This window comes from Topomyia yanbarensis, chromosome 2 (assembly GCF_030247195.1).
Source record: "Topomyia yanbarensis strain Yona2022 chromosome 2, ASM3024719v1, whole genome shotgun sequence".
Classification (NCBI taxonomy): domain Eukaryota; kingdom Metazoa; phylum Arthropoda; class Insecta; order Diptera; family Culicidae; genus Topomyia; species Topomyia yanbarensis.
The window spans coordinates 236,607,208-236,679,296 of record NC_080671.1 but is presented as its reverse complement, the minus strand read 5'-3'; the positions used below and the strand labels follow the sequence as shown (position 1 = coordinate 236,679,296).

The following is a 72,089-nucleotide window of genomic DNA, read 5'->3' as shown; positions in this document are numbered from 1 at the left end:
ATATTCACGTTAATAATCCAGAAAATCTTAAAAGAATAATAAGCATTTACCTTTTGCAGAAGACATATTAATAATAACGAAGTCAGTAAAAGAATTGGACAGCATTGTTAAATTATTAAAAGATGTATTTAGGAAAGTAGGACTAGAGCTATATCCAAGTAAAAGTGAAATTATTATTAGGAAACCGTCAACAAACAAAAAACTACCATTAACACTACTGATCGAAGGAGACCAAATTAATGTTGTTAAAACGATGAGGTACCTAGGAATATATTTAACGGAAACTTTGGATAGAGCAAATACTACAAGAATTAGGTGTAGACAGGCAACAAACAGTACAAAGATAGTGATAAAATTTATGAGAAAATTCAAACCAAGTTGGAAAATTGCCAAAATGATTTATATGACAGTGATTTCTCCAGCCATGACATACGGATTAAAAGGAGCAGCTTTATTGAAAAGCAACAGAAAATCAATAGCAAGGTACGAGATTCAAATAATAAAAGAATTATTAAAATATTCCAGGGATAGACCAAGAGGTAGGATTAAAGTATCAAAATTACTTAAAGGTAAAACAGCAGTGAACAGAATAAGAGTATTGCAGCTTAAATATTGGACACATATTCAAAGAAGGGAAAGGGGGCATCCCCTAAAAATTTCTCAACGATTAGAATTAAAAAAAAGGAAAATAGGCAGACCAGCAAAAACTTGGAATAATACAATAATGGAAAATAAAGAAAAAATACCAGAATTATCAGAAAATGAATGAAAAATCTTGGCGAGAACAAAAAATAAATTTAACAGGAAGGTGGAAGAGATGTACAACAGAATAGGTAGTGAAGAAGAATCTTGCTCTGAAATTGAGGATATGTAGCTAAATAGGAAATAGGGTATAATTATAAAAATGAATCAAAAGAGCAAATAACTATTTTGTAGGGTAGAAAAGGAAAGTTAGAGAATCTGTTAAAGGAGAATCTCAGTGGCGCGTATATTGGGCTGTATTGGGAAAGGTATAAACAGAATCGAAAAGATGCAGGGTTTTTTACCTAACATACTTGGTTGGTTTGGTAAAAAAAACAAATAATAAATAAATAAGAAACAACACAATTATTACTATTATTCGCAAATATTCCTTGATTATAATTATAAGAACACAGAGAAAAGTAAAGAGGAAAAAAAGATGATTATATACCTATATGTACATGTATGTGTGTAGGTCTGTGTATGTGATATGTATGTATATGGGCAGGGCAATTGAAGCCATCCGTCTGAGGGACGTTCCGTCCGCTGGAGTGCCAAACATGCACTTCGGCCTCGCGGGCAGTCTCTCGTAAGATGGTCCAGCTTCCCGTAATTCCAGCACATCATGGATATGTCCGGGTCCTTGCAAGCCTCTGCCAAATATCCAAAGACCAAACACCTGAAGTAATTCTCCGCTTGTTTATTCACTCGAGAGGTGGCCCTCAATGAATCAAACGAATCAAATGAATCAAATGAATCAAATGAATCAAATGAATCAAATGAATCAAATGAATCAAATGAATCAAATGAATCAAATGAATCAAATGAATCAAATGAATCAAATGAATCAAATGAATCAAATGAATCAAATGAATCAAATGAATCAAATGAATCAAATGAATCAAATGAATCAAATGAATCAAATGAATCAAATGAATCAAATGAATCAAATGAATCAAATGCATCAAATGCATCAAATGAATCAAATAAACCAAGTGAATCAAATGAATCAAACAAATCAAATGAATCAAATGAATCAAATGAATCAAATGAATCAAATGAATCAAACGAATAAAACGAATAAAATGAATCAAATGAATCAAATGAATCAAATGAATCAAATGAATCAATCGAATCAATCGAATCAATTGAATCAAATGAATCAAATGAATCAAATGAATCAAATGAATCAAATGAATTAAATGAATTAAATTAATTATATGAATCAAATGAATCAAATTAATCAAATGAATCAAATGAATCAAATGAATCAAATGAATCAAATGAATCAAATGAATCAAATGAATCAAATGAATCAAATGAATCAAATGAATTAAATGAATCAAATGAATCAAATGAATCAAATGAATCAAATGAATAAGATGAATCAAATGAATAAAATGAATCAAATGAATCAAATGAATCAAATGAATCAAATGAATCAAATGAAACAAATGAATCAAATGAATCAAATGAATCAAATGAATCAAATGAATCAAATGAATCAAATGAATCAAATGAATCAAATGAATCAAATGAATCAAATGAATCAAAAGAATCAAATGAATCAAATGAATCAAATGAATCAAATGAATCAAATGAATCAAATGAATCAAATGAGTCAAATGAAACAAATGAATCAAATGAATCAAATGAATCAAGTGAATCAAATAAATTAAATGACTTAAATGAATCAAATGAATCAAATGAATCAAATGAATCAAATGAATCAAATGAATTAAATGAATTAAACGAATTAAATGAAATAAAGAATCAAATGAATCAAATGAATCAAATAAATCAAGTGATTCAAATGAATCAAATGAATCAAATGAATCAAATGAATCAAATGAATCAATTGAATCAAATGAATCAAATGAATCAAATGAATCAAATGAATCAAATGAATCAAATGAATCAAATGAATCAAATGAATCAAATGAATCAAATGAATCAAATGAATCAAATGAATAAAATGAATAAAATGAATAAAATGAATCAAATGAATCAAATGAATCAAATGAATCAAATAAATCAAATGAATCGAATGAATCAAATGAATCAAATGAATCAAATGAATCAAATGAATCAAATGATTCAAATGAATCGAATGAATTAAATGAATTAAATTAATTAAATGAATCAATTGAATCAAATGAATCAAATGAATCAAATGAATCAAATGAACCAAATGAATCAAATGAATCAAATGAATCAAATGAATCAAATGAATCAAATGAATCAAATGAATCAAATGAATCAAATGAATCAAATGAATCAAATGAATCAAATGAATCAAATGATTCAAATGAATCAAATAAATCAAATTAATCAAATGAATAGAATGAATCAAATGAATCAAATGAATCAAATTAATCAAATGAAACAAATGAATCAAATGAATCAAATGAATCAAATTAATCAAATGAAACAAATGAATCAAATGAATCAAATGAATCAAATAAATCAAATGAATCAAATGAATCAAATGAATCAAATAAATCAAATTAATCAAATGAATAGAATGAATCAAATGAATCAAATGAATCAAATGAATCAAATTAATCAAATTAATCAAATGAAACAAATGAATCAAATGAATCAAATGAATCAAATGAATCAAATGAATGAAATGAATTAAATGAATCAAATGAATCAAATGAATCAAATGAATCAAATTAATCAAATGAATCAAATGAATCAAATGAATCAAATGAATCAAATGAATCAAATGAATCAAATGAATCAAATGAATCAAATGAATCAAATGAATCAAATGAATCAAATGAATCAAATGATTCAAATGAATCAAATAAATCAAATTAATCAAATGAATAGAATGAATCAAATGAATCAAATGAATCAAATTAATCAAATGAAACAAATGAATCAAATGAATCAAATAAATCAAATGAATCAAATGATTCAAATGAATCAAATAAATCAAATTAATCAAATTAATCAAATGAATAGAATGAATCAAATGAATCAAATGAATCAAATTAATCAAATTAATCAAATGAAACAAATGAATCAAATGAATCAAATGAATCAAATGAACCAAATGAATCAAATGAATCAAATGAATCAAATGAATCAAATGAATGAAATGAATTAAATGAATCAAATGAATCAAATGAATCAAATGAATCAAATTAATCAAATGAATCAAATGAATCAAATGAATCAAATGAATCAAATGAATCAAATGAATCAAATGAATCAAATGAATCAAATGAATCAAATGAATCAAATGAATCAAATGAATCAAATGAATCAAATGAATCAAATGAATCAAATGAATCAAATGAATCAAATGAATCAAATGAATCAAATTAATCAAATGAATCATATGAATCATATTAGGTTTTTTACTGACACAGTTAGCCTCACTTTTCTTGACAGTTCGCTTGTATTGTTTACATGGACTTAGAAAAATTTGTGGACGACTAGATTCGCTCGAAGCAAAGAATTTTTCTAAGTCCATGTAAACAGTACATACGAACTGTCAAAAATGAACACCCAGTTCATTTGTGATGTCACCGTAAAGCATTCAATGAATCAAATGAATCAAACGATTCAAATGAATCAAATTAATTAAATGAATCAAATGAATCAAACGATTCAAATGAATCAAATTAATGAAATGAATCAAATGAATCAAATGAATCAAATTAATCAAATGAATCAAATGAATCAAATGAATCAAATGAATCAAATGAATCAAATGAATCAAATAAATCAAATGATTCAAATGAATCAAATGAATCAAATGAGTCAAATGAATCAAATGAATCAAATGAATCAAATGAATCAATTGAATCAAATGAATCAAATGCATCAAATTATTCAAATGAATCAAATGAATCAAATAAATCAAATAAATCAAATAAATCAAATGAATCGAATGAATCAAATGAATCAAATGAATCAAATGAATCAAATGATTCAAATGAATCAAATGAATTAAATGAATCAAATTAATTAAATGAATCAAATGAATCAAATGAATCAAATGAATCAAATGAATCAAATGAAACAAATGAATCAAATGAATCAAATGAATCAAATGAATCAAATGAATCAAATGAATCAAATGAATCAAATGAATCAAATAAATTAAATTAATCAAATGAATCAAATGAATTAAATGAATCAAGTGAATGAAATAAATCAAATGAATCAAATGAATCAAATGAATCAAATGAATCAAATGAATCAAATGAATCAAATGAATCAAATGAATCAAATGAATCAAATGAATCAAATGAATCAAATGAATCAAATGAATCAAATGAATCAAATGAATCAAATGAATCAAATGAAACAAATAAATCAAATTAATCAAATTAATCAAATGAATCAAATGAATCAAATGAATCAAATGAATCAAATGAATCAAATGAATCAAATGAATCAAATGAATCAAATGAATCAAATGAATCAAATGAATCAAATGAATCAAATGAATCAAATGAATCAAATGAATCAAATGAATCAAATGAATCAAATGAATCAAATGAATCAAATGAATCAAATGAATCATATGAATCATATTAGGTTTTTTACTGACACAGTTAGCCTCACTTTTCTTGACAGTTCGCTTGTATTGTTTACATGGACTTAGAAAAATTTGTGGACGACTAGATTCGCTCGAAGCAAAGAATTTTTCTAAGTCCATGTAAACAGTACATACGAACTGTCAAAAATGAACACCCAGTTCATTTGTGATGTCACCGTAAAGCATTCAATGAATCAAATGAATCAAACGATTCAAATGAATCAAATTAATTAAATGAATCAAATGAATCAAACGATTCAAATGAATCAAATTAATGAAATGAATCAAATGAATCAAATGAATCAAATTAATCAAATGAATCAAATGAATCAAATGAATCAAATGAATCAAATGAATCAAATGAATCAAATGAATCAAATGAATCAAATGAATCAAATGAATCAAATGAATCAAATGAATCAAATGAATCAAATGAATCAAATGAATCAAATGAATCAAATGAATCAAATGAACCAAATGAATCAAATGAATCAAATGAATCAAATGAATCAAATGAGTCAAATGAGTCAAATGAATCAAATGAATCAAATGAATCAAATGAATCAAATGAATCAAATGAATCAAATGAATCAAATGAATCAAATGAATCAAATGAATCAAATGAATCAAATGAATCAAATGAATCAAATGAATCAAATGAATCAAATGAATCAAATGAATCAAATGAATCAAATGAATCAAATGAATCAAATGAATCAAATGAATCAAATGAATCAAATGAATCAAATGAATCAAATGAATCAAATGAATCAAATGAATCAAATGAATCAAATGAATCAAATGAATCAAACGAATCAAATGAATCATATGAATCATATTTGGTTTTTTACTGACACAGTTAACCTCACTTTTCTTGACAGTTCGCTTGTATTGTTTACATGGACTTAGAAAAATTTGTGGACGACTAGATTCGCTCGAAGCAAAGAATTTTTCTAAGTCCATGTAAACAGTACAAGCGAACTATCAAAAATGAACACCCAGTTCATTTGTGATGTCACCGTAAAGCATTCAATGAATCAAATGAATCAAACGATTCAAATGAATCAAATTAATTAAATGAATCAAATGAATCAAATGAATCAAATGAATCAAATGAATCAAATGAATCAAATGAATCAAATGAATCAAATGAATCAAATGAATCAAATGAATCAAATGAATCAAATGAATCAAATGAATCAAATGAATCAAATGAATCAAATGAATCAAATGAATCAAATGAATCAAATGAATCAAATGAATCAAATGATTCAAATGAATCAAATGAATCAAATGAATCAAATGAATCAAATGAATCAAATGAATCAAATGAATCAAATGTATTAAATGAATTAAATTAATCAAATGAATCAAATGAATCAAATGTTTCAAATGTTTCAAATTATTCAAATGAATCAAATGAATTAAATGAATTAATTTAATTAAATGAATCAAATGAATCAAATGAATCAAATTAATCAAATGAATCAAATGAATCAAATGAATCAAATGAATCAAATGAATCAAATGAATCAAATGAATCAAATGAATCAAATGAATCAAATGAATCAAATGAATCAAATGAATCAAATGAATCAAATGAATCAAATGAATCAAATGAATCAAATGAATCAAATGAATCAAATGAATCAAATGAATCAAATGAATCAAATGAATCAAATGAATCAAATGAATCAAATGATCAAATGAATCAAATGAATCAAATAAATCAAATGATTCAAATGATTCAAATGAATCAAATGAATCAAATGAATCAAATGAATCAAATAAATCAAATGAATCAAATGAATCAAATGAATCAAATGAATCAAATGAATCAAATGAATTGAATGAATTGAATGAATCAAATGAATCAAATGAATCAAATGAATCAAATGAATCGAATGAATCAAATGAATCGAATGAATCAAATGAATCAAATGAATCAAATGAATTAAATAAATCAAATGAATCAAATAAATTAAATGAATCAAATGAATCAAATGAATTAAATGAATCAAGTGAATCAAATGAATCAAATGAATCAAATGAATCAAATGAATCAAATGAATCAAATGAATCAAATGAATCAAATGAATCAAAAGAATCAAATGAATCAAATGAATCAAATGAATCAAATGAATCAAATGAATCAAATGAAACAAATGAATCAAATGAATTAAATGAATCAAATGAATCAAATACATTAAATGAATCAAATGAATCAAATGAATCAAATGAATCAAATGAATCAAATGAATCAAATGAATCAAATGAATCAAATGAATCAAATGAATTAAATGAATCAAGTGAATCAAATGAATCAAATGAATCAAATGAATCAAATGAATCAAATGAATCAAATGAATCAAATGAATCAAATGAATCAAATGAATTAAATGAATCAAATGAATCGAATGAATCAAATGAATCAAATGTTTCAAATGATTCAAATGAATCAAATGAATCAAATGAATCAAATGAATCAAATGAATCAAATGAATCAAATGAATCAAATGAATCAAATGAATCAAATGAATCATATGAATCATATGAATCATATGAATCATATGAATCAAATGAATCAAATGAATCAAATGAATCATATGAATCATATGAATCAAATGAATCATATGAATCAAATAAATCACATGAATCAAATGAATCACATGAATCAAATTAATCAAATTAATTAAATGGGTCAAATGAATCAAATGAATCAAATTGATTTAATTCATCCAGTGAATACAATGAATCAAATTAATGAAATGGATCAAATGAATAAAAAGAATGGATTAACAAAATGAATAAAGTAAAAAATAAATGAAATGCATAAATAAAACAAACGAATCAAATAAACAAAATGAGCTGAAGTGATAAAATGAATAAAAAGAAGAAAATGAGCAGAATTAAATGCATTGATTAAAATGAAAAATTGAACAATGGTAAAAGGTTAAAAATAATATAAAGAAATAAATTGAATCAAATAAATTATTTGGATGAGATGATTAAAACTGAAAAAATAGTCAGATTATTAAAATGAAGAAACTGAACAAAATGAATAAAATGCATACAATGAAAACAATGAATGAAATGAGTAAAATGCACAAAAAGAATAAACTGATCAGAGTGAATCCAAAGAATGAAACGAATAAAATAAGTAAAATGAACGCAGATGAACAAAACGAATAAAAAGATGCGGAATGAAATAATTAATTAAAATGAAAAGGGTATATATTTGAAGCCAAAAACATTTTTGAATAAGGAAAATGAACAAACCGTATTGTACGAATTTGAGAACCATTCCATCAGAAAGTTTTGAAATGTTTTTGAAAATCCCATCTGCGAAAAGGCTAATAAATATGCAATGGACTTTCTGGGGCTTCCATCTTTTTTTGGTTTATTCTTTTTGTTTTCATGCTTCTTTACTTGACGAATTCGAGGTTTACTTTTTGGCCACATATTCCCGAAAAAAAGATTTATTTACAGAATAGAATTTACTGGTCCAGTATTTCAACGCGCAATTGAATATAGTAAAATGAGACAAGGTCACATGTGCTTTCAAGCCCCTTGAACAGAGAACGACAGGGAGAATGCGATTCGTGAATGATACAGGTAGATATTTCAAAGTTTTTATTTGCATTGAAGTAAATAGTGTGAAATATCTAGGCTATGTCGATAGCATAAAAGCCGTGCTATCAGTTGATTGCAATGCAGTCTCTTTTCATTCATTTTTTCGAATTCTCGTGCAGGAAATATGGATAAATAAGTCCTATACATACCAATACTGTGAAAAAGAAATGGTTCAAACCACTCAGTATATGTAGATATGAACGACGATAAGTTAGAAGACACATTGGAGTTGCATCCCCCATCGAGAGTGGGTACTTTGGGAGACTTCTTTTCCTGGATCTAATTTGTGGATATTTTTGGTCTTTGATCCGTTATTTTTCATGAAAGTTCGTACCAATACAACGAATGTGCAGCTGATGCAACTCATAGTTCATTCGGTTGCGCAACGTCCCGTCTTCCATCTGCTCGCCACCATAGATGGTACGCAACACCTTTCGTTCGAAAACTCCAAGGGCGCGTTGGTCCTCCACGAGCATAGTCCAGGTCTCGTGGCCGTAGAGGACCACCGACCTAGTCAGCGTCTTGTAGATAATCAACTTCGTTCGGTGGCGAATTTTGTTCGACCGGAGCGTCCTCTGGAGTCCAAAGTAGGCACGATTTCCCACTTATATCCGTCTCTGAATTTCTCTGCTGTTATCATTGTCGTTGGTTACCAGTGAGCCCAAATACATGAATTCGTCGACCATCTCGATTTCGCCACCGTCAATCCGAACTCGGTTGGGAGGTTCACATTGTCGTCTATAGAACCTCTTCCTCTCATGTATTTTGTCTTCGAAACGTTGATGGCAATTCCAATCCTGCTGGTTTCAGCTTTCAGTCTTTGAGCATATATTTCATTCAAAGTTCAATAGAGATACGAATGGTTTAAATATCGCACGTGGAATGTCTCTTTTGAAAATTTCCATTGTCAAACTTTCATATTACCCAGTTAAGCAAAATATTTTTCTGATATAGCCATTAATTTCCCTTATTATAGTATAGATACAGACTTTGAATACAATTGAATTAAAGTTGAGTTGATGTAGCAGCGGACAAAAAATAGTTTCGTTTTCTCAAACCTTCGCAATTACAATTAATAAATATTTCAGATTGGCAGAAGATCTTATCACACAACTTAGAAATGGATACAGAAATAGCTAGATAGATGCGATAGAAGAGAGACAGAGAGAAAGAGAGAAAGAAAGAGAGATAGAGTGATGCGGGAGGGGGCTTGTGAGGAATGGCAAATGATGTTTTATTTTTAAATCTTGCAAAAGAGCTAAATTTTCGCTAGATTTTTGGGCTTCAAACATAAAGTTGCTTTCGGTGACGCCACTAGTATGATTATATTAGAAATCTTTTATCTCACTACTAGGTGAATTACTTGTTGATCTGTGTCTTGATATACCATCCAACATTTACCTCATGATTGAACGCAATGCCTAATCCAAGGAATAAATACTAGAACTCACTGTTTCTTTATCAACGCATTATTTTGTCTTTGAAGTGAACTTATATATTGATTTTTGAGAAATAATTCATTTATTATAAAGATAATTCACAAAATGTTCTGAACATCGAATTCCTTGAATCACGTAGATGTGTATTCATACCCCGATATTCAAAATCGGTTTAGTTTTGCCCCTAAAACACCAGTAAAGCAATACTCTGTATGAAACAATCTCATTTTTAGTTAGTGGAAATTGGTAATCGAGGACTAAAAATACAAAATGTTTAATATCTCCGTCGCTCGTGAACGGATTTAGCAAATCTATAGCTCGTTAGAAAGGTATTTTTACAAGCTTTCTATTTACGTGCAGTTTGTGGGACAATAATGTATTGTTCGAAAGTTACTTGCAAAAAACCTGCTGTGTTTTGACAAAATCTCCCATATCTCAGAAAATAAACAACATATCGAAAATCAAAAATAATATTGTCAAATGGCAGCGTTAGGCCTTTCATTTGAAACTAATTTCATTAAGATCGGTTCAGCCATTGCTGAGATAATTACATGACATTTTGTACATACATACATACACACATACACACACACACGTACAGATATTGTCTCAATTTATCGAGCTGAGTCGATTGATATATGAGACTCGGCCCTCCGGGCCTCGGAAAAAGTTTTGAAAGTTTGAGCGAATCCTATACATTTCTTTTGTAAGAAATGTAAAAAGCATTTGACATGGTGAATCTGGATTCAATACAGGAAATACTGTCTGGACTTGGAGTACCGCAACATATAATCAACAGAGGTAGACAGGCAATTAATTATGAGTTGACAAGTATTCTTTGGGAAGGCATAGAAACAGAGAAAAGAATGAAAGGAAAAGGCATTAAACAAGGTTGTCCAATGTCCCCATACATATTCACGTTAATAATCCAGAAAATCTTAAAAGAATAATAAGCATTTACCTTTTGCAGATGACATATTAATAATAACGAAGTCAGTAAAAGAATTGGACAGCATTGTTAAATTATTAAAAGATGTATTTAGGAAAGTAGGACTAGAGCTATATCCAAGTAAAAGTGAAATTATTATTAGGAAACCGTCAACAAACAAAAAACTACCATTAACACTACTGATCGAAGGAGACCAAATTAATGTTGTTAAAACGATGAGGTACCTAGGAATATATTTAACGGAAACTTTGGATAGAGCAAATACTACAAGAATTAGGTGTAGACAGGCAACAAACAGTACAAAGATAGTGATAAAATTTATGAGAAAATTTAAACCAAGTTGGAAAATTGCCAAAATGATTTATATGACAGTGATTTCTCCAGCCATGACATACGGATTAAAAGGAGCAGCTTTATTGAAAAGCAACAGAAAATCAATAGCAAGGTACGAGATTCAAATAATAAAAGAATTATTAAAATATTCCATGGATAGACCAAGAGGTAGGATTAAAGTATCAAAATTACTTAAAGGTAAAACAGCAGTGAACAGAATAAGAGTATTGCAGCTTAAATATTGGGCACATATTCAAAGAAGGGAAAGGGGGCATCCCCTAAAAATTTCTCAACGATTAGAATTAAAAAAAAGGAAAATAGGCAGACCAGCAATAACTTGGAATAATACAATAATGGAAAATAAAGAAAAAATACCAGAATTATCAGAAAATGAATGAAAAATCTTGGCGAGAACAAAAAATAAATTTAACAGGAAGGTGGAAGAGATGTACAACAGAATAGGTAGTGAAGAAGAATCTTGCTCTGAAATTGAGGATATGTAGCTAAATAGGAAATAGGGTATAATTATAAAAATGAATCAAAAGAGCAAATAACTATTTTGTAGGGTAGAAAAGGAAAGTTAGAGAATCTGTTAAAGGAAAATCTCAGTGGCGCGTATATTGGGCTGTATTGGGAAAGGTATAAACAGAATCGAAAAGATGCAGGGTTTTTTACCTAACATACTTGGTTGGTTTGGTAAAAAAAAACAAATAATAAATAAATAAGAAACAACACAATTATTACTATTATTCGCAAATATTCCTTGATTATAATTATAAGAACACAGAGAAAAGTAAATAGGAAAAAAAAGATGATTATATACCTATATGTACATGTATGTGTGTAGGTCTGTGTATGTGATATGTATGTATATGGGCAGGGCAATTGAAGCCATCCGTCTGAGGGACGTTCCGTCCGCTGGAGTGCCAAACATGCACTTCGGCCTCGCGGGCAGTCTCTCGTAAGATGGTCCAGCTTCCCGTAATTCCAGCACATCATGGATATGTCCGGGTCCTTGCAAGCCTCTGCCAAATATCCAAAGACCAAACACCTGAAGTAATTCTCCGCTTGTTTATTCACTCGAGAGGTGGCCCTCAATGAGCACCCAACCGTAAGTTGGCCTACCTCAAGCGCCTTGTCAGCAGCAGATGCCGAAAAAAACATCGCTGTCTGAGCCCCTACGTACTCCTTAGTTAACCGGATCGTCATGAGCAACTCGACCAGTTCAAAATGCAGCTTCAGTGCACCTTTTAGCTCGTTCACAGTCCTGATATCATCCTGGTCTATACACATAATCACTGTCTACGGGCTTAAGGCTTTAACTTCTGCCCTTTCACCCAGTGATGTTGCAATAATCTCTTGTATAGTTGAGCTGTTAATCGTGGGGTCCTCCTTCAACTCGAGTATATGTATGTAATTGTGTATATGTGTGTATGTATGTATACATGTATTACAATGCGTATATCTATGTAGATATTTGTATATGTATGTGTGTATGAATGTATGTGTATATTTTTTATGTATACATGTGTGTATCTATGCATGTTTTTTTAGAGAGCGGTAAAATAATTTCAGGAACTTTCCCGATGAGCCATTCAGCTCCCGCCCTCACTTGTTCGCGAACTACTCAGTGTAGTCCCCAACAATGGATCTAGCCTATTCTCCTGCAACCGAGCGGTAGATTTCTCCTGATTCCGATGTTCGTTTTTGTGAGCCATTTAGCTCTCCGCGTCGTCTCGATCTACTCGATCTAGTCCCCGGCGGTGGATTTAGCCTACTCAACGGGCCATACAGTAGGTGCTGAGGTCTATCCGGCGATTCCGGTTGGAGCGTAATTTCCGGTTCACCTGCGCCCCAACGACCCACTGCTAGCTCTGCGACGCGGTCTACTCGGTCTAATCCCCGGCGCTGGATCTAGCCTACTCACGAGCTACCCGGTAGGATGTCGAGGTCGGTTCAGCGATTCCGGTGAAGCTTGACGTCCGGTTTCCAGGCGCCCCGACGACCCAACTCGGTGCTACGTCACGTACTACTCAACTGGTCTCCGGCAGTGAACCTAGTCTACACAGTTGGAGAGTTCCCCGGGGGCGGAATTTCTCTCGAAACCCGATTTGCGGCTTCTTGCTGGTCTCCTCGCCACTTCCTCTGCAGCTCGGAGAGTATGCTCGAGACCACTCTGTTGACAGCGTCCCAGGTATGTTCGTCACGGCACATCTCTTCGACGATATTGTCCACTGTCATACCAGGTATACCCCTACGAACTTCTTCGAATCTAGGGCATTCGAAGACCACGTGTTCCGGTGTCTCCTGCATATTTATTTATTTATTTATGTTTATTACCTTCACCAACAAGCCCCTTGGCCCCAATGGTGGTTGCTTAAACTAATTACATTTTAAAATTGACAACATTTTCGCTTTTATAGCATTCCGCGTCCGGTTGAAGTCAAAGGCAGTCGCCACACTGTTAAAAATTCGTTGGAGTCCGGTTACAGCGCTCTGGCAACCATAGTTGGTTCTCCTGAACGGAACTCGCAGAAGGGAGTTATTACGGAGAGCTCGAACGCGGGCTTGAAGATCCAGACGTCCGAGGATTGTAGGGCAATCCACTCTGGCAGAGAGTAAGTCCGAGACGAACAGGGCTCGAGAGCAGTCCCTCCGAATGCTGAGTGTATCGAGGTGTATAAGCTGGCAACGGTTTTCATAGCTCGGCAGCTGAAATCTGTTTCGCCATGGGAGATGACGAAGGGCGAAGCGTATGAACCTGCGTTGGACAGCCTCGATTCTGTCAATCCCGTTCTGGTAGTACGGATTCCAAACAGCTGAACAATATTCTAACGTCGAGCGGACCAACGCGCAGTAAAGCGATTTAAGACAATATACGTCCCTGAAGTTTTTCGCTATTCGGAAGATGAACCCAAGCTGTCGTGATGCCTTATCCACGATGTATGACGTATGTGGTTTGAATGTTAATGCCGAATCCATGATGACTCCGAGATCTTTGATGTGAGAGTGTCTTGGAATGCTCGAGCCGAAGAAATGGTAGTTAAACTGAGTCGGTTGGCGTTTCCGCGTGAACGTAACGATTGAGCATTTGCTCGGGTTTAAAACCATTCTGTTTTGATCACACCACGTGCTAAAGCTGTCCAGATCCCTCTGAAGAAGCTCGGCATCGGTTTTATCCCGTATTTGTTGAAAAATTTTCATGTCGTCGGCGAAAGAAAGGCGGTGTCCTTGTAATGTGAAATTGACGTCATTAAAGTAGAGGAGGAATATTACTGGACCGAGATGGCTTCCTTGCGGTATGCCGGATGTAGCGAAGAAGGGTGCAGATAGACAGTCCTTAATGCTGATTTGGAGTTGCCTTCCATCGAGGTAGGAACGAAACCAGCGCAGAAGTTGTCCATGAATGCCGAGTTTGTCCAACTTCGCTATTGCGATATCATGGTTGATTTTGTCGAAGGCCGCAGATAGATCCATATAAATAGCATCGGTTTGCAATCCGTCAGCGAATCCATCCATTACATATGTTGTGAACGAGAGCAGGTTTGTCGTTGTCGATCGTTTAGGCATGAAACCGTGTTGGTCATCTGCAATGTAGTGTTTGCAGTGAAAGAAAATAGGATCTAACACAACCAGCTCGAACAGTTTTGATACAGCACTTAAACACGAGATTCCCCGATAATTGTCAATGTTCGATTTGTTTCCTTTTTTATGAACTGGAAACATGTGCGCTGCTTTCCAGCAGGAAGGGAATGTACCAGTAGTGAGTGATAGCTCGAAGACTCGCCGAAGTGGTTCAAGAAGCCCGCTGATGCACTTTTTGACAAAAAACGAGGGAACACCATCTGGACCTGGGGAACAAGATGCTTTCAGTTTGGCATTTGCTGCAAGAATGGCAGCATTATCGACACAAATTCGGTTGATGGTTCGTCCTAGAGAAGGAGTTAAATTAGCAGCGGCAGCGACTTGTTGTGGTGGCAAGCGCTCGTTGGAAAAAACGCTTGAAAATTTGTCGGAGAACAGTTGGCAAATTTCCTTAGTGTCGGTGCCTAAAACTCCATTAAACGACATACAAGATGGCAAACCGGATTCCTTTCGCTGCTCGTTAACATACTTCCAGAACGACTTGGGCTTGGATTTCAGTTGACGCTCGACGTTTCGCTGGTGTCTAAAAAAGGCGCGTCTGCTTTGTTGTTTGTATTCGTGGTTGAGTTGAAAGTAGTGATTTCGTAATGCAAGTGTCTTATGCTTCGAGAATTTTTTAAATGCAGCTCGTTTGGCAGATTTTAAACGTCTTAGGACGGTTGATTGCCAGGGAGGGTGTTCATCGGTACTAATTGTTCGTTTTGGTACATGGCGGTCGATAAGGTAGTTAAGAATACTAGAAAACGTCATCGCTGCTTCGTTCGCGTCGTCATTGTTAATATTTTCGTCCCAGTTTATATCCAACAGCGTGCTAACGATGCTGTCGTAGTCAGCGTTTTTAAAATCGTAGACGATAGAGCTTGAGACGTCTTCAAAATTCACTCCTAAGTTACCAGCGAATACAAGATGTAGTGGGGGATGATGACGCACCTGCTTGACTAAAGGAGTCGGTGCAGTGCAGCAGTACGGAGCGCAGTCCCGGGCACTTACAAAGCAGAGGTCCAATGTACGTCCATTCTCGTTGGTGACATTATTAATTTGCCGAAGAGTTGCGCTGCTGTAGTTGTCCAAAATACAACTGGCATTGTTAATAAGCGCAGATTTTTCGATATCCAATCGTAGAAAACCATTACTTGCTTGGCACCACGTCAAGCCAGGTAAGTTGAAGTCGCCCAGTATAACGATATCATCAGACGGGGCGGCGATCGAGGCGATAAAAGAAACGGAGGAAAGATGTACATCGATCAGGCTGGAATCACGAATTCTGTCAGGTGGAAAATACACAACACACAGGAACAGATTGCGATCGGCAAGTTTCACTGATATCCACACTTGCTCGGAGCTCGCCCACCGGTCATCGTTGATCACTCGGGCTTTTATACCACGCCGAACGGCGATAAGCACACCACCGCCTGATGTCTTGTGGCTGTTGAGGGCATTACGGTCACAGCGGTAGACATCGAATGTTGAACCAAAGACCTGGCGAGACAGAGTACGGTTGTCGAGCCACGTCTCGGTCAAGGCGATAACGTCGTAACAGCAACCCGTGGTCGCGAGCAAATAGCTGTCCGTTGATGAATTTAGGCCACCAACATTCTGGTAGTAAACCTCGATGTTGTTGGAGGACGGATCAGGTACAGCAGAGAGCGAAGCCATGTTGCCGTGTAGGAAGATCCTTTCGTCAATCTCACGAACAGTATCGGAACGGTTCACGGTTGCCTGGTCGACTGTGGTGAGGGATTCGAGGCATCCCGAATCAACTGCGTCGCGCCCCAAAATACGACTATCGTCGTCGTCGAGAGAAATGGTTGGCATCTGATAACAAGATGTCGGAGCAAAAGGCAAAAAACTGGAAGCGAAGAATACATCAGCGCTTGAAGTGTTCGGAACAGATGTATACTTGCCATTAGCGGCAGGTTGGAAGACCCTTTCACCCATCCCACACACAGGACCGGGACGACTGATGATCGCTGGCTGCAAGTGCTCGACTGTGGCGGGGGGATCGAGGGCTTCCATAGTGCCAACTGCGGTGCGTCCCAGTATGCGTTGGAACCCGATGGCGGAATGCGGAGAGCAGGAACGGGGTGGTAGCAGCTTGCGGCGAGATTCGTACGATGAGCTAGAAGCGTGAATCGGTTCAACCGTTGTATCGTTACAATTTTTATTATACTTGCCGAGAATGGCGGCTTGGAAGACCCTTTCCCCACCCACACATACAGGACCGGGACGACTGATGAACGCTGGCGGCAAGGGCTCGACTGTAGCGGGGGGATCGAGGGCTTCCATAGTACCAACTGCGTTGCATCCCAGTATGCGATCGGCATCGATACTCCTTCACAAGGGCGGTGTGGCTTGGTATAGTGGCATGGCCAATCGTTGCGGAGTCCTCTGCAGGACCATTGATGGGCCGGGTTGCATTAGAGAGGTACATGCTTCTTCTGGAGGCGGTGGAAAATCAGTCGGCGGACTCCAAATGTTCTGGGTACGGCTGTCTTCAAATTCCCTGAACAGTATGCCTTGCGGCCATGTGTCAGGATTAAGAGCTGCATCACGGTACTTTGGGTGAACTCCAACTTTGAAGGATATGAAGTTCAAAGTACTGACGTCTATGCCTTTTTTAACAAGCGGAATAACCTTTATCTCCTCGTTACAATTTAGTCCTTCTTTAGACATTTTTTCGACAGTCTCTTTGCTAACGCTAGGATGAAAGCGCGAAAGATACATCCAGAGCAACGGCGCGGGAGGTGGAACCGTAAAAATGTTGCTATTATCGACTAGCTTTCGACTACCAACAAGAATATTGCTCGGATCAGGGCCATCCTCGCGACGACGTTTCTGAGGTGGTCGAGAGGTACCGGAGTTTGGCCGGACTGGAGTAGCTGTTGAAACCTTTCTAGCCAGGCGCGAAATTTGCTGGTTATTTTTGGATAACTCGGCCTTTAGCTCAGCACAGACGTCATCCGTTTTCCCAGCGATAGCAGCGATAACACATCCAAGTGAAGAAACGGTGTCGCGAAAGCGAGCAAACTTCATCAGCTTGACACATTCATTGCACATCCAAAATAAGTTTGGGTTTTCCGCAAGTTTTTTCAAGAACGGCTTGTTAAGTTGTTTCCCACACTGCATATGTACCACATTTTTGCAAAAACCCATGCATTCAATAAAGTCGTCATCCGATTTGACGGTTTTCGCGCAGTGATCACATGCACTTGCCATAATGCGTGCCGATCTGAGAATGCGAACAATGAAATATAGATGGCGCTGCGGTCGGTGGAAAGTTTGGTGGTTAAGTCACAGAAGTTCACTCAATTACGTTCTTCGCTGATTTTTTCGCAACAAAGAAGCAAACAGGAGACACTTTCACACTGCACAATAACAATGTTAAAAACAAAATACTGAGTCGATTAACACGACAAACAACGATAAAAACTTCACAAATCTCGTCAAAAAGTAAAAATAGTTGGAGCGATTTATGTAAACAACTAATCGGTAGGAATACACTGAACCAAAAAAATATTCGCACACTCCGGGCAAAGAGGTGACGAAGCATGTCCAAACCGATACAAGTACTTCCGGTAGCATCCGTTCCCGGACAAAAACTGCGTCAAATGGAAGTTCACCTCTCTATGCTTCCTATGTACCCAGGCCGATACATTTGGGATGAGTCGGTGGGTCCACCTTCCTTTCTCCGCGTTGTCCCACTCCTGTTGCCATATAGCCAACGAGTCCGCTCGAACCAGTCTCCTAGCGTTACGTGCATTTTTCCGCTGATAGCATTCCACGTCCTCCGCCAGGGTAATGCAGATGGGGATCATCCCGGCGATAACGCATACTGCCTCCGACGATATTGTTCTGTAGGCACTCGCGACTCGTACGGCCATCAGTCGGAATGTCCTGTTTAGCTTTTCACGGTTTCGCTTGGTTTTCAGCGCAGCACTCCAGGCAGGAACCCCATATCGGAGTATAAATGACAAAACAGTAGATAGCAGACGTCTCGTGCTGCTTCTCGGACCGCCGTCGTTTGGCATAATTCTCGCTATTGCGTTCGTTGCCTTCGCCGACTTTTCACAGGCGCAATCAAACTTATGGATAGAAGTCAGATCTTCCTCCAATTACAGCTCCTTGGAGATCTCCAATGGAACAACTTACACAAGTCCAACAGGCAGTGACACCAGACTAAAAGAAACGGAAGCGCTGAGGCAAACACGGAGTCTATCAGTTCTTTTTTATTATTTCCCCTAATAATCCTGCACACCGCCAAAGTTGAATTTCTCCGTCGTTGTCCGGGGACCAACAAATTCGAATCCATTACATACATCCGGTTAGATTTGTTATACCGAATCAGTTAAATTGGCAAGATCCTAAAATGTATCTGCTCACCGATCAGCATTGTGCAGGAGCTTGAGCATGAGCTTGTGCGACCACCCCTGGCTGCTACTCCGTTATCGATCTGGACTAGCTGAAGTTGCACAGAGAATAAGTAGATAATCATGGTTGGGAATAGTGAAACATCTTTCAATGTGCAACTCCTGGTAATCCTAAAGTATTGATCAATACTGGCGCCGACCAGGCCCGAACGTATATCGCGGAAGGAAAGGGAAGGAATAATTAGTCCGATAATTGCTTTTGCTAGAGGCCGTATATACTATTGCGCACTCCACAAGTATCACAGGAGGAGGATATTTTTGTTAGTAAGAGTATAGAAGTTGGAACACTTCTTTTTTACCGACGCCAGAGAGGTGACTTCACTATCTGGACTAGATATCGATCCACCAAACTCATAGACCGGGGTCCAACGGCTTTACTTCCCTTCCGAAGGAAGACGTGACCACAGATTTTTTCACCTTAGAAAAATCTCAAAGACCTCGGCTGGAATTGAAACCAGGCAAATTGGAATGAGTGGCGGTCACGCTTACCACTCAACCACCGGCGCCGTCTGCTCACCGATCAGCATTGTGCAGGAAACTACGAAATGATTTTGAACAATTCTTACCTTGAACACTTCGACAGAAGTGCATTTCACATTTCTGGACCATTTTGTTTGTTTTGGTTTTCATAAAATGAAAGTGGCGGTTATGTTTTCGGGCAAGATTATGCAGGATGTCACATTGTTCCAACTATACGTACTGTTGCCATATTTCATCGATAAAACCGATAAAACAAACGGATATGAAGAAAAAAACATAAACAAATAACGTAGTGGGCAAAGGTTTTGATTCGGTTCAGTCATAATTGTTTTTATCGCTAGTTTTCAGATTAAAAAGTGTCCCTAAGTGTTCGAATCGGAAGATTGATGGTGAAGTTCGGCTTTTTCTCTCCTTTCATCGTGCACCAAAGAATCAGGATGCTCGTTCCAATCTTTATGTTTACTTATTAATATTATTATTATTTATGGGTCGTGGAAGCCATGTTCAATTTTACATGTATAAAACTAATACACTCAAAAGTGACGAATGTTCCCACCTTTCTTTCCCTTCATCTTAGTTTTCGGGTGCTTGTGGTAACGAAGTGACACATTATGGCTATGTGTCAAAATCGCTTCACAAGCGCCACGCTCGGTGAGATGGCGCATTTTACATAATTTAAATCGACCGTTTTTCTGTGGGCGATGAAAATTCTTCTCGTGTTACGTCTGTTTGTCTGTGGTTGCACCTTTCATTTGAGACTAAGTTTGTCAAAATCGGTTCAGCCATCTCTGACAAAAATGAATGATATTTTTGGTCACATACACAGACACAGACGTACATACACACACATACATACGTACACACACAGACATTTGCCGAACTCGACGAACCAAATCGAATGGTATATGTCACTCGGCCCTCCGGGCCTCCGTTACAAGGTCGGTTTTCAGAGCAATTGCAATACCTTTGTATTGAGAAAGGCAAAAATAGATAAAAGTTGGAATGTTTACTTCATAAAGCCAAAAGGCCATATCTCATTATTATCTTGAACTATATGTATTATCACTATTTAGTGAATATCTACCCATCTCACATGTCATTCACAATCTACACAACCTTAGCTAGCATCTGCAAAATTTTGAAGTCCTGAGACGACAGATTGTATTTTTACAGCAAAAATTGTAAACAACAACAATGTTTGTAAATAAAAAGTTAGTTTTGAAAAAGTTGTATAGGGACCGCTCGGAAGCGTTTTGGTGTTAATTTTTATCGCATTCAACACATCCTTAATTAGCATCTGCTGAATTTTGAAGTCCTGAGACGACAGATTGTATTTTTACGGCAAAAATTGTAAACAACAACAATGTTTGTAAACAAAAGGTAAATTTTGAAAAAGTTGTATGGGGACCGCTCGGAAGCGTCTTGGTGATTATTTTTATCGCATTCTGCACATCCTTAACTAGCATCTGCTAAATTTTGAAGTCCTGAGACGACAGATTGTATTTTTAACAGCAAAAATTGTAAACAACAACAATGTTTGTAAACAAAAGGTAAATTTTGAAAAAGTTGTATGGGAACCGCTCGGAAGTGGCTTGGTGATTAGTTTTATCGCATTCTACAGATCCTTAACTAGCATCTGCTAAATTTTGAAATGCAGAGACGACAGATTGTATTTTTTTACAGCAAAAATTGTAAACAACAACAATGTTTGTAAACAAAAGGTAAATTTTGAAAAAGTTGTGTGGGGACCGCTCGGAAGCGTCTTGGTGATTATTTTTATCGCATTCTGCACATCCTTAACCCATTATTGCCAAACCTACTATGTATAGTAGGAGCTAAGAATAACTCCTATTACTTAAGTAATAACGCAGAACAGGCATTTGGCCACAGGCCAAAAAAGTTTGTATGGTTGCTTCGAACTGTCGCATTTTTGACCTGCGTGCTCCGATAAATCACCGTTTTCTCGCGAAAAAACCTTTTGATTCGTCTAAAATAACCGACTAATTTATAGTGCTATAGTGATCGTTTTGAGTGCACTAATTTGTTGTTTCTAAATAACACACGCGATCGAAGTTAATCCACTCTGCGGCATTCACCATTGTTTCATCTCTTTGTGCTGTAATATACCAACTCCGACTGCGGCATTCACCATTGTTTCATCTCTTTGTGCTGTAATATACCAAAGTAATAGAACGTCGCCATGAACAAGCTAGCAGATAAACCGTGTGGAAAATGCAAAAAGGCGATTGGTGGATCGGACCCGGCAATTTGCGAAGGATTCTGTGATGCAATTCGTTACTTTCACAAACTCTGCACCGGTCTAACAAAAGAAGAATTATCTGCCTATAGTGGGTCTAATGTAATATGGATGTGTGACAATTGCCGCGATCTTTTGGAAGACGCAAGATTCCGCAATTCCGTTAGCTCAGTTGAGTCAGCCCATAAATTGCGAAAAAAGCAGCATGAAAGTGATATAGAATGTTTAAAGCAGAGTGTCGCGTCACTGAACACTACCGTGGTTAATCTGGTGGAGCGCCTATCTTCGGAAAGCAGAGGAAGTGTTAACGTAACTCCTCGCCATTGTTCTACAAAAATTCAATCCAGCTCGGAAACAATAGGTTTGTTCCAGTACCAGGAGAAACTAGAAGTACTCCGGAGCAAACAGGGAGAAAATCGTTCCTGTATTATCTTCTTTTCTTTTTCACCTTCTTCTAGCAAATCGGAGTAAAAAGGAGCAACAATTTTTTGCTCCGGAGCAACAGGGAGTGACTTCCGTGTACTGGAACAAACCTAATATCTCCTGATAAAGCGATGAATGATAGTTTTACGCTGTTTTTGACAAACATTAAAAACGACGTCAGTGAACAAGAAATTTCAGCTCTTGTATTGGATTGCTTAAATGTAAATGACTCTCCAAAAGTCAAAAAACTTGTTTCGAGTTGGCAGGACGTCACAACACTCGACTACTTCTCATTCAAGGTGGAATTGAACGCAAGCTTGAAAAAACGCGCTCTTGAATTTAGTACTTGGCCTCGTGGAGTACGATGTAGAGAATTTAGGGAATTTCGCAATGATGTACCATGGAACCCAAGCGTACGAATGGATTCTCCTCTGTCGCACCGAATCGTCGCTGCTGATTGAGACATTTTTAGATTTATTTTTGTTTCTTGAATATCTGTTACTGTAAGCAATGTAATTTTGAATATTCGTGACTTTGTTTTTTTTTTTGGTTTTCTGTTTTTTGTATTAGTATTGTTTTTATTGTTAATGTTGTCACGTTGTGTATGGTATGAATTAGAATTAAGCTTTCAATAAGGCTATATAAGTCCGTTTAATTATCAAATATAATAAATAAATAAATAAATAAATAAATTATCAATGAGTTAATATTGTTCATATACTCTCACAGAATCCGTTTAGAGAAGTTAGAGTGGTTAAACCGGCTTTATGTTTTGTTTTTATTCAATTTTTCCTTAAGGGGTTACACATTTTTCTCATGATGAAAAAAATCGAATTTTTGTAAATTAGGTATTCTCAAACTACATACGCTGAGGAAAATTTTCTCAAAATTTCATTAAGATTGGAATACTAAAACTTGAGTTACAGCGATTCATAGACCCCTACCCATTGACCACTCGTAGGCGGTGTGTAGTGTTTGATACGCTAGACCGTTGACTCGCTGCACCGACAGTAAAACTCGATTATCTCGGAGTTGTATTCTGTTGAAAAGTTCATTCGCGGCGACCACGATATCTCAGGAACCAATTAATCGATCAATCTGAAATTTTCACTGGTTGTTCCTTATTATATCAGCTACTTTTAGTAGAAAACTAATTTCACTGGAATGACCACATCATTTTTTCCAATCGGAAAACTCAATTTATGGTGCGCGTGAAAAATTAATTTGTGCAATAATGGGTTAACTAGCATCTCCTAAATTTTGAAGTCCTGAGACGACAGATTGTATTTTTTATAGCAAAAATTGTAAACAACAACAATGTTTGTAAACGAAAGGTAAATTTTGAAAAAGTTGTATGGGGACCGCTCGGAAGCGTCTTGGTGATTATTTTTATCACATTCTGCACATCCTTAACTAGCATCTGCTAAATTTTGAAGTCCAGAGACGACAGATTGTATTTTTTACAGCAAAAATTGTAAACAACAATAATGTTTGTAAACAGAAGGTAAATTTTGAAAAAGTTGTATGGGGACCGCTCGGAAGCGTCTTGGTGATTATTTTTATCGCATTCTGCACATCCTTAACTAGCATCTGCTGAATTTTGAAGTCCTGAGACGATAGTTTGTAATTTTTACAGCAAAAATTGTAAACAACAACAAAGTTTGTAAACAAAAGGTAAATTTTGAAATAGTAGTATGGGGACCGCTCGGAAGCGTCTTGGTGATTATTTTTATCGCATTCTGCACATCCTTAACTAGCATCTGCTGAATTTTGAAGTCCTGAGACGACAGATTGTATTTTTTACAGCAAAAATTGTAAACAACAACAATGTTTGTAAATAAAAAGTTAGTTTTGAAAAAGTTGTATGGGGACCGCTCAGAAGCGCCTTGGTGATTATTTTTATCGCATTCTGCACATCCTTAACTAGCATCTGCTAAATCTTGAAGTCCTGAGACGACAGATTGTATTTTTTACAGCAAAAATTGTAAACAGCAACAATGTTTGTAAACGAAATGTAAATTTTGAAAAAGTTGTATGGGGTCCGCTCGGAAGCGTCTTGGTGATTATTTTTATCGCATTCTGCACATCCTTAACTAGCATCTGCTAAAGTTTGAAGTCCAAAGACGACAGATTGTATTTTTACAGCAAAAATTGTAAACAACAACAATGTTTGTAAATAAAAAGTTAGTATTGAAAAAGTTGTATGGGGACCGCTCGGAAGCGTCTTGGTGATTATTTTTATCGCATTCTACACATCTTTAGCTAGCATCTGCTAAATTTTGAAGTCCCGAGACGACAGATTGTATTTTTAACAGCAAAAATTGTAAACAACAACAATGTTTGTAAATTAAAAGTTAGTTTTGAAAAAGTTGTATGGGTACCGCTCGGAAGCGGCTTGGTGATTATTTTTATCACATTCTACACATCCTTAACTAGCATCTGCTAAATTTTGAAGTCCTGAGACGACAGATTGTTTTTTTTACAGCAATGTTTGTAAACAACAACAATGTTTGTAAACAAAAGGTAAATTTTGAAAAAGTTGAATGGGGACCGCTCGGAAGCGTCTTGGTGATTATTTTTATCGCATTCTACACATCCTTGACTAGCATCTGCTAAATTTTGAAGTCCTGAGACGACAGATTGTATTTTTACAGCAAAAATTGTAAACAACAACAATGTTTGTAAACAAAAGGTAAATTTTGAAAAAGTTGTATGGGGACCGCTCGGAAGCGTCCTGGTGATTATTTTTATCGCATTTTGCACATCCTTAACTAGCATCTGCTAAATTTTGAAGTCCAGAGACGACAGATTGTATTTTTTACAGCAAAAATTGTAAACAACAACAATGTAAACAAAAGGTAAATTTTGAAAAAGTTGTATGGGGACCGCTCGGAAGCGTCCTGGTTTATCGCATTCTGCACATCCTTAACTAGCATCTGCTAAATTTTGAAGTCCAGAGACGACAGGTTGTATTTTTTACAGCAAAAATTGTAAACAACAACGTTTGTAAACAAAAGGTAAATTTTGAAAAAGTTGTATGGGGACCGCTCGAAAGCGTCTTGGTGATTATTTTTATCGCATTCTGCACATCCTTAACTAGCATCTGCTAAAGTTTGAAGTCCTGAGACGACAGATTGTATTTTTTCAGCAAAAATTGTAAACAACAACAATGTTTGTAAATAAAAAGTTAGTATTGAAAAAGTTGTATGGGGACCGCTCGGAAGCGTCTTGGTGATTATTTTTATCGCATTCTGCACATCCTTAACTAGCATCTGCTAAATTTCTTGAGTGCTGAGACGACAGATTGTCCTGAGACGACAGATTGTATTTTTAACAGCAAAAATTGTAAACAACAACAATGTTTGTAAATTAAAAGTTAGTTTTGAAAAAGTTGTATGGGGACCGCTCGGAAGCGGCTTGGTGATTATTTTTAACGCATTCTACACATCCTTAACTAGCATCTGCTAAATTTTAAAGTCCAAAAACGTCTTATTCTATGTTCTACAGATTATATTTTAAACAACCACAAAGATAGTACACAAAATCAAGAACAGGCACAAACATTTTTTGTGCAGGATTTTGGTGCTTAACTTCAAGCGAAGCACCAAAAGTTGTATTTTTTACAGCAAAAATTGTAAACAACAACGTTTATAAACAAAAGGTAAATTTTGAAAAAGTTGTATGGGGACCGCTCGGAAGCGTCTTGGTGATTATTTTTATCGCATTCTGCACATCCTTAACTAGCATCTGCTAAAGTTTGAAGTCCTGAGACGACAGATTGTATTTTCACAGCAAAAATTGTAAACAACAACAATGTTTGTAAATAAAAAGTTAGTATTGAAAAAGTTGTATGGGAACCGCTCGGAAGCGTCTTGGTGATTACACACATAAGTTATATGTTCATATTGTTATAGAATGGGGTTTTATGTGCCTAATAGTTATGAAATGTGAATGTAAGATTCATATTTCTTGTAAATACACACATTAGGTTTATGTGCATGCAAATAGTGTCTATATGCCGCCGTTAATTGCAAAAATCTATGTGTAAAATCAATAGGCATAACGTTTACTTTTTTTTGAGTGTATCAAGGCTAATTTTCGATGTTTCTGTCACCGCCGACTATTGCTTCATCAGAACTCGAAAAGTCTGCAATAGATTCAAACGTTTCTTGTGTTTGGTCCGGAAAAGTTTACAAATGGCCCGGTTGCGGAGGGTAGGTTCATTTTCAGTCGGGGAGGTGATTTTATTGCGACATCCATCTCACCTTGAGGCAAACCATTATCAACGAAAGCCGTTTTTGCACGGATCTATTGCCCAGTGCAGAGTTGTATTATAGTCATGAATGAGGAATATACAGTCGTGATTCTCTGGTTGGGCCACAGCCTGTGTCCAACTAACGAATTTGATTCGCTAGTTGGACCAACTGACAAATGCCAAAAACTCTCCAAAGAAGACGTTAGTAGTGTAAAAGACTGATAATTAGGTTGTCAAAGCAAATTTGACATGAGATTTTGGCGTTCATATGAAATACACTTGCTTATAACACTAAACTTTTGCACTCTCTTCCTTTTACTACGTGATAAAGCTAGAATATGCACATATTTGAATCACACATACTTATCTACACATCACACTTACTTACACTTTCACTTTGACACACACACGTACATATTACATTTTCAATAATAAAGTGGAGCTATATATATATATATATATATATATATATATATATATATATATATATATATATATATATATATATATATATATATATATATATATATATATATATATATATATATATATATATATATATATATATATATATATATATATATATATATATATATATATATATATATATATATATATATATATATATATATATATATATATTTAAATTAATTTTTTGAGGCGCTTACAAAAATAGGTCTTGCCAAGAACCTTCTAAACAAGTATTCTACACAAAAAATATAATTTTATTGGTTCTGTAACAACTCAGAATAAAGGTATCTAAAGCTTTTGGTGGCGGTTTTAATCATACTTCTCCTACAGGTTAAACCATGTAAAATTTTATTAGCCCGAAAATTACTATGAGATATTGTTCCTCTGCCATAATAATACGTTTATAATGAGAGGTTGGTTAACTTGATTGCAATATCAGCCAGTGTATTCAGATAAATTCAATTTTCCTGAACTACATAGACACTGTACACACCAAAAAATAATGAAATTTAAACGACATGTAAATCAATACGAATGTAAACATATAACGATTGAATCAAAAATTGGATTGAAAATTACGTTAAAATCAATTGAAGCATCAAACAGCATAGAATTTTACACTTTCCTTCGTGTAATATTACATTTCATTCATTTTACAGCAGTATTCGAGTAAAAATACATTGAAGTGCATTAGTTTTCCGTTTAAAGAAACTGTAATTTTCAATCCACATGTAAAATTATAATAAAATTCGTTGAAGAAAGCATGACAAGTCTTGTGTATTTGTGGTGGAACTTAATTTTACATTTATATTCATGCTCCAAATATGTGCATGAAAATAAACTTAAAATTACAAAATATTTTTTTCAGTGTAGGTATACAGAATAGCTTTTGAACCAGAAGTCGTGGCCTATTACTTTCCATGGAAAAGTTGTACACTGTACTAGTATCTGCCGGAGTTAGCATTGTACATTTTTTTAGAATACATAGGAAACTGTCTACACGAATTCAAATATTGTTGATTGTTTATCCATGTTAAACCATTTACAAACTTTAAACCGTTTATGCCAGCATATCAAATCAAAATTTTGCATTTAGTTAATGGTGATCGTATTGCGATTAATTCTAAATCGGTTCCACTGAATTTGAAAATTTGTGCCATCCTAGTATTCACATGTTTGTTAAACATGTATGTGAAAATAGTGAAAACTGACGAAGCTACGGCATATATTACATTTTAACAACATTCAATTAGCTAGAGATTACTGGTTAGGGAAAGTTATGAAAATTAGAGCCATTGTACTCAAGTGAGAGCAGGGATGTGAAGTAAACAGATCGGAAAACTAGAAGTGACAGGGTCATTAGAACAGGCTTAATATCGTATGGGCTTAATCATTGTCTTCTGTTAATGAGGGTCGAGCTTAGGCAGTATAACTACGAATCACCCGAGTTCACTAACATGTGTCCTGGTAACGATAGACGTGTCCATCTTTACCGTGACAACCGACTACGGCATTTATCTTGAAATGTATCCAGTGAAAATGTAATCGTGCACAGAGCCTTCACACGATTGAAATCAGGAAACTCTATCGATAAGGTTGCTAAGGTTGCTGAGAGAAAGCGGTAACTGCAGCAAAGATTCGGTTACCGGCTTAAAAAAATAAGAGTGTTGGTGATCAATTTCATTTTTTGCTTTGACTAAAAATTATAAACTTTTTATTGCAAATGATTAATACAGTCGGAAAAGGTGTATATGGTGATTCCAGGAGGTATTACATGGAAAGCGAGAACAAGAGATACTTTCAACTTTCTTCTAAAACCTAACATATATATATATATATATATATATATATATATATATATATATATATATATATATATATATATATATATATATATATATATATATATATATATATATATATATATATATATATATATATATATATATATATATATATATATATATATATATATATATATATATATATATATATATATATATATATATATATATATATATATATATATATATATATATATATATATATATATATATATATATATATATATATATATATATATATATATATATATATATAAACGTGTTTAATCCACCTAACAGTGTGATGAGACATTTCTTATAACTCTTATCACTCTCTTCGGATATTATATCGTTTGAGAACATTTAGAACTTGATTCTTCGCGATGTTTTTGATAACACATACTACATGGGATAGTGGCAGGACTCAGAGAATCGCTCAAATCAGCATAGGACAACATCAGTGCTAGAAATCTCAAACCAAATCAATGGGAAAGCGAAAAAATGGCCCATAAAATAGACATACCAACGAATTATTGTTAATGCTCTGTTAATAAAATATTTATATTGTGGTGGGAAAACTGAATTTTCCTAAAGAGGTATTGTACTGAGCCAAAAAAATCGAATTTTTTTTTTTGAATCGATTTGAAGTTTATACTTTACTCAAATTTCCAACGCGACTGAGAACTAAGAAATCAACGCTTTTTCTTGAAAAGGGTGATACTAGCTGTGATACCATTCAAAGAAAATCAACAGTGAATATTTCCCAGAGGGGGAACAACTTGACAGCTCCTATACAAATCGTTGAAACCACTTTATTTGGGTCTGTGGGTCTAAAATGGCGGATCAATTTTTATTCAAGAACAATTTCTAAAAAAAGCGTAAACTTGTTCACAGTGAAAATTGTCTTGTTCAATTTTTTTTAATTTCGATAATTCATTTTTGAAGACTTTTTGGGCGTTTGGTGTTGTTTTGTTATAAAAATGCATCTTTGTTCCGATGCATTATTTTTAAATGATTCATGATTTTTTGGAATCATCAGCATACAAAGAAGCGGCGCTTATACTAGTTAGTGAGCACCTTTATTTAGTCTTAAGATGTTAGGTAGTAATATTTGTATTGCAATGTAAAAGACACACACAATGATACTGGACTGTTTTGCTCCCTCTCCGATAAAAAATGAACTGTCATCACTTCTGAATTTCGTGGAAACCTTTGCACCGTACATGTCGCAGCACCTATCAGTTAGATGCTCTACCTTCAGAAATAAACAGTCGAAGTCAAACCTTTGTTAAATGCGAAGTGAAAAATGATAATCACATAGCTAAATGTATTTAAAGATTAACGACAAACTTTCGAGAATTGTCATATGCGAAAGATATTTCAAGGGCAATGGGAGAGGAAAAAGTTCACACTAGAAATGAAATCAAATCATGCATTTTATATTTTACATTCGGCACAATCTGTAATCCTTAAATTGTTTGTATTTATCTTAAATTATTACGCTGTTTTGAAATGATCATCTTGATTATCTCTTCCGAATGTAAATAAAGAAAACAAGTTCGTAAAAGACGTCACGAAATTATTTTCTCGCATAGAAATTTACAGTATCGCAATTAGTGGACGGCGTTCTATGGTGGCGACATCATTCGAAACACGGTGGTTTCAAGCAACTTAGGCTAAACGTCAAGTTGCGGGAGGGTTGATATTTCCAGACTTGGTTTTATTTCATATTTAAGAACTATTGTGTTTTTTTACATCCTAGATTGCATGATTCAGTGATCGAAACCCAAAACTTCATAAAGTATTTGAAATTATTAAATTAAAATTTTAGCGAATATTAGAACCTTTAGCCACCTAAGGAGTTACGAATAAGTCGCGAAGAAACGTTGAAAGTATAAACTCGCCCTAGGAAAAGGGTTTCAGGCCGGGCAATCCTGAATTCTTTCTGAACGACCTCCTTTTGGGAGTGGCGCTAAAGTCGTTTTAGGTTCTTTGCATAATAGCTTTCGTTTCTAAGCTCAGGGAGAACTCGATAGGCTGTGTAACGCTGAACAGGTACACGCGTGACTTGACGCGCGTAAAGGAGCCGTTACGTTTTGGCGCCCAATGTTTTGGGGTCTACCAAATTCAAGTATTTAGATAATACGCTACCAATTTATAATATATACTGTGTTTGTAAGATCATTAATCAGAATAGTTTTAGCGTGGGAATGAATGAGAATTATTAGTGAGCTAATTTAGTTTTTTAAAGATGCGATGCGATGTGAATGAATGAGAAGAAATCAGGGGTGGCATTCCGCATCTCGATTCGAGTGACTCGATTCGAAAAGTTTTGAAGTCGTTTCGACTAAATTGCGGCATTACATATCGCATTCGACCAAGCGTTCGAGCTTGTTAGATCGCGGTACTAGATTTCGACTGCCTGTTCGAGCGCAAACTGTCAAATAAGAGTATACACTGAGAAAATATATTTTTAATTCTGCTACGAATAAGTTTCAAAAACCAACCTTAGTAAAATATAATAATTGTTTACATTTATTTAGTTTGTATTTAAATTAGTTGCTTGTTATCGAAATATTTATGGATAAGTTTCGCAAATATAACATTTTTTTCTAGTACTCAATAGGGGTGAGCACTTTGAAATAAAATCGATGTCCAAAAAGATCCGATGTAATATAATATGTACAAGCACGAAATTTTTTTCCCTTTAATGTACGAAAAATGAATTTACCCTTGTCAAAAATATTCATACTATATAAAACAATTTAGACATCGATGATAACTTTCATGCACCGTTCGGGCCAATCAACGTCAGATTTAAAACTAAAATTTTAGTTCACTCCAAATTTTTTTCTTGCATTCTTTAGCTAATAATATTTGACAGGTATTTTTGTTATGGCTGAATATAATATTTACTTTAAGTTATGACCTTTCAACTTTTGAAGTTTAAAAAATTGAACATTTTTCAATCGCTGGTAGCTCGGAAAATATTTGATGCATGAAAAAATATTAGATATAAAAAGTTGCATTTTCGCATGAGCGTACCGGGAAAATTTTTAGAATTCAGAAGAATATTTTTACAACCTCTGTATTCCCCAATTATAATAAAAAAAATTTATTAATAGTGGAATAAATTTTTTTACTCATTTTGTCTTTAAATAATTAAAATCATATATTGTGTAAAAATTTTGCAGTGAATCTCAAAATATATTGCGAGATATTACACCTATAACATTAAAACGGACAATTTTACATTTAACGCCATGCTATGGGCCAGCTTTAATTGAAATATCTCGTGAAGTAATAAAGTTCTCAATATAATTATAAATGTTTCCATAGAACAAAAAACTTTTAGTCCAAGCTTGTTTTTTTAATTTGCTTCTAACATATGCAGAATTCATAACATAAATAAAAAAACCTATATCAAATTTTTATTAGTGAGCTCATTCGATAACGCACTTTTTATTATTTAATACATTTTTCCGTACAACGAAGAGTTTCAGAGTTATCAGTGGTTGAAAAATGGTCCAATTCATAAAACTCAACAACTCATAACTTAAAAAAATCTATCGTATTTAGTCTAAATAAAAAATAAATGTCAATTATTGCTAAGAATGCAAGAATTTTTTTTGGTATGAATTAAAATTGCGGTTGTAAATCTGACGTGGAATGATCCGTACATAAAATATGTAAAATTACTCAACTTTTGTTCATCAAGATGCCATTTTTTCAGGTTCGTGAAATAAACGAAACGAACTATTTACAATGCACGAAAATGCTTCGTTGCAGAAAACGAGTAATGATTTCGTTCATCGCATGATAATTTTCATTCCACCTAAGATTTTTTTCAGTGTAAACAAAATTGCATTTTGTTTTGTTTTTTTTTCGATGAGCGTCAAATTTACAGAATAAAAATAGTGATCGTGGTAAAGAAATTGACTCAAACATGTTCATAATTTGTTCACGTCACTCACCCTCACCACCTCTTTTCACCTTTTTGTAGCTGGCATAATTTTTAATCGGTTGATGCATCCAAATTTGTTAGTAATTCAATTTGATTCAAAGTTCTTTGCTATATAAGATAATATTCGGTATTTTCATGCATTTAATACAAATGGCGATACAACACACCTAATTCTGTTTAAATCCGTTGGTGTACAACACGTACATTATGGCATTGAAATCAAGGCTACATTGTTGTGATATTGAAAACAGTTGTGATATATCCGAAAACAAACGCTTCAATTAGAGTAGAAAATTGTGTAAATAACCACTTGAAATCAAGATTGTGATTCTATACATCTATCTAATAGCAATTAGACAAGTCAAGGTGTCTTCACTTTGCTCCATCGATTTGTTTTGACACTTTTTATTATTACTTGGTGTAGGGTAATTTATTATCAATTATCAATTTTTATAAAAAAAAGTATGTTCCTAACGTTGAAAATAGATATAACATAAAGTAACTCAAAGTACGTGGGAACTATTTACACCTTTTGGTAATTTTATATCCTCTAAGTATTCCGATTAAATTTAAAGAATGGCATGAAATAAATACACAAATCATAATCTCGAACGACAGTCGACAGCAATAAAACTATCGAGCAAATACGTTCCACTCGAGTCGCTTTCGAGTTCGATTGTTTTGGTTCCATAATGCCAACACTGTCCGATAATCTAGTACTTCTTCGAGCGAACTCGAACGAAAATTTATTTTCGAGCTCGATTCGAAATACATAATGCGAAACAAGGTCGAGTCGATAGAATTTTGATCGAATCGAGATGCGTAATGCCACCCTAGTAGTCGATATAATTTGGAGCTATATAAGAGACCATAAAAGTTGCGAATCATGAGCAACAATATAAGAATTAATATTGATGACCTTGTAAGAATTTAAACATCCCTACAAATGATTGCACGAGTGCTGCAGCTTTTAACCGACAGTGAAATACGTCACCGTCCCGTAACCGAGACTGCTGAGAGCCGACACTTATAAAATGAGCTTTGAGTTCCGCTCGATCTCATTTAGATTTTTTTAAGGAAACGATCACAATCCCGATCGTGTTAGGAGATGGAAAAGTTAGCTCTCAAGGTCGACTTCGACATTGAAAGGCTACGTGTGGAACTGAGCCACTTAGGGAAAGTCTAAGAAGGAAAGAGATGCGAAATCAATTGCGTTCGACAGAAAATTGATCTGTGGTGCAGATCTCGGGCGTCGTAAAGAATAAAAGAACATCTAACCATTGTCAGATAAACCGTTCTAGCGCCTAGAAGTCAGAAGCGAAAGTTACGTTTAATCGCTTAAAAGTAGCCATTGTGAAGTTTTGTTAATCAAAAAAATGTCTTGCTTAGATGAAATTTGTAAAAAAACAAGGGGTGAAGAAAGTGTACCCCTAATCAGTTAGATACCGGTAAGGCAAACCTCATGATTAAATTTCAATCATTGCTAACGATTCGGTATTGGCACGATTAACAGTGTACCCACTGTTAACCGTGGGTCTTTTTTTGGTTTCGGATCATTCGTCGGTCACGACTGACCGCTCTGTTACACGGACATCCGTTGAGAGCCACACTCCCCTTGCGACGTCGCAGAGTTTTTCCACCCTACCCCACGGAGAAAGTACATTCCCGCGTAGACGCAACATACTCGTCTACCAATCTCCCCAACGCCGGTAACACGTGTGGCGAACTCCCGCGATGAATGGCCAAAACCACCGCCATATGTAGATGGCGTCAGTGATGCAAGCATTTCTTCTCGAGTAACGGAGTCACGTGGAGGCTCCTTTCTAATCGGCCCAACAGCTCTGCGAAGAATTGACTGACGGTATCGCCATCTGTGATCTCGAAACCACATTCTCGATACGAATCAAGCGCAGGAACTGCATAATCAGGGTGTCGGTACGTGTATTCGACCAGTTCCACCTTTATACTATTACAAAGCCTCAGCAGCCTCTTCTCGGAGAGTGGCGCTAAGCTGCTGGAGGTTGAGAACTGAAACATTCGTTACAACCTTGAAAAAGATGAACTTAATCACGAATTAATACTTCGAGTAATACCTACATCTAATCCAGTAGATGCAAAAAAATAATGCTTAGGGTGATCATGAGAAACGAGATAGACCATGGAATAATTATCAGAAACTTTCGATCATTGAACGAGGAATATGAAACTGTTCCAAAAAGGCTAGAAGAAATAGAAAACATTCTGAGTGCAGGGAAGAACAGGTCATGCGAATCGCGATTGTATCATTATTTGAACAAGGTACGAAGAGCGAACACATCGGATGATGTTGATAAGGGAAACAAATACATTCTGTTAAACATAATTAGCGCAATGCACAGTGGTCCAGATCGCTAATTTAGGAGGAATTTTTACTTTCTGACAAACCTGTATAATTTAGCCGTATCATGTCTTAGGATGAATTTGTGTACTTTAGAAGATGCTTCTTTTTATTGGAATAGTTATTAGGGTGGTTCTAATTTATCTAAAATACGAAAATAAACTTTTTACTGATGAAAGATAGAGCTCCACAGTCTTCCACAAAGTTGTAAAGTAACTTATTTTGAATAAATTTGTTGAACATATTAAAGCTCTATCTCTTTTAGTTTTTGTTATACAAGAAATTTAAAAAAAAAGATTAGGGTGTTCCTGAAAAAAACGTTTTTTTAGTATAACTTTCGTATCTTTTACTTTTTGTTAACACAACCTTTGAACAGCTTATTGAAAACTTCAAGCCGAGTATTTTTCTCCAAGACACCGAAGGTCTAACTTTTTTCTTTAAAAAGTTATGGACACTTTTCGTTAAAAAAATAGCCTATTTCAAGGCTCAATATCGCTGATGCGGGCACCTAAAATTGAATTCTGTTTCCGCCATTGCCATTCTGTTTCGATCATTGCAATGATCGAAAAATATTTTAAAAACCTGATTTATTCCACCTAGAGGTGCAATTATGCCTTTCTCATTTCTCCAAACTATGATTTAATAGCTGGTTCGTACATTATGGAAACGTTTTTTATTCTTATTACACTTGGTAAATATATAAAAGAGCACCTTTTTGCATTCATCGCGGTATCGGTTTGAATAGGAGTTTTCTATGTGATCGCACTCCACATCCCGTATCTCCGGAGCCGGAAGTCGGATGGAGATGGAATTTAATATCAGTTTCCGGGGACGCAACACCTTTCATTTGAGACTAAGTAGATCAAATCGGTCTAGCCATTTTCGAGAAACCAATATAACCGTTATTCTGAATTTGGATGCTTCCGGATCCGTCGATGGTGGCCAGTGTGGCCAAAGATACTTTGAATTGGCACAATTGTGTTTACATTTTGGAAAAAATTTCACCTTCTTACATTCATCGCAGAATTCGTTAGAATCGGGATTTGCTGCGTGCTCGTACATATCACCCTGTAATTCAGGAACCAGAGCTCAGATCCACACAAAATTCAACAGCAGCTGATGGACCTTTCATTTAAAATCAAGTTTGTCAAAATCGGTTCAGAAAATTCCGAGAAACCGATGTGGACAAATCAACAAATTTCGTTTTGTAACCATACTCTTCAACTCGTAATCCGGAACAAGATGTCGGTTGAAAATGAAATTCAATAGCAACCTATGGGAATATTATACCTTTCATTTGAATCTTAGTTTGTAAAAATCGGTTCAGCCATCTCCGAGAAACCGATGTGGAAATTTTGTTAACAAAGCCGCACATACACTCATACATACATACATACATACATACATACATACATACATACATACATACATACATACATACATACATACATACATACATACATACATACATACATACATACATACATACATACATACATACATACATACATACATACATACATACATACATACATACATACATACATACATACATACATACATACATATATACATACATATATACATACATACATACATACATACATACATACATACATACATACATACATACATACATACATACATACATACATACATACATACATACATATATGAGGGGCAGCAGAGACAGGAAGGACAGGAGTCTAGGGGCCTAACGAACCCCCCCCCCACAGCCCTACTGCGAGTTGGGGAGTTTTGCTAGGATATGGTGGGGCTAAGCAGAGGCGATGCGTGGTTCCACCGTTAACCTGTTCAATATATCACGAGGGCCCTCAAAATGTCACGAAATAAGCAACTGATCAGAATCGTCACTAATTCAATTCCATGAGACGTTTCTGATCATATGATGCTTAATTTACCGTAGAACAAGAGCAAAAAATATATTACAACTTTCAAATGGGATAGCAATTGGAATTTTCCAAATGCAATTAATTAAATCCAGAGAACTTTTTTTCCTCGCAAAATATCATAGGAAAACTGCATTCAATATCGAGCACTCATGATTAGAACATCTCCTGATTTGAGTTTGTCTATTTTACACTTTCAGTAGACATATTTTCAACATGTAAATGCAAACAACAAACAGTTTCTTTCAAGCAAAAGTAGATGGTTCATTATTATCGTTGAACCAACCAAATACATACGCGCTTACAAGTATGCCCCTCCCAAGGGGAGAAACATTTTGTTAGGCTACCCAAGAAAACAAACGTATGAACGTATGACGCAATGTGTTTGAAAATTATAGAGTACTTGACAATCTGTAACTGTATTAGTGTGTTCAACGATTTGTTTTCCTCCACCTGTCATAATTTCTGATAGCTGGAGGAAAACAAATCGAAAAAAAAGCTTTTCAGTCAGATTATTTGCATGGTGGATCGAACCCAACCGGTGTTGAAGTCTCCGGAATAAGTTTCACAGTGACACAGTGCATTTAAACACCATTATAAATACTTTAGGCAAGCGTTGTCAAACGTTTAAATTGACGGACAGGTTTACATATGATGGAGGAAAACAAACTCCCAAGTAGTGTGAGTGAAATCATTTGCACAGAACTCTATAAAGCGCTCTCGTTTTGCACATAGCCCCAACGCCCAGCAATGCACGCTGGTTCAATGTTTGATTTGAACCGGTGCAAAAGGGAATAGAAAAAGCAGTCGTCCTTGACACTCACCTTGTTATTCCAGCCATCGCTCATCAAGCTGGTTCCATCCAGAGCATGCGGTGAGAGTAAAAGATGCGTGCAAGTTTTTGGTTGAACCGGTCATGTGAAAGCAGAAAATTTCTGAATTCTACTCGCTGGAGACGTCGAGTTGGTTTATCGCTCGGATCAAATTGTCAAACTTCGAGGTTCGGAGATTATTACTTTCATTTAAAATAGTTATCGTGCTACTGTTGTTAATAGTAACTCATAATGGGTTTCGGGTCTTCCGATTTTGGAAACCTGTTCAATGAACAGGATGAACGTACCGACGCGTCGCCTCTGGGGCTAAGATTGGGCTCTTCTAAACCTCTAAAAAAAGCCATAACTCCGAAAGCAGCTCCGACGAAGCGAGTCTGTGCCGCTTCTGCTAAGATCCTAAGATTCCAATAATCTAAGATCTGGGCAATAAAAGCACTCTAGCCCAACCGGAGTGCCAACCGGCACATCAGGATCGACGCCAGTAACATCTTGATTATGGTATACTGGCCATGGCGAACGGCAACGGACAGGACACGGATGACGAAAAGGATGGCGACTTAGAGCTGACAGGCGTGCTGTTCTACTCCCTGAGTAAGGAAGGATGACACCGACTTGAAATAACAACTAACAGCATGGCTGCCCCCGTTCCAACAAAACCCTGGCAGGTCTCCGGGTACGTTCGAAACTCGCCATCATTTGGTTGGTGGTACTAGGTTCGGTTGAAGCATTCCCGATTTACGCCGATCCGGCTCTGAACACTACTCCCCATGAGGGATGGTGTCAACCCTTGCATGACCTCACTGCTGCTTTTCGGCAGCATAGATAATCATGGGATCACGAGAGGCGACTATGTGCAGCGAGTGGAGATAGCGGCCCGGAGTTGGGACCCAATAAAATAAAATGGAGAAACAACAAGAAACCGATATAAATGGAGCAGGCACGGCAAACCCGTTTGCCAGAGGTGGGTTGGTGAGGTCACCACCACCAATAGTAGCTGAAGTCACCCAGCAAGAGCAGGAGGAGGGGAAGCCGAAGCAACAGCAACAGCAGCAACAAAAACAGCCGGAGCAGAGCGGAATGAGCTACACCCCACAAACGCCAAAGGTAGTGGTAGCGAGGCACTTGGTGGAGGAGCTCCACAAGTTCGTGGAGATGAGAAACAATGTCCACAAAGACATTAAGGAGATGGTCATCAAAATCCGGAAGGCGCTACTGTCTGCCGTGAAAGAGTACGATACGGCAACGCAGAGGGCAGATTCAGCTGAGCGAGCATCCGCGTCGGCTAAGGCCACTATCCTCCTAGCCCCAGGGAAAGGAGAGGCAGATTGGAGTGGAGAACACGCCAGTTCCCATAACTCCAAAGAGGACAAGATCCTCGCCAGGAGAAGAAAGACCAGGCGGGTCAAAGAGGCAGACGCTCGAGGATGCTGTTGCTGCCGAAGAAAAGGACGCCACCTTACAGGGTGAAAGCTGGAGCACCGTTGTAGCTCGGAAGGAGAAACGCGGGAGACAGCAAAAAAAGAAGGAGGAGCGAAAAGGGGAGCAGAAGAGGAAATCAGAACCCTCGGCTCGTCAGAAGGCGCCTAAGGGAGAAGCCGTGCTCGTCAAAGCAAATGACGAGACTACGTACGCAGCACTGCTCAAAAAGGTCAGAGAGGACCCGGAGCTGAAAGATTTGGGGGAAAACGTGTTAAGAGTCAGGCGTACCCAAAAAAATGAGATGCTCCTCGAGCTTAAGAAGAATACTACGACTAGTAGCTCTGCCTTGCAGGAGACTATAACTAAATCAATGGGTGGAAAGGCAGAAGTTAAAGCCTTAAGCCCGGAGATGGTAATCGTGTGCAAAGACCTCGACGAAATAACGACGGAAGACGAGCTGAGAGGTGCTATGAAGCAGCAGTGCAAACTGAGCGAGGTGCACATGACGATCCGGTTAAGGAAGGGATACGGAGGAACGCAGATAGCGATGATACGTTTACCGGTAACCGCTGCAGACAAGGCACTGGAGGTAGGTAAGGTTACAGTTGGATGGTCGAGATGCCTACTGAGAGCCGCCCCACGAGTAAACAAACAAGCAGAGAAATGCTTCAAATGTTTAGGCTTTGGACATTTAGCATGGGCTTGCAAAGGCCCGGACAGATCCGGGATGTGCTGGAAATGCGGAGAGACGGGCCATCTTGTGAGAGACTGCACGCAGAGGCCGAAGTGCTTGCTTTGCACCCCAGCGGAAGGAAACGACCATCAGACGGGTGGCTTTAAATGCCCAGCGTACAAGAAGGCGACTGCAGGCCAACGGTGATAGAGATGACCCAGATAAACCTGAATCACTGTGATACCGCACAGCAACTGTTGTGGCAGTCTACGACAGAAACTATGTGCGATGTCGCTTTGATCGCAGAGCCTTATCAAGTCCCCCCTAATAACGGTAACTGGGTGGCGGATAGATCAGGAACCGCAGCGATACAAGTAATGGGAAGATTCGCTATCCAAGAAGTGGTAGAACGTTCCTATGAGGGTTTCATGATAGCCAAAATCAACGGCATCTTCGTATGTAGCTGTTACGCTCCCCCAAGGTGGACAGTAGAGCAGTTCAGCCTAATGCTGGAGCAGTTAACCGAGCAGTTGATCGACCGGAAGCCGGTAGTCATTGGTGGTGACTTCAACGCCTGGGCTGTGGAATGGGGCAGTAGAGTAACCAACACAAGAGGGTGTATCCTGCAGGAAGCTCTAGCGAAGTTAGACGTACGATTGTGCAATGAATGCTCTGTTAGCACATTTCGGAGAGACGGGAGGGAGTCTATCATAGACGGCACATTCTGTAGTCCCTCATTGACGGCGAACATGGATTGGAGAGTATGCGAAACGTATACGCATAGTGACCACCAGGAGATTCGCTACCGTATCGGCCAACGGAACCCCGCGGCAGTACAGAGAAGGGTGACCGGCGAACGAAAGTGGAAGACGAAAGCCTTCAACAAAGACCTCTTTGTTGAGGCACTTCGGCCGAACGGCGGGACCGAGAACGTGGATGCGGCTGACCTAACAAGAAGGATTGTGGCGGCTTGTGACGCCACAATGCCGCGAAAACTGGAACCACGCAACAAACGGCGTCCAGCTTACTGGTGGAACGAGACGCTTAGTACGTTACGCGCTGCTTGTCTCAGAGCCAGAAGGCGGGCTCAAAGAGCAAGGTCGGAACCAGATAGAGAAGAGCATAAGGCATCGTTTCGGGAAGCTAGGGCCGCTCTAAAACGGGAGATCAGACTTAGCAAGTCAGAGTGCCACAAGGAGCTATGCCGAGAAGTAGACGCCAATCCCTGGGGTGACGCATACCGAGTCGTGATGGCGAAAATGAAGGGTCCGACGACGCCAGCAGAAATGTGTCCGAGCAAGCTGAAGATAATCGTCGAGGGTCTTTTCCCGAAGCACGATCCAACTATATGGCCACCGTCACCACACGGCGAGGAAGAAGGAACAAACATGGATTGGCAAGTGACTAACGACGAGCTAGTAGAAGCATCGAAGCGCCTAAAACCAAAGAAAGCCCCTGGTCCGGATGGAATACCAAACGTGGTACTGAAAGCTGCGATCCTGGCATATCCGGACATGTTCAGGATAGTGATGCAGAAGTGCCTAAATGAAGGCAACTTCCCCGAAATGTGGAAGGTCCAGAAGCTGGTGTTGCTGCCGAAGCCAGGGAAGCCGCCTGGCGACCCGACCTCGTACAGACCCATATGCCTGTTGGATACACTCGGAAAATTCCTGGAAAGAATCATTCTTAACAGGTTGACGAAGTTCGCGGAAGGTGAGCGCGGACTGTCCAAGATGCAGTTTGGTTTCCGCAAAGGAGCATCGACAGTGGACGCAATTCGGATAGTGCTCGAGGGTGCCGAGAAGTCATCTAAACAGAAGCGAAGAGGAGATCGATACTGCGCTGTGGTCACGATAGATGTGAAGAACGCGTTCAACAGTGCCAGCTGGGAAGCCATCGCTGCAGCGCTGCATAGAATGAGGGTTCCCGACTATCTGTGCCAGATCCTCAAGAGCTACTTTCAGAGCAGAGTGCTACTGTACGAGACGAGCGAAGGACAGAAGTCATTGCGTGTCACAGCGGGCGTTCCTCAGGGCTCCATTCTCGGTCCAACCCTTTGGAACGGGATGTACGATGGGGTCTTAACGCTGCAGCTGCCTAGGAAAGTGAAAATCGTAGGTTTCGCGGACGACGTGTCACTAACGGTGATGGGGGAGACACTTGAAGAAGTGGAGGTGTCGGTGACGGAGACAATAGACGCGATCGAGAGCTGGATGAACGGGGTCAAGCTGCAAATAGCTCACCACAAGACGGAGGTGTTGTTGGTCAGTAACTGCAGATCGGTCCAACGGATGCAGATCGACGTCGGAGGGCACGTGATTGCATCGAAACGTGCATTGAAGCAATTGGGAGTTATAATCGACGACCGGTTGAGCTTCAACAACCACGTTGATTACGCCTGTGAAAAGTCGGCGAAGGCAACGAACGCAATAGCGAGAATCATGCCAAACGTCGGCGGTCCGAGAAGCAGCACGAGACGTCTGCTATCTACTGTTTCATCATCGATACTCCGATATGGGGTTCCTGCCTGGAGTGCTGCGCTGAAAACCAAGCGGAACCGTGAAAAGCTAAACAGGACATTCCGACTGATGGCCGTACGAGTCGCGAGTGCCTACAGAACAATATCGTCGGAGGCAGTATGCATTATCGCTGGGATGATCCCCATCTGCATTACCCTGGCGGAGGACGTGGAATGCTATCAGCAGAGAAATGCACGTAACGCTAGGAGACAGGTTCGAGCGGACTCGTTGGCTAAATGGCAACAGGAGTGGGACAACGCGGAGAAAGGAAGGTGGACCCACCGACTCATCCCAAATGTATCGGCCTGGGTACATAGGAAGCATGGAGAGGTGAACTTCCATTTGACGCAGTTTTTGTCCGGGCACGGATGCTTCCGGAAGTACTTGCATCGGTTTGGACATGCTTCGTCACCCCTTTGCCCGGGTTGTGCGACCGTGCAGGAGACACCGGAACACGTGGTCTTCGAATGCCCTAGATTCGAAGAAGTTCGTAGGGGTATACCTGGTATGACAGTGGACAATATCGTCGAAGAGATGTGCCGTGACGAACATACCTGGGACGCTGTCAACAGAGTGGTCTCGAGCATACTCTCCGAGTTGCAGAGGAAGTGGCGTAGAGACCAACAAGAAACCGCAAATCGGGTTTCGAGAGAAATTCCGCCGCCGGGGAACTCTCCAACTGTGTAGACTAGGTCCACCGCCGGGGACCAGTTGAGTAGTGCGTGATGTAGCACCGAGTTGGGTCGTCGGGGCGCCTGGGAACCGGACGTCAAGCTTCACCGGAATTGCTGAACCGACCTCGACATCCTACCGGGTAGCTCGTGAGTAGGCTATATCCACCGCCGGGGATTGGACCGAGTAGACCGCGTCGCAGAGCTAGCAGTGGGTCGTTGGGGCGCCGGTGAACCGGAAGTTACGCTCCAACCGGAATCGCCGGATAGACCTCAGCACCTACTGTATGGCCCGTTGAGTAGGCTAGATCCACCGCCGGGGACTAGATCGAGCAGATCGGGCGAAACGGCACGAGAGGAAGCCAAAGGGCTCATGAAATTGTGGTGCTAAAACAAAAGAAGAATCGGTACCGGGGGAGCCTCCTTCGCCGGGGAACTCTCCGTCGGCGTAAGCTAGATCCACCGCCGGGGACTAGACTGAGTAGACCGCGACGAAATACCACCAGTCGCAGGTCGTCGGGGCATCAGCGAACCGGACGCTCTGCTCCACCGGAATCGCCGAACTGACCTCGACATCTGGTTGGTTGGCTCGGTTTCGGGAGAACTTCTCTCGCCGGGGAATTCTCCGTCGGAGTAGGCTAGGTCCATCGTCGGGGACTAGACCGAGTAGTTCGCAAACAAGTCTGGTGCTCAAAGAGTAAACGGCGTTGATTGGTGCGAGAAGGGAGTTGCGGTGCTGGCCGGCACAGGCGAGCCGAAGGGCTCGGTGAATTAGACAGTCAGAAGTTTGCCGCTCAGACTGTACTCGTAGGGGAGGAGTACTAAGCCTCGACTCACAGCCAGCTTTCCGACTGCCATGCAGAGCTTGCCAGTCTGTGTGGATGGTAGAGAATTGGTGGTGTGTAGAGGAGTGGGGCTGTCACCCTACGGAAGAAACGAACTAGTAAGTAGTTGAATTAGAGTGTGTGCTATGCACATAAAAGCCCCTCCCCGAAGTAATGCCGTAAGGTAGTGCCGGGGAGGAATCAGGTTCTGGGCAAGAGCAGTGGTTTTTAGCGGGTCGGGTGATGGCAGCCCAAACCCGTTCCCTGACAATGGGGTTTTTGTACATTTTTCCTCACTCAGGGTTTTTCTGAAAAATTTTTTACTGCTCTCTAAAAAAAACATACATACATACATACATACATACATACATACATACATACATACATACATACATACATACATACATACATACATACATACATACATACATACATACATACATACATACATACATACATACATACATATATACATACATACATACATACATACATACATACATACATACATACCGCCGAAGGGCTCGGTGAATTAGACAGTCAGAAGTTTGCCGCTCAGACTGTACTCGTAGGGGAGGAGTACTAAGCCTCGACTCACAGCCAGCTTTCCGACTGCCATGCAGAGCTTGCCAGTCTGTGTGGATGGTAGAGAATTGGTGGTGTGTAGGGGAGTGGGGCTGTCACCCTACGGAAGAAACGAACTAGGAAGTAGTTGAATTAGAGTGCGTGCTTTGCACATAAAAACCCCTCCCCGAAGTAATGCCGTAAGGTAGTGCCGGGGAGGAATCAGGTTCTGGGCAAGAGCAGTGGTTTTTAGCGGGTCGGGTGATGGCAGCCCAAACCCGTTCCCTGACAATGGGGTTTTTGTACATTTTTCCTCACTCAGGGTTTTTCTGAAAATTTTTTTACTGCTCTCAAAAAAAAAAAAAAAAAAAAAAAAAAACATACATACATACATACATACATACATACATACATACATACATACATACATACATACATACATACATACATACACACATACACACACAGATATTTTGCGATCTCGGCGAACTGAGTCGAATGTTATAAGGCTCTCCGGGCCTCGGTTAGAAAGTCGGTTTTTGGAGCAATTGCGTTACCTTTCTATATGAGAAAGGCAAAAGAATAGTATTTAATTAGCTTAATCAGCATGAGTTCAATGCTATCTTCATGTGATTATATTTTGAAATGTTGGTGGAATGGGTTTAAAAGTGGAGGGAATGGGGGGTTAGTAGAGTGGGAGTGGAGGATGCGTCAGAAATCCTTCATCTTATTTTGGTATACGGGGTGGATGAAGGAAATGCGGGCGTGAGGGTGGTCCAAGAGGACGGTAGTGATTTAGGAGGGAGATGTAAGGGCAAGGCGGGCCGGGCGGGGGGGGGGGGCGGAGGTGCTCTGATGCAATACTCAGCTGCATATTTTGCCTTCCATTTGAGACTTGGTTTGAGAAAATCGGTTCAGTCATCACCGAAGAACCGATGTGACTTTATTTGTGGAATATGCCCGGAATTCCGGACTTCCGGAATCGTCGATAGAGGACAATATATTCAAAGAATGTTTGATCTGCAATCAGTGATCTAGATCTGCGATTAGAAGTAATTTGGTGACCATTTCAATAGTTTTTAGCCTCTGAGGTATTACGATTGTACCGATTTATATGGGAAATTCCAGTGTATCCTTACTAACACCCCTGTAACTCCGGAAGCAAGAGTTCTGCAGCAGTCAATGGTATTACTGTATCTTTCATTTGAAATCAAGTTTGTAAAAATCGGTAGAGAATTCGTTGGGGAATGGGTGTGATATTAGCTTAAGAACTTGGCGGGTTCCCCGGGGGCGTCATGAACTGTCATAGGTGGCCAATGTGGTCAAAGCTGCTTTGATTGATCATTAGTGATCCAGACCCGCAAACTAGAGTAATGTTACATCAATTTTAATATGTTTTACATCATTTGAACATCATGGTGGTACCAGTTTATATGGGAATTTGCTGTGTGACCGCACTCTTCAACCCGTAACTCCAGAACCGAAAGTCGGATCAACGAAAAATTCAATAGCAGCTTATGGGAGCATTATACCTTTCATATGAAACTAAGTTTGCAAAAATCGGTTCAGCTATCTCTGAGAAAATTGTGTGAGTTTAAATGACACACACACATACATACACACACAGATATTTGCCGATCTCGACGAACTGAATCGAATGGTGTATGACACTCGGCCCTCCGGGCCTCCGTTAAAAAGTCGATTTTTACAGTGATTGCATAGCCTTTCTTTATATGAGAAAGGCAAAAAAATTGTCTACTTATTTAGTACATGGCATTCGAAAGATATAGTAATCAAGTATATCCCCTACAAGTTTGAAATTATTTCATTGACGGAATCGAAAGTTATAACGGTTTGGATGTGGTATACGGTCATAGATGGGTTTTCTACCAGACTTCAAGCGTGAATCCATGTTTGTCCATTGACTATTTATATCGTTTAAAAGGAACTACCATTTAATTTACCGTTTAATTACATAAATATAAAGTACAAAAGGTGGTATTTAAATGGTGCGCTGAAAAAATATGAAAATAGGGTTGTCTACCAAACGTTAAATATAATGTATAAAATAAAAAAACCTGTTTTAATCCACCTAGCGGTGCAATTGTGCCTTTTCTCAATCATGAACACGAGAATTTTTTAGTTGCTTATATTTATTAAAAGCTTTCAAATGCATACATCACAATTTTATTATACATGACTTGACAACTATATACAAGAAAAGAAATCATTATTCGAGTTCTAAAATTTTGCAAAAGAAAAACCAGCCACGGAAATATTGAATTGAAAAACTACAAGGGGCAGCCCTTGGTGTTGCACGAGCTGTAGACGTAGGACTATACTATATAGTGTAAAATATTTATTTTCTTAGTACATTTATAGTAATAATAAATTAAACATATTTCTTACGTATGGTTTAATCACAACCAATCAACATCGAATATTACATATTTAACCAAACCTTCTTGGTTATCAGGTCATTTCATTTGTAGTAGGTGATCGAATCCGATTAAACTTATTTAAGAAGATCTAAAGAAAGAAGACAGAAAACTGTGACCGAACTAATATCTGGAACTAAATTTTTATAGCATAAGATTAACTTGTAAAAACTTTTCGATTGTGTGTGGTTAAAAACTCAGACCAGTGAAGAAAAATCAAATTTTAGACAATATAATCACATTTCATGTATAGACCAAGCATTCTAGTTATATTTTGCCATTATTGTAACTTTCCCAAAGTACGCATACAAATATAGCGAATGCAGTGGTCTTTATCATATATCGAAACTACAAATATACAAGGATCGAAAACAATTTTATATATGGACAAGATGCGTTTTTGCAACGGTTTTTCAAGTGGCAGTGTATTCATTCATAAATAGGCTTTGTAGTATGTGCCTATTAGTAGAATCAAAATACTATAAGCTGAGTGGAAATGAATCACGTGATGGAGAAATGAATCAATGAATTGATCGAACGTAAATAATAAACTTTCGTTGTGCAATTCAGTAACAAATTAGATCTACCCACCTACACCGCCTCAAACATTAAACTCAAGCGCACAAAGCAAAATGAATCAACGCTGATGATGATGGGTAGAGCGAAAGAGACAACCACGACACTATGTTAACCGTGTTTGCAAATGGAGCTCGCATGTACAAACTATTTTGTGTACGAATAATTATACATAAAAGTGTGCTGGAAAGCAGTGCAACGGACTTCTAACTCAACTACACTGGCTGAGTTAGCTAAACAGCGGAGTGATCTGCTTCGCCTTCCGCTCAACAGACAACTGAGCGTGCTCGCCGAAATCCGTCCGTTTAAATAGTCGACGATGACGTCATTCATAGAAGCGTAGCGCGCTAGGTACACAAATCTGTCGAGCTGGACTAGGGAAGCGCTATCTTCTGTGTGTAAACGCGCGATATTTTGACTAGGTTGTTCATTATTTAAATTTTTAATGCCATGATATCAAAAATCTTTGGGTTTATCTATTGGAATCTATTCTTAGAAGTATTTCGGGGCGATACGCGCAAAAAATTTGAAAATTTATCGTGAGTTGGCTGAATTATATGCGTTTAAAATTGGACCACTTTTCGTTACATACCATTTTTGTAGAATTTGCAACGTGCACCCCTATATCGAAAACAAAGACGTAGTCCTACGTCAAAAAACCCATTTAATCCACTTATCAGTGAGATGAGACATTTCTTACACATATCACTGTTGTATTATTCATTAGTTTGCCGAACACGCGCAAAGTTGGCAAGCAACTAGATGTGAGATAAGCACAGTTTCGAGTCCTACACGAATAACACTTCGAATAAACTGAATAAATTGAAGACAAATAATAAAACAAATAAAATTTTAAATAATTATGAAGCAAAAAAAGTTATTCATAAAATGAGAAGAATGATTGATATAAATCAAATTGATACGAATATGATGCATGAGATAATAAACTGATCTGAATGCATACAAAGAAAAAAATGAATACAATAGATAAAATGAGGTCGAATATACAAAATGAATCAAAAGAATGCTAAATGCAAACAATCATTAAAATGAAATGATCATATATTTAAAATAAGTCAAATATTTAAAATAAAAAATAAACATATCAAATATAATCCACGAAATGAATAATCTGGAAAAATGAGTATAAGGAATAAAATTTAAAAATGTTAGTCAAATGAAGTAAATGAATAAAACGAATTTCACGAATTCCAAAACGATTGTTTCAGAATATTCTGAAGTGTTTGTGAAAATCCTATTGCAAAGAGCACGTTTTCGTTCTTCTTTTCTTGAGGGCGTTTTAGGATTATATGGTGTTTCTACTATATTGATAGGCCTTAATTAGTCATCAGCAATCTAAACCAGAAATTTGTCTTGGAATTAAAAAATGTCTTTTTGGTCACAGATATCTGAAAAATGATTTTTGCGCAGAATTGTATTTTCAGGTCCAGTATTTTAACACGTAACTGGAAATAGTAGACTGAGATAAGGCCACCTGTAAATAGTATTCATTTGCATTGAAGTGTATAGAAAAGAGTGTCAAGTGTCTTGGTTATGTTGGCAATTATATTATTATCGATGGCACAGAAGCCGTACATTCAGTCGATTACAATACAATCTCTTTCCACCCATCCTTATCACTAGCGAATTGTTTCGTTCGGAATTCTCGTTCTGGAGATATGGGTTTATGAGTCCTACACAAAACAATAACATGACAAATAAGTATTTAAATTTATCGAAAAGCCAGTGGCCATTGAAAGTATCCCTGGACTGCTTTTGAGACACGAACATACTTGAAATTACAAGTCGTAGTGTAAAGTGCCTATTTTCACCATACTAAGCATGGTGCCTTACTAATTCATTAATTCCTCAGCCTACAATCAATGAAATGCCTTAAAATTGACATCAACAGCTGTGCTTCGTTGTTAAGAACCAATATAATAACACAAATGCGCTGAAAACAGTAAAATGCTCGTGTTTGATCGCAACAAAAACTCGAATCGAGTGTGTTTATTGTTGCGCTACCATTTGACTCAATGCGTTGAACAAAGCTGGCAGACACTGCTCTAACAAACGGCTTCAAATGGGTATGGTGACTAGGGTTCGTCGCGGTTGCGGTAATTACCGCAACCGCGCGGTATTTACCGCACCCGCACCGCAAAATCTGCGGTGCGGTAAGACATTTTTTCCCGCAAATGCGGTGCGGGAAAGAGCTTTTACCGCGCGGTTTTACCGCAACCGCACCGCAAAAAAATAATTGATAAAATGATAATTTTGGTTATTCAAAATTGATAAACAGACTGCTATTACGAAAGAAAATCTAGCTGACGCTATTATTTTATACAACTAAGTAAAACTTCACAAACTAACCATTTCAAATACATAAAATGCATGATCCAAATAGAGACAAAATTAATAAATCATTTAAAAACAATAAATTTTTACTCTTAAATCCAATTTAAAAGTGCATCACTTCTCCCGATTTCTGTTGGAAATCGGGAGAAATCGTTTCCGATATCAATTTTTCAACTGTGAATTTTGATTAATTTAAAGAAATTAGAGATAAACTAATTATGATGGGACTTAAACACAACCCAAAGAATATAATTATCTTCATCGAACCCAACGAATTTGGAGTAATTGGCAGTAAAGGATACAAATGTATGAAATCGTCCAAAATAAGGAGGGGTCCAAATTAGGATGATTATTCTATCATTCGTTCATCAACATCGTATTTCTATCTTCTTTAATTGCTATGTAAATTCAATGTGAGTCAATGCAGTCAACTTTATTGGACTCTTTCTCAAAAAGTATGCTACATAACTTTTTTTCGCGAACTTAAAAGTTACGATAGTGTTCTACCAAATTAAGTCCTAATATTTTTCAGTTAACCCTCCAGCACTCGCGCGAACGGTTCCCCGAATGAGCAGCCGCTGTTGCCGAAAGAAGATTTTGCTAGAGCTTCGGAAGGTGTATCACAAAATGTGCGTGTGCTGGAGGGTTAAGACTATTTTGTAGCTTTTTTGAAACTATTTTTGCCAAATACCGCATCGTTTGACTCCCGTCCACTTTAATTGAAGTCTTTGCCATTGGCTCTTTGGGAAAATATTATAGGAAAATACATTAAATGCTAGAACTTTCTAGAACTAGCCATTAGAAACACTTCATATATTTTTAAAGGCAGCAATCTTAGTTTCTGAATGAGAATACATATGTTTCTTGAAAAATGCGGAAGTTAGAGTTTTGGGATATTTTGTCCATAAGTCGGTATTAATGGCAGCGTCACCATTCGAGCCCGACACGCCCCCAGTGTACCCCGTGTGGTAGATTGGACCCTACCAATAGCACGTGTACTGGGCTAGGACGTAAAGGTCTTCTCCATTGTAAAAAAAAAACACAGACATTTTGCGATCTCGACGAACTGAGTCGATTGGCATATGACACTCGGCTCTCCGGGTCGGGATTAGATTGACGAATTTTAGAGTGAATGAGTTAGGCAAAAACATTTTTAGCAAATGTTGAAAGTTATGCATTTTTTTGATGAGCAGTTCTATGTTTCATAGACATTAAATCAATTTTAACTTCGCTTCCTATTAAATAAATACCCTTATTACAGTACATCTCTACAAAAACGAGATCAATTTGAAAAGAAATCTGAGGATTATGATTGATTACAGAACTCTGGAATTTTCTATTGGAATGTTTTCAGGTAGGAATTTGATATTGATGCAATTAGACAACTGTGGAATCAAGACCAATAGATCAGTTACATATCAGGACCCCATTCCGACAATTTATCAAAAGTCCTCATGATGTTTACAACAACAGGTTATCAATCAACGGATCAGATAATTGTTATTGTAATATTGAATTAAATCAGTCTGCATCAATAAATTTTCAACGTCAATCCAATTTTTTTTGGGTGCTGTGGAGGGGGGGTTGTATGGTGTTAAACCTTAAAACCTTCTCTTGGCTACGCCGTTGCTTGGAGTTATTTATTTCGCTTTTCATTTTCCGATATGTTTCAGATCGATCCGATGGTCATAAGTTAGAAAAATTGCAGTCAGAAGGTTCGCACAAATGAACATTTTTGCACTGATAAGTTATCAAGTTCCTTCCAGACAACTTGGAAGTGTTCGGTGATTATTTCTAGCGGTTGTAGATAGAGAAATGAAATACAAAATTCGATTTATCGAAATAATGTTTGGATTATTTCATTGGATTATTACTATATTGAACAATAAATAGGCGACAAAGAGTAATCAATAAACAACAAACCATAACTTTCAAAGTATTCAAAATAGATATTTGAAGTCTTTAGTAAAGTTATTCGCAAAAGTAAGAGCTACAAATTTGCTGAAGACATCATTTCGATATAATCACTTCCAATTTGTGAAAATATCTCACTCATAGGTGGATTAATTATAAAAGCACAAAGAAAGGGCATATTGCTTCCATTAAATTCTCCGAAGATACTATTGACCTAAAATAAGCCGTTTTGGATTGAAGTTGAAAATTTATTGATGCAGACTGATTTAATTCAATATTACAATAACAATTGTCTGATCCGTAGATTGATAACCTGTTATTGTAAACATTATGAGGACTTTTGATAAATTGTCGGAATGGGGTCCTGATATGTAACTGATCTATTGGTCCTGATTTCACAGTTGTCTAATTGCATCAATATCAAATTCCTGCCTGAAAACATCCCAATAGAAAATTCCAGAGTTCTGTAATCAATCATAATCCTCAGATTTATTTTCAAATTGATCTCGTTTTTGAAGATATGCACTGTAATAAGGGTCTTTAATTAATAGGAAGCGAAGTTAAAATTGATTTAATGTCTATGAAACATAGAACTGCTCACCAAAAAAATGCATAACTTTCAACATTTGCTAAAAATGTTTTCACCTTTCTCATTTACTCTAAAATTTGTCAATCTAATCTCGACCCGGAGGGCCGAGTGTCATATGCCAATCGACTAAGTTCTTTGAGATCGGAAAATGTCTTTGTGTGTATGTATGTGTGTATGTGTGTATGTGGAAAATGTGACCTCTATTTCTCATAGATGGCTGGACCGATTTGCACAAAGTTAGTCTCAAATGAAAGGTACAACCTTCCCATCGGCTGCTATTGATTTTTTTTATTGATTGGACTTCCGGTTCCGGAGTTACGAGTTGAAGAGTGCAATCACACAGCAAATTCCCATTTAAACTGAAATGAAAAATTTTCAAAATCAAATTTGTATTTTTGATGCTAAATAAAAATGCATGAAACATTGAGATGTTTGACAAAAATTGACTTTTTTTAAATTTTGTACATTTTTGCCTTTCTCATATAGAAAGGTTATGCAATCACTCTAAAAGTCGTCAATCATACCGGCCCGGAGGGAGTATGCAGTGAGGGGTTGCTACTTTAAGCATAAGCATAAGCATAAGCATAAGAGATCGCCCGTAGTTGCTACTCCGTTATTGACCAGAACCAAATTAGGTTGCAAAATGTTCATTGGAACAACATGTTTGGGAATAACAGGATGAGCCACATTGTAGAATCTATGCAGATCCCTGCCTGCTGATCAATACCGACGCAGGCCACGTCCGAATGCAGATCTTCTGGGAAAGGAAGGAATGTTAGTCCGATACATGTTGCTACTAGAGACCGAGGAATCCTCTGCATCTCCACATGTATCACGGGAATGGGAGAGTTGTTAGTAAGTGTACCAATAGCGTTATCATGTAATGATTGCTCTGGGCAGCCGGCTGCCGAGAATTTGGGAAATTTATCATTTGTTGTATTAATACGATTAGCAAAATAAGCAACTTGAACTCCGGAAAGCCGGCTATAAGGAGCACTGCTTATATTTCTTAATAATATTCAACCAGGCGACGAATTTTTTCGTGGTTTCTTTCGTGTCGGTGCTGATTTTACCCGGCGATCGTTTGAATAAAATGAGGAATCTTATACAGAAGGTTCATCAGACTCTTCCATAGGTGTCGCGAAGTTGGTGTTCTAGGATTCGCTCCATGCAAGTGATGCGACCTGTACATAGTTTATTAGGTAGTAGTTTAGTAAGTTTTCGAGAACACGATCGCTCGAAAAAGAAGATCTTGTTTAGTTTTTATTTCTTTTTAAACTCTGGGTAGCCGGCTACCGAGAGTATCCTATGTTTTCTAAACAAAAGCAATTTCAACTCCACACAGCCGATCGTGGGAGCATCTTATCTTATCTGCATAATAGGCCAGATAACTATTTATTGCGACATTATTTAGACTAATTTCGCTATACCTTCTCCACAATATATTTTTTGGGTTGCAAACTACCGAGTGATAACACGTTATACACACAAAGAGTTATGATAGCTCGAGATGTTATAAATCAACGAAAGTATTTCCTATTTCTAATATCAGATTGTTTGCGATATACACGTATACGAACGATTATATCGAACATTGAAGGGAAATACAGAGGATCGTTAACCTGATGCACGGGCTTGCCACCAATAACGGAACTTGAAATTAGATTCATTAAAACAGACGCGGCGAATTTTCAGTACGTATTGACCCGCGATCATCGATACTAGTCAAATTAAAGTCTTATTGTAGCTGATTTCCCAACAACTATTCATTTTTACGGTATTGTTTTCTCCGCTAGATCTGTTCGCACCCTCTCATTCTGCTAGTATTGGCAGAAGGCTGATAGCACCCAGTCGTCGCCGGTCTAAGGACCAAATGCCATTAATAATCTTAGACTCACGTGGAGGCATGAGATAGAATTGAAAGCTAACCAATGAACATGACAGCAAAACACTTATTCTTCTGACATAACTGAAGGTAATTGCTTACTGGTCCCCGATTCCTCTCGCGAATTGTCAATTCTCAAACTTACATACATGATTGAAGTCATCATTCCACTCAAACAAGGCCATGTGTTTTCCCTAAGCACATTGAATGCTCTTTGGATCAGTTTCCCCGTTGGTAAAACAAACCCTAAAGAAACATAGAAATTAGTTTTCTCAGTCCAAAGAAAAATTTGCCGATCGGCAGATACGTGTTCCCTTACAGTGCCATCACATCAACGAACACCCAAAATTTACATGCGACAAAATATCTGCAATCCCGAATATTAAAGAATCAAAACCTCTACTCATTCGCAAAAAAAAAGAAAGTAAAAATGTTGGGTGGGTAATGTCTGCGACATAACCGGAGAGATGTAGAATACATAAGGAACACGTTCTTCAAATATGTTGATACTCATTAGGATTTTCGGACAAAAGCTGATTTGGGCGAGGAATATTTCAAATTATTCTTTACAAAAATGATGGTGGTCCTGAAAAGGACCGGTTTTGTTGGCGTTGTTGGCCTTGGTGAGGGAGATGGCTAACGATGAAATTAATTGTTAGCATGAGGAAGTCGCGTAGTACTGGCCAATGGAAGAACAGATAATAATTGATTCCTGAAAATCAATTTTTCTTTATTCATGTAAATTATACATACTTACAAATCTAACAGAAGATTCCTGATCATATTTCTGAATCATTAGTGCGAACATTGTGTAATTTGGTTAAGTACAATGAAAGTTACAAACTTTCCAAACTCGACCTTCTGTTCATTCAGAAATATTGAAATGGGGTGTCGTGGTCACAATAAAAAAAGATGGGTGGGTAATATCTGTCACATAACCGGAGCGTCGTGATTTCAATTCGAGACGCTAATTTAAATCTAATAATATTCAACAGAATCACGTTTGAATGGGAAATTTTCAAATAATTCTCTATGGTAATAATGGTGGTTCTGAAAAGAACCTTTGGTATCGGCGTTGGTGTTGATAGTGATGCGCTGGATCGTTGGATATTTTTGGCATGATAGTTACGTGCCTGGCGAACTGTTTTGTAGCCTCGAACAAAACGACAAGACTGGCTTCTTCGGGTACCATTACGGCTGAACTTTATAAGCTTAGCTCGACTTTGAAATCCTGCACAATCTCACGAATCAGACACTGGTAGGGCCATTTTGTTTGCTACTAGCACGGAGCTGCACAAAAAATCATTTAATGCAGTTAGTTCACGGGGGCTGCCAAAAAGCTTGAATAGAAGCATGCGACTTCAACGTTTCTCTTAAACACATGCAACAACACATTCGTTTTGGTAATACTGATAATAACAGTAGAAAGGAATGGAAACGAACGAGAGGATAATTTAAATTTTTGTTCCGTGTGCAAGCTACTTCTTTCCACCCAACGTATTATGTTGCTTGTTGAAAATTTGCTACACACCTCAAAATAAAAGTTTCAGTTTAACTCTCACTAGAACACAATTGATTGGTCCTGAAAAGAACCGTTGCTTTTATTGTAATTTACGCCCACTCCCACAAACCGACCAAGTAGGCATCAGTGGCTTCATTACGGCTGAGTTTTGTAAGCGTAGCTCGACTTTGAAGTAATACACAACCTTACGAACCAGACGCTGGAATGTTAGCCAGCGGATTAGTTGCTCCGTTGCCCTTTAGTTGGGGCGAAATACTAGCATGGCGACAGTTCCTGATCGGTAGTTGGTTGCGATGGGCCACCAGTAGCTGGGGCACTTTTGCGGACCGTCATCATCGCCAACTGCTTTCCTCCGGTGGACTGGCTGCTTGCTAGTGCTTGAACGAATACGAATGATGAGAAAAACCGACCGACCAATATTCATATATGAAAACACGAGAAAGCACTACTATCGCTCTCCCGCTCGTTTTCGTGCCATTCCTGTGCCTTTCCTTTCCGTTCGGCTACCAATACTAGCATAACCAAAACGAATATTCTGTCTTTCCATCGCCTTCAATATAGTGGCCAGTGCTAGCAAACTTGCATGTTCAGTTTTTCAATAAAAACATTCCAACAATATTTTCAAAGAATGTTGCAGATTTGAAAAGAAGGAAGGAGAAGATTTTCACAAATTTAAATTCTTTTGTTTTATTTGTTAGCGCTGATAAAGGCTATTTAGTTTGCTACTAGCAAGGAGCTGCACAAAAAAATCGATTTATGCAGTTAATCAACGGAGGCTGCCAAAAAGTTCGAATAAAAGCATGCGACTAGTGTACTTTGCATGTTCTATGTTTTATCAATACTAGAGAGGATCAATAAAATAATTCAAATTGTTATAGCGACATGCAATTGTGGCAACACTGGTCATGAGATGGTGGGGGAACACGCACATTCGTTTTAGTTATGATGGTAGTAGCAGCAGAAAGGAATGGAAAAGCAGTGCACGAAAACGAGCGAGAGGATAATTTAAATTCTCTTTCTTTCTTTCCACACATCGTATTTCTTATATTACTCTCTGAAAATTATTTGTTATACACCATAAAATGTAAATTTCAGTTTAGCTCTTATTAGAACACAATTAATTGGTCCTGTAAAGAACCGTTTGTTTTATTGCGGGAGCATAATTCAGACGCACTCCCCGCGGACACGGTGAGCTAGAAAGCACTATTTTTCATTCTCGAACAAACCGACCAAGTAGGCATCGTTGGCTTCTCGGGGCATCATTACGACTGAGCTTTGTAAGCGTAGCTCGACTTTGCAGTCCTGCACAATCTCACGACCCAGACGCTGGAACGATAGCCTACTCTGTTGCCCTTTAGTTGGGGCGAAATTCTTGCAGGGCGACAGTTCCGATGAGTCACCAGTAGCTGGGGCACTTTTTCCGTCCGTCGCTATTGCCAACTGCTTTCCTTCGGTGGACTGGCTGCTTGCTAGTGCTTGAACGAATACGAATGATGAGAAAAATCGAACGACCAATATTCATATACGAGAAAGCACTACTATCGCTCTCTCGCTCGTTTTCGTGCCATTCCTGCGCCTTTCCTTTCCGTTCGACTACCAATACTAGCATAACCAAAACGAATATTCTGTCTTTCCATCGCCTTCAATATAGTGGCCAGTGCTAGCAAACTTGCATGTTCAGTTTTTCAATAACAACATTCAAACAATATTTTCAAAGAATGTTGCAGATTTGAAAAGAAGGAAGGAAAAGATTTTCACAAATTTAAATTCTTTCGTGTTATTTGTTAGCGCTGATAAAGGCTATTTAGTTTGCTACTAGCAAGGAGCTGCACAAACAAATCGATTTATGCAGTTAATCAACGGAGGCTGCCAAAAAGTTCGAATAAAAGCATGCGACTAGTGTACTTTGCACGTTCTATATTTTATCTATACTAGAGAGGATCAATAAAATAATTCAAATTGTAATAGCGACATGCAATTGTGGCAACACTGGTCATGAGATGGTGGGGGAACACGCATATTCGTTTTAGTTATGATGGTAGTAGCAGCAGAAAGGAATGGAAAAGCAGTGCACGAAAACGAGCGAGAGGATAATTTAAATTCTCTTTCTTTCTTTCCACACATCGTATTTCTTATATTGCTCTCTGAAAATTATTTGTTATACACCATAAAATGTAAATTTCAGTTTAACTCTTATTAGAACACAATTAATTGGTCCTGTAAAGAACCGTTTGTTTTATTGCGGGAGCATAATTCAGACGCACTCCCCGCGGACACGGTGAGCTAGAAAGCACTATTTTGCATTCTCGAACAAACCGACCAAGTAGGCATCGTTGGCTTCTCGGGGCATCATTACGACTGAGCTTTGTAAGCGTAGCTCGACTGTGCAGTCCTGCACAATCTCACGACCCAGACGCTGGAACGATAGCCTACTCTGTTGCCCTTTAGTTGGGGCGAAATTCTTGCAGGGCGACAGTTCCTGATCGGGTTGCGATGAGTCACCAGTAGCTGGGGCACTTTTTCCGCCGTCGTCATCGCCGACTGCTTTTCTTCGGTGGACTGGCTGCTTGCTAGTGCTTGAACGAATACGAATGATGTGAAAACCGACCGACAGATATTTATATAATCGCGCTAATATGCAATACTATCGCTTTCTCCCTCGTTCTCGTGCCGTGCATGAGCCTTTTTTTTCCGTCCGGCTTCTAATGGCTTAACCAAAGGAATATGCCGTCTTTCCCCCACCAAGTGCTCTCGTCAAGCAACCCAATGCGAATAACCATACGAACAATCATATAGTGGACCTATATATAAACTTTTCATTATTTTATTGTTCGGTTGGTCTACCATAACGACGGCTCTGTGCGGGATGGGCTGAAAATTTTCACTTTTCCGAGTCGTTTTCGAAAGATTTTTCAAAACACATTTTTTTTGTTATTAGTACATGATATACATACTTCAAATTTTAATACAGCATAGAGGAACATATTTGCAACAAATTGGCCTAAAAATCAAATCATTCTGTTAAGTATGATAAAAGTTATTAACGTTCAAAATCTGACGCGGCGCCGCAGCCGATATTTTGAAACGGGACCCCTATATTGAAACCTTAAATGTATTCTACATTAAAAAACAGTTGAATATCCAAGGCGGCTCCAAAGATGAATGATGAAACACCCAATAAAAAAATAGGTGACAAGGGACGCGGACGAAATTAGCTGAGCACGAACTGGCTGGTTTGCCACCTATTTTTCGGGCGAAGAATTTTGGGGCGACACCTGGTAGTCGCTAGTCGCTGGTGAAACGCCAATTATTTGAAAATTCTAATTTTTCTTATTGCCGTATCTTTTTTCACTTTTCGGATTGAATTTTTTTCTCTGAAAAACCATTTTTCACTATTTTTAGAATATACACTGTGTTTCTAGATGTTTTTTGTGCACTTTTATTGTCCTTGCATCGGGAATCGACGGCCCGTAATGTGAGGAAAAGATATTCTTTCATTTGCCGGAATTCGATTTTCACAAACTGTCACCACTCACGTCACTCAAAAATATGCCGAAAATGCTTTTATAAGCCACTTCACCTTGTATAATCGTTAAATTGCACCCTTATTGACACTTTCGATAACCGGGAGACAGTAAACTGCGCCGAAAATAATGAAAATTCTATAGATAGCGTATAGTAGAAATATACTAATAAAAGGAATCATAACATGCCGAATAAAGAAAAAAAGATGCAAAGAGCTGGACTAGAAGTGTATAAATTGAACAATACAAGTGGAATAGAAAAACACATGTAACGTGCAATCAAGCTCGTCTAAATGCAGCAAATGTTGTATATTTGTCATTAACAACAATTGCATGCTGTTAGACTTTCATCATGCTATGCTGGCCGGGATTGGATGACTCACGTGCGTCAGTAAATTTATTGTACCTTAATTTATCCAACCCGACTTTCCCGAATGAATAGAACCAAATGCCCAGATTGATCTTCAGAAGTATTAGCCACTATTCTATAATATACGACAGTTCTGCATCCATTCCCTAACCCAACTGTCACAAATACTCAGACGAATACATACATAGACAGACATACGACTAGCACATAACAGTTGTACACTAGTACGAAAAACTACGATTATTACAAAGATACAACTAATAGGTTTCTACTTATTCTACTTTATCAAATTAATTTAATTATTATTATTATTATTATTATTATTATTATTATTATTATTATTATTATTATTATTATTATTATTATTATTATTATTATTATTATTATTATTATTATTATTATTATTATTATTATTATTATTATTATTATTATTATTATTATTATTATTATTATTATTATTATTATTATTATTATTATTATTATTATTATTCATCTGAGTTGGAAAACCCGTTCCGTACGGTACATACAACGCGCATTCGTAAATTTCATACCGTATTTTTTCGTGTTTTTCGCGATAACCGCGGTCCAATTTACGACGAATAGACGAGTGAAGTGGTTTTGAAAGATTGACGTAAATCGGTGAAGAAACGGCTGAAAAAAGTGAATTTTTAGTTTTGCCCACGCGGTGCTATAGGTAAACAAACAGCCATCGCTGTGCCTACCCGCGTGGCTGCCCGGCCAGTCAATTCACTTGCTGTGGATGCCAGTCGTGAGAGTGACGGTGCCCTGAACGGGAGATATTTTTGAAGCCATAAAAACGTGAAAAGTTTTGGAAAATTCGGAAATTTTTTTTCACTTGTTATTTGGTGGTAGTTGAATATAGTACAGTGCGGATCAAAAAATTTGGACGTTACAGTGCGTGCTTAAAAAGTTGGAACAATAAAAAGGGCGAAATTCATCAAGTGCGTTTTTTTTTCTTGGCGAAATTCTTTCAGTTCGCTTCTCTTGGCTGTGAAGAAGTGGAAAACAAGCAGTAGCGACACTGCTCACCTACAGTGTGTCCCAAAAGTGTGGGAACACTTCGAAAAAGTCGACGTCCATTTGGGGTTGGTATCGGGTGACCGTGCCACATAGCAGTTCCCAACGTCTGGTGGCGTAAGCCAAGATGGCGGCCGCTAGTAGCGGTGATCCGGGAGGGTCAAGTCAAAGAAGATTACCGGTATACATGGATCCGACGAACAAATTCGGCGAATTGACGTTCCTTCAGCTGACAGGTAAAGACGGTGTACCTTTGCCAAGAAACCCGTTCGTCATTGGTAAATCGGTGGAGGTTGTCGCTGGAGGCCCAATTGAAGGTGCGAATACTGAAGCTCAAGGGACACGGTATACCCTTCGAGTTCGGAATCCAGTCCAAGTGGCCAAACTAATGAAAATGACCAAGCTAATTGACGGTACTGTGGTTGAATCCCATCCGAATCTGAACGTAAGCAGATGCGTAATTTCCTGCTACGATCTGATTCACTTGGAAGAAAAGGAAGTCTTACAAGAAATTCTAAGCCAGGGAGTGATTCGTGTGCAGCGAATTACACGTAAAGAAGCCGAAAACAGAGTGAATACGCCAGCACTCATCTTGACTTTCTGCAAGACCACATACCCGGAATACATGAAGATCGAATAACCGGTTTGGGGAAGAAGAGAAGAAAGTAGCTTCCCCACTTCATCACGAAGGGATCGACCGGGTGGAAGAGGACTGTCCCTACCTCCCGGATATACAGTCCTCGCAATTCTCCTCCTGGCTTTCCGCCGGTGAAGGCACATCACAACAGCAGCTCCAGAACACCGATCTACCAACCACGTCGAGGAACCCTATCGGCGAGCCAATACGATCTCGTAGACGTTCGCCATCAACATCGTCTTTGTCAGCGACAATCACCACTCGTAATAGCAAAAGTTTGGCACTGCAGTGGAACATTCGGGGTCTGCGCTCCAATATCAGTGACCTTAAGCAGCTGATCGCTCAATACGAACAGAGCTTGATAGCGTTGCAAGAAACAAAGCTGGACAACCGAGTGATCTCAGCAGATTTCGTCGGTAACAACTACACCCTACTACTTGAAACTGGGAGTCGCCGATACTGGCAACAAGGGGTAGGGCTCGCCATTCGGGATGGTGTACCCTTCGAGAGACTTGAGGTCGGTGGCAATATTCAAGCAATCGCTGTTCGGATACAACTGCCACATCAAATGACGGTGGTGTCAATCTACGTCCCTCCCAGTACTCCACAATGTCAAGATTCTTTGAGCAGCTCCCACGTCCGGTACTTGTACTGGGCGACTTCAACGCGCACCATATCTGCTGGGGTTCCAATAAATCTACTGCACTAGGCTACTTTATCGCCGAGAAAACATTGTCGGAAAGACTAGTCATTCTCAACGACGGTTCGCATACCCGGATTGATCCAGCTACCGGTGTCACTTCAGTTATTGACCTCTCTATCTGTTCTGAAACTGTAGCCTCGAAATTTATTTTTCGAACTCTCCCGGACACCCATAATAGTGACCATTTTCCAATTCTCGTTTCCACTCCCGGACTGTCACATACTCCAACGAAAAGACAGAAATGGATCTACGCCCAAGCGGATTGGACAACTTACGAACGTCTAACCGCCAGCGCTATTCGACCGGGTGCCGATATATCAATTGACTCTTTCGTTGATCGTTTGATTAAAGCAGCAAACACTGCGATACCCCGCACAACCGGCAGAGTCGGTCCCAAAGCGGTTCCGTGGTGGTGTCCGGAGGTTAAAGCGGCCATCAAAACGAGAAGAAAAACACTGAGAGCACTAAGGCGTATTCAAGCAGAAGACCCACGGAAAGCTGATGCACTAAAACACTTCCAAGAGGCGCGTGCAGCTGCAAGAAAGTCGATCCATGATGCCAAACAGCGATCGTGGGAGGAATTCGTCGCGAAGATATCTCCAAGTTCCACTGCGACGGAGATGTGGCAGACAGTGAATAGGTTGAGAGGGAAACGTCAGCATCGACCAACTGTCATCAAGCGATCCAGCGGCTACACGGATAAGGCTGAAGAAGTAGCTGAAGAACTGGCACAACATTACAGCGAACGATCCGCCACCTCCAGCTACTCGCCATTGTTCCAAAGAGAGAAGGAAAAGGCCGAACGAAACCGCGAGAATTTCTCGCCAAATACCAACGATACTTACAAAACCGACTTCACTCTGAATGAGCTGCTGTGGGCACTCGATCGAGGACGAAGTGGCTCTTCAGGCCCGGACTGCATCGGTTATCCAATGCTTCAGCGACTGCCATTGTCGGTGAAAACTGCCATGTTGGAACTATTCTATAGAGTATGGCGTAGTGGCGTATTCCCACCCTGTTGGCGAACTGGAATCATTGTACCAATTCCAAAGCCAAACTCGAATGACGTGGGTCCAGCTGCTTTCCGTCCAAGCACCCTAACGAGCTGTATGGCGAAGGTTTTCGAGCGAATAGTCAACCGACGGCTGACCACTGAACTAAAGGCGAACGGGCGTCTCGACAAACGACAACATGCCTTCAGGTCCGGTCGAGGCACTGACACATACTTTGCGGAGTTGGAGAGGTCATTACCCGATCGTGATGAGCACTGTCTGATAGCGTCGCTAGATTTGGCCAAGGCGTACGACACCGCTTGGAGATATGGCATACTACGAATACTGCAGAAATGGCAAATACGTGGAAGGATGATAAACATTGTCAACAGTTTTCTGGCAGAAAGAACGTTCCAGGTCAACGTAGAGGGGCATTTGTCGCCAGCACATCCGCTGGAAAACGGGGTACCACAGGGCTCAGTGCTCTCTGTTACACTATTTCTCGTGGCTATCCAACCCATCTTCCGTGTCGTCCCGAATTCCGTACAAGTGTTGCTGTACGCCGACGATATCCTGCTCCTTGTATGGGGGAAGAAAGACCAGTCGCTCCACCGAAAACTTCAGGCCGCAGTGAAAGCCGTCGATAAATGGTCGAGAAGTGTTGGATTTACGATATCTGCAACGAAATCCAGCATCTTCTATTGCAGCCCTAACGTACGCCGTGAACCCATACAGGCGAGAAAGGTAGATGGTGTAGCCGTTCCAACACAAACGCTGCTGAGAACCCTCGGTGTTACTCTCGACCGATCGCTCAACTTTAAAGCGCATTGCAAAATGACGAAGAAGGCGTGCGAATCCAGGCTGCGTATCTTGAAGATGATCGGCGCCAAGCTACCCCGTGGTCAACGCGCTTCTTTACTTCAAATCGGGTCAGCAATTGTCACCTCTCGATTACTATATGGCATGGGGCTCGTAAGCAGAGGAGGAGATGCCGTCGTCCAAACACTCGCACCTACATACAACAGGATGGTAAGGTTTGCATCCGGTGCATACGTCACGAGTCCAATTCTAGCCATTATGGCTGAAGCAGGTACTTTGCCGTTCGATCTGCTTGTCCTCCAAACCATCGCACGATTGGCTATCCGTATGTTAGAGAATGGTAGGGATAATGCTGCTCTTCCCTTGGTACATCGAGCTTCCAGTCGTTTGATGGAGATGGTCGGAACGCCTCTTCCAAATATCTGCTCCCGCACGCGGCTAACTACTCGAAAGTGGTACGAAGCCAAACCCCAGATCGTGTGGGACATCAAGAAACGCGTAAAAGCCGGAGATCCTTCGGATACTATCCGTCCAGTCGTTCAGGAGCTACTGACAGAACGTTTCAGCCGATCAACAGTCGTTTACACAGATGGGTCGAAAGACGATATCGCTGTCGGCGCGGGAGTTTTCGGAGAACACTATCAACAGTCGCTAGGTCTTCCACAGCAATGCAGCGTCTTCTCAGCCGAGGCATTTGCAATAAAAACTGCGCTAACAGCATACCACACGTCTAGCGATTTGCTGATCATGTCAGACTCGGCTAGCTGTTTATCAGCAATCGAAGCCGGCACATCCCAGCACCCGTGGATCCAACAGATTGAAAACATGCTTCGGAACCGTCCAATCAATCTTTGCTGGATCCCAGGTCACACTGGCATCCGCGGTAACGAAGAGGCAGACCGACTTGCAGGAGAAGCCAGGGGCGTTCCCCCATTAGATATATCCGTTCCCGGAACAGATGCCGTTAGTCAAATCAAAACTATCCGAAATCGATGGTACCAGCGGTGGTCAGCGTCCACCGAGGTGAAACTGCGCGAAGTAAAATTCAACACAACAAAGTGGACTGACCGCGAGAATTCGGCCGGTCAACGAGTACTAACGCGCTTGCGAATAGGGCATACCCGATTGACGCACGAATTCCTGCTGAAAAAAGAATCCCCACCGGTTTGCGACAGCTGCTGGGTAACTACTGACGTCCGTCATGTGATCCTCCATTGTAGGAGGTACGACGAAGCCAGGAAGAAGAACGATATTGAATCGACGAGTCTACGAGTGACTTTATGCAACAACAGAGACAACGAAGAGAAATGGCTAAACTTCCTCAAGGAAACAAATCTGTATAAAAAAAATTGAAAAATCTGTATTGTAAATTAATGTTTGTGAAAGCGAAATTGAAACTAACTTTCCGACACGAATGCACCCTTCTGGTGTAAAGTCGCATTAATAAACAACAACAACAACAATTATTATTATTATTATTATTTATTAAGGCTTTAACCTCGAGGATTATTCGCCATTTTGAAAATAATATACATTTCATAAATACAAATACGTTTTAAATTCAAAATAGATAAGAAAAATATATAAACCACCCAGTATTATTTCTGTCGACTATCCTGGGCACACTGCTTTCCGCTTCTTGTGTTTATTTTCTTTCTTGGTGGTGAGCGATGGTCAGATGTACCCTCTGCCGCATGCTGATAATTCTGTCTGCCTTGCCCCTCGCTTGTGTTTGTGTCCATATCGTCATCGTTAGATTGGCTTAGCTGGTCGCTGTCAGCATTTTGGTGTTTTTTGTGTTTTCGAGTTACGTTGATATAGACGTCTTCGTTCTTGTTTATTTCTTCCCTGCGTACGTTAACTGATGGCTTTGAAATGCCGTGGAACATTGTTTGTTCGGCAGCCATTTTTAGGCTGGCTGTCTTTTGTGTATCAGAATATGTTGAAGGCTGTTTGGTAGTGGTGGTTGTAGATGAGTTTGCTTTAGTTGTTTTGGAACATGGCTTACCGTAGTGTGCCGTCTGATTACAGAACTGGCACGTAGGCGTCTGTCCAGGATATGTGCATAGGGTTCTTTGTATGTAGTTAACACCTTGGGATGATTTGCCCTCGAAAGTCAAGTAAGACGGTATAGGTTGGTACAGCCGCATTCGCACCACCCGAACACTGTTGAGTATGCCAGGGAAAAAGTTTCTCCAAGTATCGGTTGTGACGGATTCCACTTCTCCATACTTCGACATGAATCCTTCAATGCAATCCGAACTAGTACGAGGTGCCAAATCATGAAGTTTTATTTCAGTTAGATCGAGATCCATATTCACGGGGATCTTGGTTTTGACGTTTTCATATTCAACGTCATGTTGCATGTTGTTCTTTGCTACGAATCTTTCTGTCTCGGCAAAGGAGTTGAACGTTATAAGAACTTCTTGCCTCGTGTGGTGAAGCTGGACGTGTGAAACCTTGGTAAGATCAAGTTCCATTTTCACCTTGACCAACTGTTCCACCTCGCGCACTGAAGGTCTAAGACGAGTCTGCGAAAAATCAATCGCGATTGTGTTCTCCCGTAATGGGCGAAATTTATTTTGTGGTGCACTCATTCCACTCACAGTTAGGTGCAACGGAACTTTCCTGTGTCTATACATTAGACGTACACGTTAGAGCGGCGCGGTGCGGGTAGTATATTTGTTTGTATGCTGTTCGCAAGCGGTGCGTTTTTTTGCTTCTGATCTGTACGAGATGAGGAAGCAGACTGTTAATTTAATTAGTCTATGCACGATGACGAAGTCGACCGATAAATGGACACACAATGACTCCATCTGTGAGCCCCGTCCACGAATACTGCCAATAGAACAATTGAAAAATGCTTTATTTTCCACAGTTTACTTTAAATGCCCACTTGTTACAATATTCTTTAATTCAGAATTATGAGTACCGTAATCACTATATTTGCTTTACGGTAATGTGATCTGCGACTGATTGACACTTCGCGCGGGTCACGAACTCCTAACCACTATGAACTGACTAAAAACTTTAGCACGCGCGCGTGTTGCGCGTGCGAACACTAATTACTACTTCGAACGACTGACTGTTTTCAATTTGACCCAAAAGACTTTTATCATATCGTCTGTGTAGACTTTACTCTGAGAGAGTCTCAGACCTAAACAAAACATTCTTTCCACGCTCGCGAGAGTGAAGACCCCGGTGGATGAATCAGTAGTTCATTATGACTCATACTCGGAGACCTTTACTTTCTACAACAGCGTCGCCGTCTGCTGCTAGCAGCAACAAACTGTGTTTAATTAAACAAAGTGTTTATTCGTTTCCGTAAGCATATGGTTTGGAAAGCGCGAGTGCATCAAAATATCAGCTTAGCTTAAGGCTGTAGCTGTAGGCTGTAACCCAGGAAATTAGCTTCCATGGTGCACCACTTGGAGAAATTTGCCAGGGTTGATGCTGGCCGAAATCTATGGGCGCTGCATGTCCCCTTACTTACTGAGCTTGATGTTGCCTCGGAGAGACGCATCATCAAGACGATTGCGCGGGTTACCTTTAAATGAGGTAAAAAGTCTTTTGTACCATAATTTCTAAGATTGCCATTGCAAAATTCATATTTGTTGTTACTTTTGTCAAAACCAAATATTTACAATTTTCTATCATTATTTGACATTTTCTTAACATCCTAACTTTACGGTGGTCCCAGTGTGCACCTCTTCCTGCTTCCAAACGTTACATCCACTCTCGGCTCCTCGACTCGGTTGCGTAGTGGTTCTCGGAATTCAGATTTCGGGTCCCTCGTGCGGCAGGATATTTCCAATTGGTTGAGAAGTGACATCCTTCTTTGTCCACAGATTGTTGTCCTCTTGGGCCATGGTTGCTTGCTCATACATATTGTTTCGATTCTGTCTTCTCCGTTCACGATGTTGATTTTTGTTATCTCATGTTACTCATTTCCTCGATTCTGGTTAGAATTTATTTGTTGTACCAACCCTCGATGGATTACATTGATATCGACGTCCTTTACGTACTGAGGCGCTATTTTCAATCACACAGACCGGGTTTGACTGTTCCGACTGTGGCTTTAATCTTTGGTTTAGGCTGATCCAGGTTTAGCCTTCGTTGTCAATACTCCACTCTCAGCTTCATTGAATTTCCGTTAATAATGGGCTGTCCTGCTTGTTTCGTATTTTGACCAGTCTTCCACCTCCGAGATCCCCTCCATCTTCTTCCCGCCACCACCAGAAACCGTCCTTTCCAAATCCATCTTTATCGAACGCGTTGGGTAGTCTAACAATGCTACCTTAATCCATCCTTGTCGAACGCGTTGGGTAGTGCTCGTGTTTACCTTCTCCACAGGGTACACACTACTCTGGACTTCTGCTTCCACTTTATACAAAATCTCCTATTTTTAGTCTTTATATTTTTCGTCAATAGACGTGATTTGCTTATTTGTCCTACCGTTTTGATAATTTGACTGTTATAGATAATTATTGTGTTAAAAATATAAATGAACTAATTTTTTTTTTGTTATCTTCAATCTCAACTTTTAATTTACTATATTTATTCAACTATTTCGATTTCTGTTTGTTTTCAATTATTTACTTTACGCTTCAAAATTTGTCGTCATATGTGAGACTCCACTGCTGTGTGCATTAATCGACTTGTATTATCACTTTTGTTTGTAGTTTATGTTGGAAGGGAAAAACCAACTCGATTGGCAATCTTCCTAATCTTCTAATTTTGGTCGGTGATTCTTAGCAAAAACATAGTGTTAGTGGTTAGTATGTTTCCCCCAATTACTTCTTTTTCCCCACATGTGTTTTTTTTTGTTCGAGATCTTTTGCTACTTTGCTCGTTTTAATAATTTCGAGTTCTTTTGCCTGTTGTGCTCGGTTTTTAGTATTTTTTTGTAATATTGTTTTAGGCTCGAGATGGGTAATATATTTTTTTGTGTGTTCCTCAAGTTTTTTTTGTAACTGTGTTTTTTTTTCATAATAATTTTTTTTTCATAATAAAATATTTTTTTCTTTAAATTTTTTTCAAAAATGGTGTTCCGACAACATTTATCGAAGCGAGGTAAGTATTTTTTTGGGAATATTTGGTTTTCTTCCTTCCTGTCTATTGTGGTTTCGTGTATGTTGCTTCGATATCTCCCCCAATCCAATTGAGGTTGACCCAGGAGGGTTTCTGCAAATAAATACTTAAATTCCCGAAAAGATACATGGTATTGCTAACCATGCGGTTACGAAGGAAAGGTACTCTGAAATATTACTTACCCTAATTAGCTCTATCGATCCTAGAGAGTACCTGAAAATTAAAATTGCCAAGGTGGACTGATGCGCAACTTGTGAAACCAAATCGAAATTCTCCTAATAATATTTAGAAAGATAAAAAAATAACGCACTATGGCTCATTTGCAGTGTCTGTCTCTACTGCAACTTGTTGATAACTTTATTGTTTTGGCATGTCTGCCCTTTTCAAAAAATATTTCCCATCTGGGCGTTTTCTCGCCATTTGTTTAACTGCATTTTTTATATTTATATTTTAACCAGTACTTGGACGGATTCATGTCACGCCTTTTTGGTAAAATGTAATCTTCTGAGCGTGTTCGCTACACGTCTTTTTATAAATTGTTTAATAAAAAATTTCTATTCCCACTTTCACGTTTTTCGTGACGCTTTCATCACCTATATGTCATAGTGTTCATTAACACTTTTCTTTAATTATGAAACTTTTTGCATTGTTTCAACTGATAAGATCACCTAACATTGGTCTGATCTGATTCTTTTCCTCGTATTTGTCTCGTATTCCTGCTCTTCACCCTTTTTGCCCTTACTTGGTTTGTCCTCGTTTGTCAACCTCTTCGTCCTATCTGAAATTTTAAACACTCGTTCGTACTTCATTCATTTATCATACATGCTAGCGTCTGTTTCCTTGTGTATCACTCACCCTTTTTACTCCAGGGGTCAGACTTCCCCTTGCTCATTCATTCTTGTGTTCCCATCTCGATACTTCGGCATTGTTACCTCCGGAGTTTCAAATCGTAGTATAGCTTACACGATCCGATTTAGAAAATACGCGACCTTAATAATCTTGGCTCTAGCTCTGGTCCTTTGACTCTGGCTTCACTTTTATTTTGGCTCTGGTTCACTGACTCAGGCCTTCTTATATTTTTCTTTTTATAACATTGTGATCGGCTCAGGTCCTTTGACTCTGGCTAATGACTCTTGACTTTTATTTCGGCTCTGGTTCGATGACTCAGGCCTTCTTATATTTTCCTTTTATAACATTGAATTTGGCTCAGGTCCTTTGACTCTGGCCCTTCTGTATTTTTTTTCTTAGTTCGGTTCAGGTTTCTCGGACTCTGACCATCTCATATATTCGATTTTATTATCAGTGTTTTGCAACCATCATTCTGATTGCTCTTTTTCCTGTGTTACACTTGCAAACAACCTTGCAAAATTTATTATATCCCATATTTTATACGACAGTCTTCTTGACTCGTTAATAAAAAAAAAGTTTTCCACTTTCTGGCTTTATATTTTCTACCATTTTAAATTGCTTTTTTTTGACAGACACTGCTTATTTTATTTTAAACTTTTCATTTTTTTTTTTACTTAAACCTTTTTGCCTTTCTCATATAAAGAAAGGCTATGCAATCACTGTAAAAATCGACTTTTTAACCGAGGCCCGGAGGGCCGAGTATCATACACAATTCGATTCAGTTCGTCGAGATCGGCAAATGTCTCTGTGTGTGTATGTATGTGTGTGTATGTGTGTGTATGTGTGTGTGTATGTGTGTGTGTCATTTAAACTCACACAATTTTCTCAGAGATGGCTGAACCGATTTTCGCAAACTTAGTTTCATCTGAAAGGTATAACGCTCCCATAAGCTGCTATTGAATTTTTAGTTGATCCGACTTTCGGTTCCGGAGTTACGGGTTGAAGAGTGCGGTCACACAGCAAATTCCCGTATAAACTGGTACCACCATAATGTTCAAATGATGTAAAACATATTAAAATTGATGTAACGTGACTCTAGTTTGCGGGTCTGGATCACTAATGATCAATCAAAGCAGCTTTGACCACATTGGCCACCTATGACGGTTCATGACGCCCTCGGGGAACCCGCCAAGTTCCTAAGCTAATATCACACCCATTCCACAACGAATTCTCTACCGATTTTTACGAACTTAATTTCAAATGAAAGATACAGTAATGCCATTGACTGCTGCTGAATTTCATTCGGTTCTGACTCTTGCTTCCGGAGTTACAGGGGTGTTAGTAAGGATACACTGGAATTTCCCATATAAATCGGTACAATCGTAATACCTCAGAGGCTAAAAACTATTGAAATGGTCACCAAATTACTTCTAATCGTAGATATAGATCACTGATTGCCAATCAAACATTCTTTGAATATATTGTCCACTATCGACGATTCCGGAAGTCCGGAATTCCGGGCATATTCCACAATTAAAGTAACATCGGTTCATCGGTGATGACTGAACCGATTTTCTCAAACCAAGTCTCAAATGG

At 38.4% G+C, this 72,089-nt stretch overlaps 1 protein-coding gene across 1 annotated transcript; it reads left to right on the top strand.

The window, feature by feature from the left end:
- Positions 1–22,408: 22,408 nt before the first annotated feature.
- LOC131680134 (uncharacterized) lies at positions 22,409–65,906 on the top strand. Its single transcript, XM_058960858.1, has 5 exons — positions 22,409–22,826; positions 62,177–62,613; positions 62,670–63,616; positions 63,731–64,384; positions 64,442–65,906. The coding sequence occupies exons 1-5, from the start codon at positions 22,409–22,411 to the stop codon at positions 65,904–65,906; spliced, it is 3,921 nt and encodes a 1,306-aa protein (XP_058816841.1).
- The last annotated feature ends 6,183 nt before the right edge of the window (positions 65,907–72,089 follow it).

Coding starts and splice junctions, on each gene's coding strand:
- LOC131680134 (XM_058960858.1), top strand. CDS start 22,409: ATGAACAAGCTAGCAGATAAACCGTGTGGAAAATGCAAAAAGGCGATT. Junction 22,827..62,176: donor ATCCAGCTCGGAAACAATAG/GTTTGTTCCAGT, acceptor CCGCCGGTGAAG/GCACATCACAACAGCAGCTC. Junction 62,614..62,669: donor AACTGCCACATCAAATGACG/GTGGTGTCAATC, acceptor TTCTTTGAGCAG/CTCCCACGTCCGGTACTTGT.